This window comes from Grampus griseus, assembly GCF_964374135.1.
Source record: "Grampus griseus genome assembly, chromosome: 10".
Taxonomy (NCBI): Eukaryota; Metazoa; Chordata; class Mammalia; order Artiodactyla; family Delphinidae; genus Grampus; species Grampus griseus.
This window is the reverse complement of record NC_139004.1, coordinates 40,070,925-40,137,857: the sequence shown is the minus strand read 5'-3', so window position 1 is coordinate 40,137,857 and position 66,933 is coordinate 40,070,925. Positions and strand designations below refer to the sequence as shown.

The 66,933-nt window shown below is 55.2% G+C and overlaps 5 protein-coding genes across 10 annotated transcripts; 3 read left to right on the top strand and 2 right to left on the bottom strand.

Annotated features, from left to right (window-relative positions):
* Positions 1-14,601: 14,601 nt before the first annotated feature.
* On the bottom strand, positions 14,602-43,120 carry COL11A2 (collagen type XI alpha 2 chain). The gene is made up of 66 exons (XM_082662751.1): positions 42,998-43,120; positions 40,181-40,330; positions 39,836-40,046; positions 39,197-39,359; positions 37,537-37,728; positions 36,654-36,731; positions 35,971-36,033; positions 35,113-35,292; positions 32,909-32,968; positions 32,767-32,808; positions 32,473-32,535; positions 32,114-32,188; positions 31,559-31,645; positions 31,241-31,297; positions 31,022-31,075; positions 30,884-30,937; positions 30,723-30,776; positions 30,512-30,565; positions 30,273-30,326; positions 30,136-30,180; positions 29,959-30,012; positions 29,492-29,536; positions 29,251-29,304; positions 29,014-29,058; positions 28,858-28,911; positions 28,572-28,616; positions 28,286-28,339; positions 28,112-28,156; positions 27,936-27,989; positions 27,466-27,573; positions 26,394-26,447; positions 26,065-26,118; positions 25,920-25,964; positions 25,782-25,835; positions 25,615-25,659; positions 25,423-25,476; positions 25,270-25,323; positions 24,990-25,043; positions 24,490-24,597; positions 24,254-24,343; positions 24,031-24,084; positions 23,718-23,825; positions 23,479-23,586; positions 23,288-23,341; positions 23,134-23,187; positions 22,845-22,952; positions 22,559-22,612; positions 22,255-22,308; positions 21,974-22,027; positions 21,780-21,833; positions 21,330-21,437; positions 20,891-20,944; positions 20,676-20,729; positions 20,506-20,559; positions 19,905-19,958; positions 19,528-19,635; positions 19,380-19,433; positions 19,187-19,240; positions 18,849-18,956; positions 18,642-18,695; positions 18,299-18,334; positions 18,044-18,097; positions 17,664-17,931; positions 16,989-17,101; positions 16,420-16,626; positions 14,602-15,703 (listed from the first exon to the last, which is right to left on the bottom strand). The coding sequence occupies exons 1-66, from the start codon at positions 43,077-43,079 to the stop codon at positions 15,563-15,565; spliced, it is 5,211 nt and encodes a 1,736-aa protein (XP_082518877.1). The 5' UTR covers positions 43,080-43,120; the 3' UTR covers positions 14,602-15,562.
* A 1,370-nt stretch (positions 43,121-44,490) lies between these two features.
* RXRB (retinoid X receptor beta) lies at positions 44,491-51,154 on the bottom strand. Of its 3 annotated transcripts, none has more exons than XM_082664252.1 (10): positions 50,752-51,154; positions 49,834-50,081; positions 49,183-49,339; positions 48,639-48,818; positions 47,329-47,501; positions 46,809-46,938; positions 46,473-46,605; positions 46,266-46,369; positions 45,842-45,947; positions 44,491-45,730 (listed from the first exon to the last, which is right to left on the bottom strand). In XM_082664252.1, the coding sequence occupies exons 1-10, from the start codon at positions 50,990-50,992 to the stop codon at positions 45,583-45,585; spliced, it is 1,620 nt and encodes a 539-aa protein (XP_082520378.1). In that variant the 5' UTR covers positions 50,993-51,154; the 3' UTR covers positions 44,491-45,582. The 3 variants fall into 3 exon arrangements, with proteins under 3 accessions (XP_082520378.1, XP_082520379.1, XP_082520377.1); XM_082664253.1 differs by having other exon boundaries at positions 46,266-46,357; XM_082664251.1 differs by lacking the exons at positions 44,491-45,730; positions 45,842-45,947 and having other exon boundaries at positions 45,958-46,369.
* Positions 51,155-51,380: 226 nt separating this feature from the next.
* SLC39A7 (solute carrier family 39 member 7) lies at positions 51,381-55,598 on the top strand. Its single transcript, XM_082664677.1, has 8 exons — positions 51,381-51,454; positions 51,766-52,174; positions 52,264-52,432; positions 52,594-52,647; positions 52,783-52,926; positions 53,075-53,215; positions 53,409-53,605; positions 54,723-55,598. Exons 2-8 carry the CDS (start codon positions 51,770-51,772, stop codon positions 54,993-54,995), a joined length of 1,383 nt encoding a protein of 460 aa, XP_082520803.1. The 5' UTR covers positions 51,381-51,454; positions 51,766-51,769; the 3' UTR covers positions 54,996-55,598.
* Positions 55,599-55,828: 230 nt separating this feature from the next.
* Positions 55,829-57,926, top strand: HSD17B8 (hydroxysteroid 17-beta dehydrogenase 8). 3 transcript variants are annotated; one of them, XM_082664710.1, is made up of 9 exons: positions 55,829-55,885; positions 56,069-56,286; positions 56,389-56,505; positions 56,618-56,710; positions 56,813-56,898; positions 56,990-57,062; positions 57,273-57,315; positions 57,483-57,557; positions 57,741-57,926. In XM_082664710.1, exons 1-9 carry the CDS (start codon positions 55,840-55,842, stop codon positions 57,755-57,757), a joined length of 768 nt encoding a protein of 255 aa, XP_082520836.1. In that variant the 5' UTR covers positions 55,829-55,839; the 3' UTR covers positions 57,758-57,926. The 3 variants fall into 3 exon arrangements, with proteins under 3 accessions (XP_082520836.1, XP_082520835.1, XP_082520837.1); XM_082664709.1 differs by having other exon boundaries at positions 56,990-57,074; XM_082664711.1 differs by lacking the exons at positions 56,389-56,505; positions 56,618-56,710 and having other exon boundaries at positions 56,069-56,364; positions 56,990-57,074.
* Positions 57,927-59,712: 1,786 nt separating this feature from the next.
* RING1 (ring finger protein 1) lies at positions 59,713-63,742 on the top strand. 2 transcript variants are annotated; one of them, XM_082664634.1, is made up of 7 exons: positions 59,713-59,839; positions 59,969-60,103; positions 61,022-61,182; positions 61,284-61,499; positions 62,198-62,587; positions 62,770-63,043; positions 63,324-63,742. In XM_082664634.1, the coding sequence occupies exons 2-7, from the start codon at positions 60,026-60,028 to the stop codon at positions 63,423-63,425; spliced, it is 1,221 nt and encodes a 406-aa protein (XP_082520760.1). In that variant the 5' UTR covers positions 59,713-59,839; positions 59,969-60,025; the 3' UTR covers positions 63,426-63,742. The 2 variants fall into 2 exon arrangements, with proteins under 2 accessions (XP_082520760.1, XP_082520759.1); XM_082664633.1 differs by having other exon boundaries at positions 59,713-59,847.
* The last annotated feature ends 3,191 nt before the right edge of the window (positions 63,743-66,933 follow it).

The following is a 66,933-nucleotide window of genomic DNA, read 5'->3' as shown; positions in this document are numbered from 1 at the left end:
ATGACTGAGTCCAAGAACATTGTATATTCTATCATTTCACACTGGGAGGTGATGGGTTTAGGGGTAGTCATCAAAATACCTTTACGTCAACAGGAGTAACACTGAATTGATGTGTCAATGCCTTGAGAGAGAACTGCACAGAGGCTGGAGGTGAGGTGAGGGGATAGAGAGAAAACACTGAACACAAAGTAGTAATTGTGACTCTGCTCTGGACAGAAGGCAGAGGGAGGTCTCTGAGTTCTCCAATCAGACACTCTGCTGAAGGAGGATGGAGACTTAGGAGAAAAGAGGCAAAAGACCACTATGTGGTCCTGGATGCAGCCACTCGACGTCACAGGGAAAGTGGGCAGAGTCTCTTGGGGGCATGGTAGCCTCTCCCAGCCCAGCTCTGCCTGTTCTCTACCTTCCACAGAGCTGTACGTGTACAGAGGAGGAGTGACTGCTACTGGGAGTGATGGACCGCTACTGGAAGTGATACCTTTATAACAGAGTGGTGTACATCCAGTTTGACAGTGCCGTGGGGGCATTTGTGGCTGTGACCAAGATGGAACACATCACTGCATGTTTACAGCAGAGCTTTTTACAATAGCCAAGACTTGGAAGCAACCTAAATGTCCATTGACAGATGAATAGATAAAGAAGATGTGGTATATATAAAATGGAATATTACTCAGCCGTTAAAAAGGATGAAATAATGCCATTTACAGCAACGTGGATGGACCTAGAGATTATCATACTAAGTGAAGTAAGTCAGACAGAGAAAGACAAATACCATTTGATATTGCTTATATGTGGAATCTAAAAATAATGATACAAATGAACTTATTTATAAAATAGAAACAGACTTAGAGAACTAACTTATGGTTACTGGGGGGGAAGGGGGCGGGGAGGGATAGATCAGGAGTTTGGGATTGACATGTACACACTGGTATGTTTAAAATAGATAACCAACAAGGACCTACTATATAGAACAAAGGACTCTGCTCAGTGCTCTGTAATAACCCAAATGGGAAAAGAATGTGAAAAAGAACAGATACATGTATACGTATAACTGAAAAAAAATAATGGAAAAGAATATGCAAAAGGATATATATGTATAACTAAGTCACTTTGCTGTACAGCAGAAATTAACACAACATTGTAAATCAACTGTACTTCAATAAAATGTTTTTAAACGTAAAAAAAGAAAACCCTGCCAAGATTTGGAACATCCAGAGGGAGTTCCTGGGACTGAGACAGAGTGCGGTGGACTTGCTGTGCAGACAGACTACACATGGACAACGGTTTCACCCTGAAGCACAGAGGTGAAAGGATGGGTGGGAGAGAGAAGACCCTGGAAGGGGTGGGCTCGGGCAGCAGAGGAGGGAAGCACTCTCCATCCCATCTCCGAGCTCAGTGGGTCCCAGGCTGGGTGGCCTGAGTCCAGAAGGCTTCACAGTGCATGGGGGCCAGACCAGCATGGGAAAAGGCCAGACCCCCTGCTAATTAAACACACAAAAAATATTGGGTTTGTGGTTCTTGCTACAATTTTCTTTTTTTTTGGGAGTTGGGGGGAGGTGGGTAGAGGAGACCAGGAAACATACATTAAATGTAGAATGAATCAAGCTACTTCTTTTCTTCTCTTTTTCTAATGAGGATTATCAGACCAAGAGATCAAAAGAATGCTATGGGCTGAATATATTCTGATTCTAAGGTCATGTTTGGCAGTATGATACATCCCTTTGAACAAGATAGGAAAATGTCAATTTAGGTAGCTTCACCACTGGTTCAACATTTCTGTTCAAAGAATATTAGTTACCAGACTATACGTTTCTGGTGAAGGTGTTATAGAAAGTATTATAGTGCTGACTTTGGCCCTCTCCTGTTCCTCTCTGCTCTCTCTTCATTGTGTCTGACAAGGCCCTTCTTGGAAAAATTGAATGTTTTACTCTGTTTTTCCTACTCTGTCCCCCATCTTCTGCCTCCAAATAGCTTAATGGATGATATATTCATCTTTAAAATCTAAAAGTCAATTTGGCTTAAAAATGGTGAATCACTGTATTGTACAACTGTAACTTATATAATCTTGTACGTTAACCATACTTCAATTTAGATTTTTTTAAAAATGTCAATTTGGCAAGAAAATCACTCAACGCACTGCATTAGCTATCTCCATGGTCATAACGAGATTCTTTCCCGCACTCCTACTCCAACCTAAAGTGAACGTCTCCCCCTCCAAGAAAGAGCCCTTGCAAGCACACCACCTGCTCGTCTGCCATGTGACTGATTTCTATCCAGGCCACGTGCAAGTCCGCTGGTTCCTGAATGGACAGAAAAAGACAGCTGGGCTTGTGTCCATCCACCTGATCAATGGTGGAGACTGGACCTCCCAGCTCCTGGTGATGCTGGAAATGACCCGTCAGCAGGGAGACGTCTACCCCTGCCACGTGGAGCACCCCAGTCTGGACAGACCTGTCACCGTGAAGTGAGTTACTCCCTTATGACCCTCTGGACTCCAAGCTCTGGGGTCCACTCACTACGCCTCGGGGCCACACCACCCCGTGTTTTTCCTCCTCAACTCCCTGTGGTCTGGGCCGGGAGCAAAGGAGAGCTGGTGACCCTAGTGTGCGTTTATCCCTGCCCTGGGAAATCCTAAAGACTCTCTCCTTGTTAGAAAACCTCAGAAAGTAACCACCTTCGTGACTGGCCCTCAGACATGGGAACCAGCCTCTCCCCCCGGTCTCCCTTCAGCCCCTGAAGCTGGGACCTGACGGGCTGACATTGGCTCCTGTGGAAGTCTCCACTCCAAGATCCAGAACTTTGGGGGTGATTGCCACATTTTTAAAATTAATTTTTATTGGAGTATAGTTGATTTACAATGTTGTGTTCGTTTCTGCTGACAACAAACTGAATCGATTGTGCATATACATATATCCACTCTTATTTAGGTTCTTTTCCCATATAGATCATTACAGGGTATTGAGTAGAGTTCCCTGTGCTGTACAGTAGTCCCTTATTAGTTATCTATTTTATATATAGTAGCGTGTATATGTCAATCCCAATCTCCCAATTTATCCCTCCCTCCCTTTCCCCCTTGGTAACCATAAGTTTGTTTTCTACACCTGTGACTCTATTTCTGTTTTGTAGCCACATTTTTAAACTTAGTTTAAAAATCATTTTGACTATGCTAACACATATATATGGAATTTAAGAAAAAAATGTCATGAAGAACCTAGGGGTAAGACAGGAATAAAGACACAGACCTACTAGAGAATGGACTTGAGGATATGGGGAGGGGGAAGGGTAAGCTGTGACAAAGCGAGAGAGAGGCATGGACATATATACACTACCAAACGTAAGGTAGATAGCTAGTAGGAAGCAGCCACATAGCACAGGGAGATCAGCTCGGTGGTTTGTGACCGCCTGGAGGGGTGGAATAGGGAGGGTGGGAGGGAGGGAGACGCAAGAGGGAAGAGATATGGGAACATATGTATATGTATAACTGATTCACTTTGTTATAAAGCAGAAACTAACACACCATTGTAAAGCAATTATACCCCAATAAAGATGTTAAAAAAAATCATTTTGACTGTTACCTTAGAATACTGAACATTCCATCCTCTGCTTATAAGCAGAACCAATAGATTAATATAGGGTTTAACAAAAAGAAGATGGTCTCCCTGACTTTCTGTTTGGCCAAGAATTCCTTCTAATGTGGTGTTATCAGACTGCAGTCATAAAGCTGTAAGTTAACTCAGGATTCTAACCATCAAATCGGGTTTTGAAGCTTGTCCTAGTGGGGGTAGAGGGTTGTCACAAGGAAACATGGAAGTTCAATGATTTAGTACTTCTTTCCTTTCCCTGTTTTATTGGACAACTATGGGAAACTAAAACTGTGGATGGGAGAGGGAAGGACTGGGAGTCTGGGATGAGCAGATGTAAACTATTATATACAGGATGGATAAACAAAAAGGTCCTACTGTATAGCACAGGGAACTATATTCAATATCTTGGATAAACCATAATGGAAAAGAATATGAAAAAGAATATATATATGTATAGCTGAATCACTTTGCTGTACAGCAGAGATTAACACAACATTGTAAATCAACTATACTTCAATAAAAAATAATAAAATTAGGGTCTTCCCTGGCTGTCCAGTGGTTAAGACTCTGTGCTCCCAATGCAGGGGGCACAGATTTGATCCCTGGTCAGAGAACTAAGATCCCACATGCCACGCGATGTGGCCAAAATAATAATAATAGTAAATACATAAATAAATAAAAAGTAAAAACAAATTTTTAAATAAATACAAAACTTTAAGAAAAATAAATAAAATTGTGGGGTAATTTTTAATTTTTATGAGAAATAGTCTAAGATTTGAGGGAAAAGTCAGATTATCCATTGCCAAGAATCTGAATTTTACATGTTCTGTAAAGCTAGAGAATGTTCAATAGGCTCCCATCTCCACCTAGTGGCCAACAGTGGGATTTAGCCTTGGAACAAGAAATCAAGGGATTTGTGAACAATTTGTTGGAATACGCCGACTTTTTTTTTTAATACATATACATTTTTAATTTTTTTATTTATTTGGTTGCGTTTGGTCTTCATTGCTGCGCGCAGGCTTTCTCTAGTTGCGGTGAGCAGGGGCTACTCTTCTTTGTGGTGGCTTCTCTTGTTGCAGAGCACCAGCTCGAGGCGCACGGCTTCAGTAGTTGTGGCTTGCAGGCTCTAGAGCGCAGGTTCCGTAGTTGTGGCGCACGGGCTTAGTTGCTCCGCAGCATGTGAGGTCTTCCCAGACCAGGGCTCGAACCGCGTCCGCTGCATTGGCAGGCGGATTCTTAACCACTGCACCACCAGGGAAGTCCCTACCCTGACTTTTATATATGTAACCTTTTATCTAACTTTTTTGTAAAGAATGTTGGAGTGGGACTTCCCTGGTGGTGCAGTGGTTAAGAATCCGCCTGCCAATGCAGCGGACGCGGTTCGAGCCCTGGTCTGGGAAGACCTCACATGCTGCGGAGCAACTAAGCCCGTGCGCCACAACTCCTGAAGCCCACCTGCCCTAGAGCCCGTGCTCTGCAACAAGAGAAGCCACCGCAGTGAGCAGCCCGTGCACCGCAACAAAGAGTAGACCCTGCTCGCCGCAACGAAGACCCAACGCAACCAAAAGTTTAAAAAAAAAAGTTGGGATAAATATGGCCAAATGTAGAGGCTTTGGCAGCACCAGCGCTTCTGCAGTTTGGCTGTGCCTCGGACAGCAGCCATGAAAATATACTAATCATTGCTCTGTTGCAATATGTATATTTTTGTTAAATAATTGAACATAAATATACCAACAGAAGGCAACCCTTCAAAATTAACTTTAGAAAGAAGGTTTACAGAAGTAGAGAGTCATAGTATCTATAAAGTGAGTGTGCTCATCAGAGAACATCTAGAGCAGCCCTGCCCAATAGACCTTTCTGCTTTGATGGAAATGTTTATATCTGAGCTGCCCAATAGAGCAGCCACTAGCCACATGTACTCTTGAGCACTGAAAATGCCCTTGGCTGGTGCAACCAATGGGCTGAAATTTTCATTTAATTCTAAACTAGTTAAATTTAAATTATAGCCATATGTGACTAGTGGCTACCATATTGGACAGGCACAGTTTACAATCTTTCTCTTTAAAAAATGTAGGCCCTCTCTTAGTAGCCTTTACTGGAGGCTGTAGGATAAGCTACTAGAAAAATGAAAAAGGATTTGAGGGACTTCCCTGGTGGTTCAGTGGCTAAGACTCCGCACTCCCAATGCAGCAAGCCCTGGTTCAGTCCCTGGTCAGGGAACTAGACCCCACATGCATGCCACAACTAAGAGTCTGCATGCTGCAACTAAAGATTCTCCATGCCGCAGCTAAAGATCCCGCATGTGTCAACGAAGATCCCGCGTGCCGCAACTAAGACCTGGCACAGCCAAAATAAATAATAAATAAATAAATATTTTTTAAAAAATAGAATTTTAGAAGCCAGGGAAGGTAGAGATAAAGAGTCTTCTCTGGTCATGGATCATTAGATTTGGGGATAGCAAAATCTCAAAAACATAAAAGGCCCACTAGCAACTTAATACATTTACAAAAGAGATTAAAGAAGCACAAAAAAAGTCCAATTCTAGCAGATACAGAAGCTACAGCCATAGAAGGAATCTTGGCAAACCCTCAACTCATGCAGTTGAAAAGCGCTGGGAATGAAGCCAAAGGGAATCTCCAAGACAAAGAGCTTACAAATTTTAAGAACATGTTTTCTCAGTACATACAGGAAAGGAAGCACTTCAACACACCTCCTCTGATTCACCCTCTGAGTTTAAAGAGCTTTGCCCTGAAGATCAAGCCAGATCCTCTCCTAGGACAGCACAAATAACTTTAATTTCCTTCCCTCCAGATCTGTTACAGTAGTAGATCTGTCTGGAAACACTACACTCTATTAAAACTTTGGACAAAGGACAACATTGCAGAATTCTAGGAACTTCGGGATACAGGATCAACAGGAACTTTTAATTAGGAAACCTAATCTAATAAGAGGGCTATTTTGACTGTTGGGGCATGTGGAGGAGAAAGTATCTAAAGGAATAAGTTGTGATAACATTAAATGAGGTTAGAGAGAAACAAAAAAGTTCCTATGGTGATTTCACCTGCCCTTGGGTATGTTGAATTTACTACTGCAATTCCGGGAAATAGAAAAGCTCCCACTTTGAACCTCTGGAATTTCACATCCCCACCAAAAAATGTAAATATGAAACAGTGCCAAGTCTCTAACAGAGTATGTAAAAAAACAATGATGATAAAATAGCTGGAGAAACTTGAGATAATCCATCCCACCAACAGAACTCTTTAACATCTCATTTTGGCCAGTCCAAAGGTAGGTGAATCTCAGAAGTTAATTGTGAATTATAGCAATATTAAGAATAATAGGTAGGGACTTCCCTGGTGGCACAGTGGTTAAGAATCCACCTGCCAATGCAGGGGACATGGGTTCGAGCCCTGGTCCGGGAAGATCCCACATGCCGCGGAGCAACTAAGCTGGTGTTCCACAACTACTGAGCCTGCTCTCTAGAGCCCGCAAACCGCAACTACTGAAGCCACGTGCCTAGAGCCCGTGACCCGCAACAAGAGAAGCCACCTCAATGAGAAGCCTGCACACTGCAACGAAGAGTAGTCCCCGCTCGCCACAACTAGAGAAAGCCTGCGCGCAGCAACAAAGACAATGCAGCCAAATAAATAAATAAATAAAAATTAAAAATACCATATAAAATATAATAGCTAATTCTTTTTTTTAATTTTTATTGAAGTATAGCTGATTTACAATGTTGTGTTAATTTCAGGTGTACAGCAAAGTGAATCAGTTATGCATATACATATATCCACTCTTTTTTTTAGATTCTTTTCCCATATAGGCCATTACAGAGTACTGAGTAGAGTTCCCTGTGCTGTTCAGCAGGTTCTTATTGGTTATCTATTTTAGTTAGAGTAGTGTGTATATGTCAATCCCAATCTCCCAATTTATCCCTCCCCCCAAATATCTAATTGTAAATATTACTCAGTGATCTAAAAAAAAGAATGAAATATTGGACAATAAGGTCCTACTTTATAGCACAGGGAAATATAGTCAATGTCCTGGGACAAACCATAATGGAAAATAATATTAAGAAAATAATGTGTAGGGCTTCCTTGGTGACACAGTTGTTAAGAATCCGTTTGCCAGTTCAGGGGAAATGGGTTCAAGCCCTGGTCCGGGAAGATCCCACATGCCGCAGAGCAACTAAGCCCGTGCGTCACAACTACTGAGCCCACGTGCCACAACTACTGAAGCCCGCACGCCTAGAGCCCGTGCTCTGAAACCAGAGAAGCCACCGCAATGAGAAGCCCGCGCGACGCAACGAAGAGTAGCCCCCGCTCGCCGCAACTAGAGAAAGCCTGCGCACAGCAACAAGGACCCACAGAGCCAAAAATAAAAAAATAAAATAAAAAGTAAAGTGACTGTTAAAAATAATAATAATAATAATGTGTATATATATATATGTATAACTGAGTCACTTTGCTGTACAGCAGAAATTAACACAACACTAAATCAACTATACTCCAATTTTTAAAAAGTTTAAAAAGTAAAACAAAAAAATTTTTAATTAAAAAATAAAAAAGAATGCCATTTGCAGCAACATGGATGGACCTAGAGAATATTATACCTAGTGAAGTCAGAGAAAGACAAATATATGATATCACTTATATACGGAATCTAAAATCTAATAAAAATGAATCTATATGCAAAACATACTCAGAGACATAGAAAACAAATTTATGGTTACCAAAGGGAAGAGGGAGGGAGAGAAAAATTAGGAGTAGGGAATTAACAGATACAAGCTACTATACCTAAAATAGATAAGCAACAAGGATTTACTGTATAGCACATGGAATTATACTCAATATCTTATAATAACCTAGAGTGGAATTTAATCTGAAAAAATACATAACTGAATCACTTTACTGTACACCTGAAACAAACACAATGTTGTAAATCAACTATCAATAAAGTTTTTTAAAAGAATAATAGCTAATTCTTTGTTTTTTAATAACTAATTCTTAAATCGTGCTTACTAGATGCCAAGGATTGTTCTAAGTACTTTTTATATATTTCACTCATCTAATTTTTTAAAAATAGGGCTTCCCTGGTGGTGCAGTGGTTAAGAATCCACCTGCCAATGCAGGCGACACGGGTTCGAGCACTGGTCCGGGAAGATCCCACATGCCGCAGAGCAACTAAGCCCGTGCGCCACAACTACTGAAGCCCACCTGCCCTAGAGCCCGTGCTCTGCAACAAGAGAAGCCCCCGCAGTAAGAAGCCCGCGCACTGCAACGAAGAGTAGCCCCGGCTCACCACAACTAGAGACAGTCCACGCACAGCAACGAAGACCCAATGCAGCCAAAACTAAAATAAAATAATTTTTTAAAAAAAGTTAAAAAGAGTAAATAAATAAAAATAAACAAAATGTGGTTAGCACTGTACCTGATATTATTTCCTTAGTAAAAGATCTTTCTAAGTCAATCCTTGATTAGCGTGTATGCATTCATCTGGCTGATATATTCTCCTCAATGTCAATAAACTATGTCCATCACCAGTTTGCTTTCCCTTGGCTGCCCCAACAAGTCTCATTTATTATATGACCTCAGTAGATTTTTTCACCCTGAGGCGCGATCCAATAAAGCAGAAGTTAAAGAGATGACCTAAACCCAATGCGAGTATTAAAATTGTTCGTTACACTTATGACACATTAACCAGGAGTGAACTGAAAACAATTATGCCTGTGAGGAACGTTATGGGGGTGGTAGAAATAGCCTTTATCTTGATAGTGATGGTGATTACACAATGAATATGCTTGTTAAAACTCATAGGACAGTACAGCTAAGGAGGATGAATTTCACTGTAAGTAAAATATATCTCAGTAAACCTGATTTTTTAAAAAGCAACTGCACCCCAAAACTATGTCTTCCCTTATTGATTTTATGATTAAAAGGAACGAACCATAAAATTTTCAGTAAATTGGGGGAGAAAAATTCTGCCTAGGATCAGGGAAAAGCCCTTGCCCTTGAAACACCCTACCCCAAAAAAGAAGACCAGAAATTAATTGGCATGTGTGAATTCTGAAATCTGCATCTCCCACATCTGTATTAAACTTGGATCTCTTCATCATGTTACTAAAAATGGATGCAAATCATACGGATCTTTAAACAGCAAGATACCTTAGGGCTGTGCTGTCTGATATGGTAGCCACTAGCTACATGTGGCTATTTAGATTAAAATTTCATAAAATTAAAACTACAATTCTTGTGGGACTTCCCTGGAGGTCCAGTGGTTAAGACTCTGCTCTTCCAATGCAGGGGACACGGGTTCGGTCCCTGGTTGGGGAACTAAGATCCCGCATGCCGTGTGGCCAAAAAACAAGCAAAAAAATAAAATTCTTTAGGTGCACTAACCACTTTTCAAGTGCTTGATAGCCACTTGCGGCTAGTGGCTGCCGTATTGGATTGCACAGATGCAGAATATTTCCTTCATCACAGAATGTTCTAGTGGACAGCACTGCTCTAGAGGGCAAATAGATATATAGACCACTGGAGTTTAAGGACTGGAATACTGAACACATATCTGTATGGCATGGGTCTCTGAAAATTCAACTGGCTGACATTTCTAATTAAAATCATCTTGAGATGATACACATTCTAACTATTCTACTTATACTCCAACAAGGCCAATTACCTTCTCACTCAGAGGCAAGCACACCAATAGAGATAACTCATGGTGAAGTCAGGGAGGAACGTGTGACAACAAGAACAAGCTCTAGGGGCTTCCCTGGTGGCGCAGTGGTTGAGAGTCTGCCTGCCGATGCAGGGGACACGGGTTCGTGCCCCGGTCCGGGAAGATCCCACATGCCGCGGGGCGGCTGGGCCCGTGAGCCACGGCCGTTGAGCCTGCGCGTCCGGAGCCTGTGTTCCACAACGGGAGAGGCCACAACAGTGAGAGGCCCACATACCGCAAAAAAAATAAATAAATAAAAATAAAAGAACAAGCTCTAGGTGCCTGTAACAGCCTGCAGAAACTTCAAGAAATCCCTAGAGGGAAGTTTGCAAAACAGAATACATAGTCTATTTGTTTTTAAATTTCTGCTTAATACTTTGCTTAGTGCTCGGGGGTAGATAATATTGGAAACCCCTCCCCTCAGGGCAAATATGTTCTTAAACAACTGATTTTTATGAAAATTGTGGGACTGCTTTATTGGTAAAAGCAGCCACTGAAGAATCCCCCCTTTCTGGATCTAAAGAAATGATTTAGAGACATGGCAGGCAGAGAATTGTCCCCTAATATCCATAATTCCACAGTTCCTAATAGAACCTTCTGTTTTATTTGGGCACATGAACTTCCAGAATAAGTCCTAGTTTCCCATCCTTCTTTCCAGTTATGTGTGGCCACACGTAAGTTCTGTCCAATGCTCTGTAAGGAGAACTGCTGTGTGCAACTTCCAGAAGGTGGCCTTATAAAGAGGGTGATGGGTCCTTCTTTCCCTTTCCTCTTTCCTGCTGATTTGAATGCAAATCTGAAAGCTGGAACTCAAGCAGTCATATTGGACCTGAGAAGGAAGAGCCATGTTGAGGCTGGTGGAACAAGAAGATGGAAAAAAAGTCTGAGTCTCTGACACTGTTAAACACCCTACCAGCCCTGGAGCTCAACGTGACAGAGAAATAAAAGTCTATCTTGGTTAAACCATAATTGTTCTCAGGTTATCTGTGTCTCACAGCTCAACCTAATCTGAACCAATATATATAGCATCTCTTGTTCGCAGCCAAGCTATAATAAGAGTAGATTCATGGAAATGTAAAATGGAGCTCTCAATGTACATATCACCCTCAAGCATCAGGTACAGTAAAATGATGGAATGGTTTCCTTCAGTCCCAGTGCAGGACTGTCACGAACAGCTCTCTCACAGCTGCTTATCTTCTTGGTAATCACACCTTACATTGTGCCTTGTCCAACATGGCACTCTCCACGGTGCTTCTCAGTAAAGAGCCCCGAAACTGTGACTGACAGGATGGAGAAGGAATCCCAGACGCTGTTGTGTGGGCCCATGGGCATCTGTTGAGTTTAGTGCCATATCAAAGGATTTCAGAAAGGAGCTGGTACAGATTTACTTGTGGTAATAAATCAATAAGACAATACAGTGGCTGATATACTTTCCAATACCCATGTTGCATCCCGAGCTGCCAGGTAGGAGACTTAGTATCTTCAAAGCTTTTGCAATAGCCATAAAACCACTCTTTAAAGACACAGCAAAGTGGAACTGGGCTTTTCTACCGCTAAGTGGTGTCAGGTATGTCTAATGAATGAATGTCGGTGAATGTCATGTGTGATAGTGACATAAACAGAACCACAACAGCTATAACCAAAACATGTGCATGTACTTTAGGCAAAGAAAATGTGTAAGAATTCACACCGTGGTACCATATTTGACTGACTTGATGACCAAGGGAAGACAGAGATATGTAGGCCATGGCCCTCTGGGATATGTGGTGCTCCCAAGTACAGTTACCTAAGTTGTCCAAATTTTACAAGTTTTTTGTTTTTTGTTTTTTTTGCGGTACGTGGGCCTCTCACTGCTGTGGCCTCTCCCGCTATGGAGCACAGACTCCGGACACGCAGGCTCAGCGGCCATGGCTCACGGGCCCAGCCGCTCCGCGGCATGTGGGATCTTCCCGGACCGGGGCACGAACCCACGGCCCCTGCATCGGCAGGCGGACTCTCAACCACTGCGCCACCAGGGAAGCCCTACAAGTTGTTTTTTGACCATAAGTCACAGATGCCACAAATACAGCTCAAGGCTAAGAAGCAGCTCCAAGATGTGACAGGCTAGAGGACCCAACCCCCCAGGCTTCACGCTATAATCTCATTGTCCTCCCCACTCCTAGTTCTCCCCTCCTAAGTCTCCCAACCTGTTGTTGGCTGTGTATGTGTCTAGGACCTTCACACCCTCCTCCAACCTGGGGGGGCCCAAAGTCACTCCCCCAAGTCTCTATTTCTCTCTCCTTTATCTCCTCCCCATCCCATCTAGAAGCCTCCACTGTCCACAAGCCACTGGAGCCCCTGCCAGCCCCCACATGTCCAGATTCCAGGACGCTTGCACTACCTACGCCCAGTCACACCCCAAAACTTCCACCTCTGGGTGCTTCCCCTCATCTTTCCTTAGAGCCAGGCCCCAGCTTGCTGGATGAGGAGGCAGGAGATGCCCCACTGCAAGGAGAGGGCTGTGGTCCTGGCGTCCTCGGCTGCAGCTTGGCACAGAATTGCTCATAAAACCGTTTGACGGGGTTGCTTGGCATACTAGTTAAATAGGCTTTTGTGGATGGGCCTGGGGACCTAACCGCCGTGTATAAATGTTAGTTGAGTAAATGCATGGCTTTGTTTCCACGGAGAAAATCTGAGCTCAGAGCATCTGACCAAAAGTGACCTTTGGGAACACTCCCCTCTGTGCTCCAAGGGCGACCTCTGTGGTTTGGCTCCAACTGCAAAGATAGCTCCGGAGAAACCTCAGCTCTGGCCCGGCTTGTCTGGGAGTGGGTGCGGGCGAACGGTGTGAGGAGCATCTATTTAGGTCTGATCTTCTGTTCAGCTGAGGCCTGGGATTGGGGGGAGAAGGGTGCCTGAAGCCATTGAGATGGAGGGGAGGGCGTGGCTGATCCCAGAAACCACGTCCATCGCCTGATTCCATATAGACGAGGGCCAGGGGCTTCTGCTCCACTCAGCCTCCTCCTGGGTTGGGGGAGTGGGAATGAGGGTTCAGTTGGTGACGCAGGAGGGGTGGCGGTTTAGGGATGTCTTAGGGCGCGGAATCACTGCGCTTGCGCTTTAGCCGGGCGAGGTCTCCGCGCCGCCACCAGGGAGCCGCAGAGGCAGAGAGATGCGCGGAGCCCGAAGAGCAGGCGCGCGGAAGCGGGTTTTCACCTGCGCTCGGTTTTCCTGCCCTCCCGCCGCCGATGCGAGGCCGGACTTCTAGATGCCCATAGGAGAGCTCCCTGGGATCGATACTGAGTTAGCTCCAACACTTCAGGGTTTCAAAGATCGGGGCTTTGTCCTTGCCGTCGGGGATCCGCCGGGAGGAAGAAGTACGGGGACGAGGGGCGGGGGCGCTGCCTACTGGGACTCCGGGTCTGGGGTGCAAAGCAGCCCCTCCCCGACCCGCACCGGGGGTTTGCGGAAGAGAAGCAGGGACACACATACGTGCACACGCTCGTACACCGTCCCCCTCCCGCACCAGCAGCCCGAGGAAAGGGGCGTCGTAATCAGGAGGCCCTGAAAGAAGTCTTCATCTCCTGCCAGGACGGGCGGGAGGCAGGATGTGCTGTGTGAGGATGGGAAGCCCAGGAGCTGCCAAGAATGCCCGGCTGTGCAGCCAGCCCTGAACAGAGGAGACACCTGACCCAGAGGGCTCGGAGCTGCTGAATAAACCCCGAGAGGGGCCGCCAGCGGGCGGCACGGAGTCGGAGGAGACACTGGGCGAGGATTATGCATCTTGACACGGCACAAAGCCTGCAGTAATGTAGACGCTAATACACACAAGCATGAGGGGCCCCAGCCGCAGCCCTGGCTTTTTATGGCAGGACATTCGAGCCTGTACCAAAGGGACTGGGGCGGTAAACGCTGTCGTGAAAGTGAGCCTCGGTCTCATTTGCAAACAGTTCAGACTAGACATCTGAGGCTCCTTCCAGCCCTGAGGTCCCTAAAGCTGGGAGGCAATGGGGTGTTTGAGGTGAAACCAGGGAGGGCAGGCACACCCTCACACCGAACCAATCCAGCGCCAGCGTCAGGCAGAACACTGGACCCCCACCTGCTGTCACTGGGGGATCTGTTTGAGATTCTGAACTCTTACGCCAGGCTTCATGAACTCTCTCTGCACCCTAACACCCCAGCTGGACAGGCCCTCCAGGAAACGGGGATTAAGCCATTCATTTCTGGTAACAGCTCAGCCAGAAGGGGCGCCTTTGGATGAGAGTGGGGGTGGGGATTGAAATAACAACACAAGCACCACACACATGCACCCCAGCAGGAGACAATCACATTTTTTAACCATCAGTCAGAATGGGCGCAGGTCATAGTGCTAGACAAGGCCCTGGGAGTCCCATCCAGATGCCACACATTAACCCTTTAATTGCAGGATCAGAGAAGGTGAGGGGGCACCCAGGGGAGGGATGGGGGTGGCCAGGATGGCAAGGGTGTACCGGGGGGGGCTCAGGGCCACGGCGATTTCCCAGCTAACGTGGAAGAATTTCAATAGTTCAACAGTGTGCTGACCGCAGGCCATGCACACACCCCTCACTATTCCATTTCTCCCCTGAGGGACTGGCCTGGTCCCCAAGTAGCAGGCATTCCTGCGAGCCCCAGACCAAGTGAAAGACAGCAGGCATGCGGGCCACAGAGCCAAACACCCGGTAGGTAGAGATGAGCAAGCCCCACACTGGGCAGAGAGAGGCAGAGCCCTGAGACAAAGGAGACCGTGTATTACAACGTTCACAGTGGGTGCTGCAGGTGGGGCGTGAGGGAGGCGGGGTTCGGCCCCCAAGCCCCACAGTCTCTGAGGAGAGCCCTGAGGCAAAGATGAGGGTGCCAGGCTCGCCCCTGGAGAGCCCTGTCTCCAAAGTCCGCTGATTTTTGTTGGCATTTCTCTCTTTATCTTTTTTGTCATTTTGTTTTCCACTCTTTAAATAATTAATATAATTACTTTTAAATACAAAATACACAGTGTCCTTTCTCTTCCACGTGTTTGGGGTGATTGGGAGGTAAATTTTAAATAAGGGTCTCAGCTGTCGAACAGGGCACAGGCTCCAAGTGGGTGGGCCGCGAGCCCCAGGTGCACCCCTCCCCTGCACTGCCCCTGACTGGGGGCTCTCGGTGCCCTGGCCCAAGGCCCCCTAGATGGCGAGGAGCACTTCTGCGAGGTGGCACAGAGCCGATGCTGTGGGATTCCAGGTGGGCCTGGTGTCGACGGACAGGGTCAGACAGAGGAGAAGGTCTTAGCCCATGAAGCAGACAGGCCCCAGCAGCACCCCTCCCCGCCTCGGGGGGGCCCCCAGGTCTGAGAAGGAGGCGTCCAGCACTGGCAGCTGCTCCAGTACAGGTGTTCGAACCTCCAGCACCGTCCGGCCTTGCTGGGTCTTGAGGGGGAGACACCGGAGTGAGAGGAGTGAGCACAGGGGAGGCACACAGGGCCCGCAGACACCCCAACCTCAGGCCTGGCTCTCCGCGCCTTCAGGCGCCCTGAGATGCTGTTCCTCTCATCCGTGTCCCATGTTCAGACTTTGCTAAAGTTTCTTCCTAAAGTTTCTTCCAGCGAGTCAGGATTGGGGAAGCTGGGAGGGCTGCGCGTGTGCGTGTGCTTGCACACGCATGCAGTCTTGAGCCAGTCTGAGCAGTTTGGGTTTGAGATTATTTGTCTGTAGTAGTGGTGTGAGCCTGTGTGACTCCACGGGGACGTGTGTATATGTGTTTGTGGGTGTGTGTAATGACAGCCAACACGATTCCACGTGTGTGTACCTGTGTGACCCTCTCCAGGCGACTCTGGGGATGTATATACGGATTGGGGGTGTCCGTGTGCCCCTCCGTGGGGAGGGGGCATTGTTCATACCCCGTGTGTGCAGAGGGCAACCTGTGTAAATGTGCTTACAAGCCTGCATGACTCACTCTGGGTGACACTGCCATGTGCACACAGGTGACACCTACCTTCCATCCTTCCATCCTTCCTGCCCTTCCTGACACCAGGAAGCTGGCCTCCTCATGCTCTCCCCGAGTGCCCCTGCCCGAAGGGTCTTCCCACCGCCTCCTCCAGCCTGAGTCTGGGACCCGCCCCCACCCAGCTCTCCCTGGTTCCCACCTGACAGCCGTCTCTGAATTCCTTGACGTAGGGGCTGGTCTCCGGGCTCAGCTCATCCTCATTGGCCCCTCGGAGCTTCAGGGGGCCATCCTGGATCTCCCCAGAGCAGGGGTACGAGATGTTCTGGTGGGCTGAGACGCTGAGCAACCGCAGGAAGGTGAGCTGGACCACGCCGACTGGGGAGCCTTCAGAGTCCACGTAAGAGAACTGGCAGGAGAGAGGGCTGTAGTCAAGGAGGACACGGGCCTGCAGAGCAGCTACAGAAGCAGGGCGGCTGAGCCAGGGTCATGGGTGGGGAATGGGTGGGAGGAGAGGGCTGGGGGAGAAATAAGGGGCCGGGGTGGGAACGAGGGGATAAATAAAAGGCAGACTTTTGTCTTAGGTTGTCAAGGGAAGGAGATGAAGTGAGCACCAGAAGACTGGTGAGAAGGAACGGAATAAGAGAAGAGTCAGCAGGCTCTGCAGGGTCAAGGGTCAGGGAACTTGTCACACAAACCCAGAAACCACTAGGCCCAGAGGGGGGCTCCACTGTGGTGCAAGGGACAGGGCAGTCAGAGGCCAGATCTCACCCGCGTGACATCATCCCTGGGCGTCACACAGGTTTCCCCTCCGGCCGTAAAGTTGCAGAAAACCCGGAAGGCATCCCGAGCACAGCCCTGGTTGGGGTCGACCCAGTACTCTCCTGTCGAGTGGGGGGGAGGGTCAGGGCCCCCGAGGTCTTGGACCCAAGATGCTCTTTGCCCCACTTCCCTCCCACTGCTCCAACCAGCCGCCCCCACATATGCCCTCAGACACCCAGTCCTCCGTTCCCCCGCCAGAGCCCCAGAACACAGCTCTGGTTTCCTTCATCACCTTATGCCCCTGTCCGGCTCTGCCGCCCCTCCCCCCAGCAGCACCCCCAGGCTCGCAAATGGAGGGGGTAGGAGCACTGACATCCTCACGCTGGTCCAGCGTGTGGCTGTAGGCTGGCACACATGTCTGTGTGTGTAAATGCCAGCATGTGTGTCCACGAGTCTATGTTTATCTATTTCTGTAGACCCTGAGCAGATAATGAGCTGAAGAGCCTGGTAGGACCATGTCAGTTGCTAAATACTGAAATACCTCTGACCCAGTTGGTAAAGAGCTGCTGCCCCAAGCCCCTCCACCCTCACCCCCACCCCACAGCTTCCCCAAGCCTCCCCCGACATCCATCCTGCTTGTTCATGCCCACGCAGTTGTTCACATGTCGTGTCCCTGGCACTGACCGTCGGGCAGCTCTGGGTGGCAGAGCTTCAGGTCCTGGCAAGTGCGAGCGGGGCTGTCCTGGGTCCCCGTCGGCCGCCTCATCTGCTCAATCTCCTCCCGCAGGGAGTCCAGGGAGCCAAAGATCTCCTCCAGCCCCCCAGGACTGCCCGGGGCCCCCCCAGTTGGCACGGCCTCATCTTCCTGCATCAGCTGGCTCCCATCCACTGAGCGCCGAGTCTTCTTGGGCATCTGGATGGGCAGGGGCTGGATCACCTCGCCGGGGGGGCCCTGGTGGAGGGAAGGGCAGAGAGGGCAAGAGACAGGTCAGGGTGAGGGTGATGTGGAGAAACACCCAGACAGAGGGGGACCGTCAGAAGAGCAGGACCTGACGCTGACTCACCGGGTGTCCCGGAGGGCCCTGGATGCCCTTCTCTCCCTTAGGTCCGGCTGGGCCCTGCCAAGGGAGTCAATGAAGTCATGGAGGGGTCAGGAGGTCAAGAATGCGATCAAGGTCACAGAAGGGTCAAATCAGTCCCTGGGCTGGGAATGAGGGGCTCCACCGGCAGGGAGTATGTTTGTCTTGAAGAGACAGTGTCAAGTCCACCTATGGAGGGCTGGGGGAAGGGAAGGTCAGAGCTGGCTGGGGGTCACTCACTGTGGCTCCTTTGGCTCCTTTGGGGCCAGCAGGTCCCTGTGAAACGAGGAACAAGAAAGAGATGGTCAGCACAGGGGAAGGTCAGGACAAGGAGAACTGGAGAGGCAAGGTCACGAGTTCACAGGACCCGGGAGCCATCACAAGAGGGGCAGGCATGGGAGACGTGGGGACATTCGGGAGGCCCTGGAAGGACAGGAGTGGAAACACTGAAGGTGTAGGAACATATGGGGGACACGGGAACCTGTGAGTGTTATGCTGGCGTTGTCACGGAAGCCAGTGGGGGATTACGGAGGGGGGCAGTGGGGTTTAGAGGACTGAGTTGAGGAACAGATGGGGCACTCACAGGGAAGCCGGGGGGCCCTCCAGGACCAATAGGGCCAGATGCTCCTGGGATGCCCTAGGAAAGGGAGGGGCTTGGTTCAACTGGGTCCTCCTCCCCTCCCCCTCCCTCACCCCACAGCTGAGGCTCCACACCCCGCCTTCCCACACCCCCATGAATCTCCACCCTCACCCCACCCTTAGACCTCCCAGGACCATGACCTCTACTCACCGTCTCCCCCTTTGGCCCTGTGGATCCCTGAGGACCAGGAAGCCCTCGATCACCCTTCTCTCCCTGCTCCCCCGGGGGTCCAATCAGTCCAATGAGACCTGGGTGACCCTGGAGAAGGGGCCAGGTGGTCAGGGGGATGCAGAGAGGAGACACATGGACGGGGAGAAGGAGAACCACAGGGGTCAGAGCCCAGAAGACAAGAGAGGGACTTGGGCCGGGTCTGAGGAAAGAGCGGGGGCTGCCACGGCCCTGACTGAGGAAGGGCTCCCCAAGAGCACGAGGCCCCCCGGAGGTTTCAGGGGTGGGGCTGAGACACCTGGCAATGTGCGGTCACTCACCTTCTCTCCCTTGGCCCCAGCATCGCCCCGGAGGCCAGGAAGCCCTGGGGGTCCCTGTGGGGAGACAGGAAGTCACTCTCTCTTGGGGGAGGCGGGACCACACTCTCCCCCCACCACTTCCCACTTCCTCCAAGGCTGGATGCCCACTGCCCCAGGGCCCCCCCACCCACCCACCCTATCCACAGTCACTCACCACAGGGCCTGGAGGCCCAGCCTGGCCTGTGGCCCCGGGACGGCCTTGCTGACCCTGCAGATTCGAGGGGACCACGGGGATGAGGAAGAGTGTCCCCACACCGTGCGCCTCCCCCTCTCCAGCCAAGCCTCTCTGCCCCGTGACTCACCACTGCGCCCAGGAGCCCCCGCAGACCATCAGGGCCAGGTTTTCCTGCTGGGCCTGCAGGACCCACAGGGCCTGTCTTTCCCGGGGCGCCCACAGCACCAGGATCCCCCTGAAACACCCAAAAAAGTGTCCTGAAGGGCAGAGGAGGGGGTGTGGCTGGGGGCAGGGGGCCCAAGGTGGATGGGGGTGAGGCAGGGAGGAGGGGTCAAACCCCAGGGACCCCTGGGGTAGGGACAAGTATGGGGAACCCTGTCCCCACAGGGGGCTCGGCGTGGAGATGGTGGATGTGGGGGAGGCGTTTGGAGGCTGCAGTGTGAGGACCAAAGGGGTGGGAAGATGGAAGGGCTGTTCCAGCATCCAGGGCGGCCTCTCCCTCACCTTGGCTCCCTTCTCTCCTTGTCGCCCCTCAGGACCAGGCGCACCAGCAGGTCCCTGCAGGTGGAGGCGGCAGTGAATAGCCAGGCTCACCCCCCTCCCCCTCGCTGTCCTCCTGGTGCACACACACACACGTGTGCGCACACACACACGTGTACACACACACACGTGTACACACACACGCATACCTGCGCATGCACAGGCACGATCGCAGAGGCCGACTCATGGATGGGAGAGCCGGTACAGCTGTATCAGCTGTTAAAATACTGAGTCGTTCTGTGCCTTTGGTGAAGAGCCTCTTGCCCCACACCACCAGCAAAAAGAGGGTTAATCCTGACCCAGCAGGGACCTCCCCAGGAAAGCCAGCCCCTTCCCTCCGTGTCCATTCTGATTGGTTGGTACACAACACCACCCCTGGCAAGAACAGATGGAATATACAGGAACAAATATACACAGCACGCTTACAAACACACATGGTCACACACATACACACCTCACCCAAGGACAACCGGCACACCAGGCATCTCCCTCCACATCCCACCTGCCATTGCCCCAACTGCCATCCAGCCTGCCCCACAAGGTCCCAGGTGACGACCTCCCTTACCCGCTTTCCAAGTGGTCCAGGAGGTCCATTCTCCCCAGTGGGACCAGGGGATCCCTATGGAGGGAGGAAGAGTGGTGGGTGAGGGACCCCTCAGGCATAGGGCATAGTAGAGGGGAAACAGGGCTGAGGGCCTGGGCTCAGTGGTGGGGTAGGGGTCCCCGGGCACTCACAGGCTGTCCTGGCTCTCCATCTTCTCCGCGGTCACCCTTAGCACCATCCTGGCCCTGCAGGGATGAAACAAGGTCAGAGGGTCAAACTGCCAATCCTCCCATCCCTCCACCTGCCCTACCACAACCCCGGTTCCCCCGCCCACGCCCATCGGCCACACAGAGCCCCTCCAGAGCAGGCCACCTCTTCGCCCCTCCCCTCCCCAGGTAAGACTCACCCGAGGGCCACTTTCTCCAGGAGGGCCAGGGTCACCAGGAAAGCCAACAGGACCCTGATCCAGAAGGAGACCAAGGGTCAGGGTCACAGCCCCCTAAGCCCACGCAGGGCCAACAGACCCCCATGGCCACATGCCACACTCTCCCTCCCTACAGGCAGTGCCCACCTGCACCATTTAGGAAGAAGGTCTCCGGCACCCCCTTTTCCCCACCTCCTGCACTGCCTGCGCTCTAAGGCTTTCAGGTTATTGACTAGGGTTTCTCTCACTTTCTCTCTGGATCCCAGACCCCGTACATCCCTCCCAGGAGACCCCATTCGCAAAGCCTTCCTCCCAGGCATCCCCCACACTCTTGGGCTCCCCAAACTCCAAGATCCTCACACCCATATCCCCAGATCTCCATTCACAGGGGCCTCCTCGCAGCCCCTCCCCACAAACTCACAGGGTTCCCTTTGGGGCCATCATCACCGGTGGGGCCCTTAGGCCCTGGTGGTCCCGCCTCTCCTGGCTGCCCCGACTCTCCTTTCTCCCCACGTTCCCCGCGTGGACCCTAGAGGATGAGCGGAGGTTACAGATGGTCCCAAAGGGGTCCCAGAGATCAAAGATCCAGCCCCTGCTTCTAAAAAACCTTCAGCTTCCCCCTCTTGCATCGCTGACATCGGGGTGCACACAGAAAGGCAAGTCCATCGTGGGAGTCCCTGGCCCCTCTTCCCTTCAAGGAAAGGGGGACAGAGCCCACCCGGATCCAGGGACCAGGCCTCACGGAGAATGACCGGGAGCACAGACTCACGGGCTGTGCAGGAGTTCCAGCTCCAGGGGTCAGAGGAAAGGTGGGGGTGGGATTGAGGGGGTGAAGGGGAGTGCAGAGCAGGGCCTCAGAACTACCACTCACCTTGACCCCTGGCTCGCCCTGGACTCCCGGAGATCCTGGCTCTCCTGGCTCCCCCTGCAAGGAGATTGGGGTCAAAAACCTCCACCCCCCAAAAAAGAATCCTGATATTCCCCCTCACTCTCTTTTGACCCCCCAAAATTGGCAAAAGTCCAACCTTCATCCCTCCAGACCACCTATGTACCCCTTCCCAGTACCTTCTCTCCAGGGGGACCCAGGTTCCCAACACCTCCAGGGGGACCTTGTGGACCCTGGAAGAGGAATAGAAATAGGGATCATTGCTTATGGGAGGGGGGGCATGGGGGGGCAGAGCCTGGAGGAGGGCCTAAGGTCAGAGCAGTGAGACAGTGTGAGACCTTCCCAGGGTCCACCGGCTTCTCTTGGCATCTGAGATGAGACTAGAGTTCACAGTCTGGGGAAAGGGAGGCAGAGGACTGGCCACACTGATCTGGAGGGACAAGGGGCCAAGAGGACTCACATCAGCTCCATTGGGTCCAGCTGGGCCTCGAGGTCCTGGGGGCCCGGGGGGTCCCTGGAGAAAAGATACACATGATGGGAAGGGAAGTGAGAGAAAGCCGCCGTGGATGCACGTGAGTGGTGGAGGGTGAGGGAGGCAGAGGTCCTGGCGGGGAGGGAGGCAGCCAGGCCAGGGAATGGCATGCAGGGAGCTGGGAGTCGGAGGCAGTGGGCTGCTGGGGTGGGGGCTGGATGAGCAGGGGTGTGCCTAGCGGGTGGGGCTGGAATCAGTCGGGATCACACCCTATCAATGCGGTCCCACTCACCATAGGGCCCACGTCTCCTGTTTCTCCCTTCTCCCCCGAGGGGCCTGGCAAACCCTGCGCAGGTGTACACAGCACAGACCCAGGTGACCAAACCACCTGGAGCACAGCCCTCGGCAGAGGGGTCCCCCCCATACAGATCCCACGTACCCCCCACCACCCAGTCCTCTGCCCCCACCTCCCCAGACCTCCTTTGTCAGCAGGGGGCTGGGGGGCTGGGGGGGCTGGGGCGGACATCATCTCCAGCGTGAACCCATCTCTCAGCCCCTGTCTCCACCCCCCAACTCACCTGTAGACCAATGGGTCCTGGGGGCCCATTGAACCCTCTTGTTCCCTCATCACCTTTGGCTCCAAAGTGTCCCTGGGGACCCCGAGCTCCAGGCTCCCCATCTGCCCCCTGAGGTGGGAGGAGGGCAGGACAAGGACACAAAGATGGTCGTGGGTCAGGTGTGTTCTAGCCACAAGCCCCACACAGAGCCAGGCACCAGGGCTGGAGCCCCCCACTCCCACCGCCAACCCCATGGGCAGAGGGAAACTGAGGGCAGAATCAAGGCTGCACACAGGACATCGTCACTCACCGCAGCTCCAGGCTGCCCCACGGGACCAATGGGTCCAGGGGGTCCAGGAGGGCCCTGGGGGAGAAAGAAGAGTCAGAGATGCCAAGACGGGGAGAGACCAGGTGGGAATGAGGTTAAAGGCCAGAGGTGAAAAGTCAAAGGAATGGACACTTACATGTTCCCCCTTGTTCCCTTTAGTGCCCTTCTGTCCGGGGTCTCCCACCTCACCCTGGGGGTAGAAAGCAGGTGGGACATTAGAGGAAGGAGTGGGTGGGGCAGGGAGAATAAGCAGACAGGGATCTCAGGGCCAGACCAGCAATCTCATCGGGAAAGAAGACTGAGTCCAGGGTCTGTGTGCTCCCTCACCTTGTCTCCATCCTCTCCTGCCATGCCCGGGGGGCCAGCAGGGCCAGGAAGCCCCACAGGACCCTGCACCCCATCGCGGCCAGTCGGACCGATGGGGCCCTTCTCACCCTGTGAGAAATGAAGGAAGGAGTCATGACCCAGAGATGGCTGTCCCCCTCAAACACCCCTACAGGAAATCCCCCATAACCCATCAGCTCACAGACCCCTCCCCAGCATCTCCCCAGGGACCCCACACTCACCGGAACACCTTTCTCTCCTGCTGCTCCAGGGGGACCTTGCGGCCCTGGGCGCCCTGGGGGGCCAATGGGTCCCCCAGATCCTGCTGCACCTCGCTCCCCAGGGGAGCCCTGAGACAGGAGATAGAGTGAGACACCCCAAAGGAAGAGACCACAGCCCACCTACACCAGAGGACCACTGACCATGGTTCCCAGGAGAAGAGCCCAACATCAGATGCCTTATGGCTGACCCTTCCCGGTCCTGCAGCCCCCCCCAAACTCCAGATGCCGCACCGCATCCTTCCTCCCCTCTGCCCCCCAGGGACCCCAGACTTACTGCAGGGCCAGGGGGACCAGCCGGACCTTCATTTCCCTTCAAACCAAGTCCGCCCTATGAACCAGAAATCAGAGGCAACAGACATGAGACAGGAAGGGGGGACATGGGGTCCAGGAGACAAGCGGGGAAGGATGGGGGTGGGGAGACGGGAGTAGGGTGTCGCTGAGGGGTGCCGGGAAGCCTGCTGACTTATTACAGGCAGCCAGGTTGGAGTCACACTCACAGCAGTGCCAGGGAGGCCTCTTTCTCCCGGGAAGCCCCTCAGACCAGCGGGACCATCCTTCCCTGGGGCCCCAGGGGGCCCAGGGTCACCCTAAAAGGAAACAGAGGTGATGAGCCACTTCCACACTCCCAAACTGGGCAGAGAGATCTCTGTTCCCTCAAATCCCCATTTGCCTGTTCCCTTAGGCACCCCAACCCTAGACCCCCAAGTTCCCCCCTGCCGGGCCCCTTACTGACCTTTGTCCCTTCTTTTCCAGCTGTTCCAGTGAGTCCCTGCTCTCCAGGGGGTCCCGGGGGGCCTGGGTGACCTCGCTCCCCCATGGGCCCGGTTTCTCCTGCAGCTCCCTGGGAAAGAGACAGAGAGACTCCAATCTCAGAGCCTTCACCTCACTCTGTCCACCTTAAATTTTCCCTTAGAACCCCTTCATGTCTGCCCCAAAGCTCCTGGGAAATTCCCGGAGCTCTCCTAGGCCTCCGCTCTGGTTTTCATTCCCCGGTGTGGAGTAACCATACCACCTGGTGTCCCTGAGGGGACCTTCCTCTTCTCCAAGATGCGAGAAGATGAGAACTGGTCCAGGAAACAGACTGAAATTTGGGACCCCTGCTCCAAATCCCAGTCCCAGGGGCCCAGCTCAGTCAAAGGAGGGGCAGGGGCCCGTGACCGGGAAAAGGGAGAAGAGAGGCAGATAGACTAGCTCCAGGGTCTGGGGTCCTTTCCCTCCAGGGAGCAGGCATACCTGGGGTCCCACCACTCCTGGGGGGCCAGGGGGGCCGGTCTTCCCTTGGAAACCCTGAGAGAGGAAGAGAGGAGAGGGCAGTCAGAACACACAGTCAGGCGTGGACATTGTGGCACGGACCCCAGGCTCCCGGAGGGAGGGCAGGGTCACCACCAAGTCCTTGGCTGTGGTCTGAGCAGCACCGAGATGCGCTCCACTCAGCCAGGAGAACCTTCCCAGAGGGCCTTCGGGACAAGACAGCTCGGGAGTGAGGGTCTGAGGAGGCCGGGGCACCACTTACCACTTCTCCTCTCTGGCCTGGGTGTCCCGGCAGCCCATCCTTCCCAGGGGGGCCCTGGAAGAGGTTCAGATGTCAGGTGAGCTCTAGGCTGGGAAGGGGGATGGGGAAGGATTCACAGTACCAAGGCGGGTCAGAGGTCAGAGGTCAGCTTACTGGAGGTCCTTTGGGGCCAGGAAATCCGTTGGGGCCCTGAGGTCCAGGGAGACCCTAGAGACAAAGCTAGGTTGAGTCAGGAGAATGGGGAGGGGTGCTGGGCAAGGGGCCTCTCCCTGCGGTGAGAGGGAGCCGGCCCCACTCCGGCTCCCTGGGGAGCACTGGGGAACAGGGGGCTCAGGCCACACTCACCCTCTCTCCGGGGGGCCCGTGGGGGCCATCACCACCCGATGTTCCCTGTGGGGGAAACAGTCAGAGAGTGAGAGGAGATGCTTTCTAGTCAACTCTGAGGCCAGAGGAGTTGAGAGCAGCCGGGCTACAGGGCAGAGGGCGGGATGAGCCCTGCCAAGACCACCAACCTTAGCTCCAGACTTCCCGGTGGCACCTCGGGGTCCCCTCTGACCCCGTGGACCCTAGAGAGAGGACAGGGGCGTTGTCAGAAAAGCCCCGAAGCACCTCTTTGGATCTTGAGCCGCACGTCTCTCCCCTGCACTCACCGTGGGGCCACGTTCTCCCCGAGGCCCTGATTTGCCCGACACGCCCTGGTGGGAACGAAGCAGAAACAACACATCACCCAGGGCGTGAGGCCCCTGCTCCCAGAGCTGCCCCTCCCTCTGCCCCCCCAACCCTTCCCCAGCTTACACGGGCCCCCTTCTCTCCACTGGCTCCAGGAAAACCAGGAAATCCCAGAGACCCCTGGTGAGGATGGAGAAGGGGAAAAATTGACACGTCACAAAAGGGGAGGACCAAGGAAGGGCCAAGGGGGGTCAGGAGAGGTGGTGGAGGCAGCAGGGTGGGAGACCCGGGCTCTGCCAATAACTAGTGCTTCTGGCCTCTGTTCCCTCATCTGTAGAATGGGGGTGGGCTAAATTCTCTCTAGGGTCCCCCGCTGCTCTGTCAGTCTGTGCTTCCTGTAATTAGGGGTCAGGGAAGGGGAAAGGAGGAGGGGCACATGCGGGGCAACGAATCACCTTGGGACCCTGGCGTCCGGGGTAGCCAGGCAGACCAGGAACACCAAGCTTGCCCTGTGGATGGACAGGGAGCGATCAGGAGCGAGAGGAACCACGGATGCCGCTCCATCCCTGGAGATCCCAGCCCTCCCCCCTCCCAGAAAAGCCCCAGCCCCTGGCCCCTCATTTCCCACCTCCCAGGATGCCTGGCTTTTGTAACCTCTCCTTGCTGAGAGTGGATTTTCCCCGAACTCTAGTGCTGGAATCTCCCCTCCCCTGTGTCGTAAAATCTGCAGCTCCAGTCCTGCAGGCGCTGTGATCCGGCCCCTGCCTACCTGTCAACCTCAGCTCCATCTTCCCAGCACACAGTCCTGCTCCACCAAGACCGGCCCCCTTGCAGGCAGCACCCCCCCAGCCTCACTCCCTGGCTCCACTCTGCACTACCCCGGGCCCCCCCACAACCATCCACGCCTGCCCCCTGAGGCTTCAGGACCTATCTTGCCAAGGCAGCTGTGGAGCGGAAGTGGGGAGCAGGGGCTCTGCAGCCTGACTTTTGGGGCTCAAACCCTGGCTCTGGCCCTCACTGGCTGTGTGATGAACAAGTTTCTAAACCTCCTGATGCTTCAGGACTGTAGTAGCGCCCACCCCCCAGGACTGACAGGACAAGATGTCACGGTGCTGGCGCACGGTGAGGGCTTGGTGAGAGTTAGCTCTGAAGATGTCAGAGCTCACCTCCTCTCTGACTCTCTTCCTTCTCGGAATGCCTACTGCTTGGAGTCTGGACACATTTTCACTCTGCCCGGCACCTTCAGGTATCCTATGACGGCCTCTCTGCCCTGTCCCCATCAATCTGTTGTAAAGTCTTCACGACAGAGACTTTTCCTTAACTTCTTATGTATTCCCCCCGCTTCAACGCATCAGTGTCTAGGAGGCGCCATGTACACACAGAGGAGCATAATGCATGGTCATCTTTGATTGACTTGCAGACTTCAGCTGTCGGCACCCCACCCCAACCCTGATCCCAGCGCCCCGGGCCTCACCCCCTCCATGCCCTACAGCATGTAGACCAGACCCCTCACACCCTCCCCATCACCTTCTCGCCCATGAGCCCAGGGGGGCCAGGGTCTCCAGTGGGTCCAGTGCGTCCCTTCGGCCCCTCGGGACCATCCTCTCCCCTGGAACCAGGGACTCCAATCTCGCCCTGGGTGAGGGGGTTGGAGAGGTTAGTGATAGGGACTAGGGGAGGGGCTGAGCCCCGAAAGGAGAGGCAGGCCCCAGTGAGGCTGAGTGGGGTCGGTGGGGGTCCTCGAAGCTACTGCAGAACAGGGAGCCCCACAGGGGCAGGGAGTGTGCTGTGATTGGTGAGCCGGTGGGTCACGGAGCACGGGGTTGGGTTCCTGCTCAGATCAGGCTCTAGAGGGTGATCAGATCCTCTAAAGGGAGCCTGGAGATGAGGAGTCTGGGGTATTGGGGGGTGGGGGTGAAGGCTGGTAACTGGGGGCTCCAAAGGGGAGGATCATCAGCACTTAGAGTTGGGGGGCCACTGTGGGGATTTCTACTCACCCTGTCACCTTTCACACCCATGTCACCTTTGAACCCAGGAAAGCCATCCTCGCCCTGAGAAAGATTGGGGTGAAAGGACACCACAGATGATGGAGGGAGGGGGTGAGGCAGAGATGGACAGAAAGGCTGGTGTGGGGCAGGCGGAGGGGCTGGGAAGTTAGGGGCACATTGCTCACCTTTTCACCCTTGTGACCCTTCAGACCCCGAATTCCATCCACACCCTGGAATTAGAGTGGGGGATAGAGACTGAGAGATCAGGGGAGGAGGCTGGGCTGGCAGGACCAAGCTCCTGGGGCCCCAGCTGGCTCCCCTGACCCCAGCCTTTATCTCCCAGCCCGGTGGTTCGTTACCTTGACGCCTCGAGGTCCTGGGTATCCCAGAGGACCCTGAGGTCCAGATGGACCCTGGAAGAAGACAGAGAGGCATCAATAAAGGGGTCTCAGGGTGTCACCACGGGGGCGCCCTAGGGGTGGGGGAAATGGAGGTTACAACATTGGGGTCTGGAGAGGGTTGAGGGGTACGGGACAAAGGATTGTCAGAGCCGCGTGACGAGGTGAGGAAATCCCAGGGACTTGGAGCCCCAGGGTCTGGGTAGAGACTCCTCCAGGGGATGAGAGGAGGCGTGGAAGATCTCACCTGGTTTCCTTTGGTTCCAGGGGGACCTTCTTTGCCCGGGTGACCCTGGGGGTAGGGGAAGGAGAGCGTGACCACTGGCCCCTGTCACCTCCTGCACCCCTCCCTACACTTCTTCCACCCAAATGCCCCCCTGGGACCTAATGAAGCTGACCAACCATTGGCAGCACCACCAGTGACCTCCCAGTGCAAGGGACACACAGTACGGACACTCACTGAAGGTGCTTGAAAGTCATTTCCTGGGGTGGAAGGTCAAGGGGGATTTGTATTAAGAGGGGTGGCCACTCACCGGGGGTCCATCTGAGCCAGGCATGCCAGGAAGCCCTGGTTTCCCTCGAGGACCCTGCAGGGGGATGAGGAGGCTCAGTCCCAGCCAGATATTTGGGGCCCACCCTACACCCCGCCTTGGCCCATCCACCATTCCCCTGATCACTTAGTCACTTACCTTCTCTCCATGAGGGCCGATGGCACCCTGGGGCCCAGGGAGACCCTAGACACAGGAGGGAGAAGTCACAGGGGGCCCCCCAGGGGTGGGCCGCTCTCTCTGCAGCAGCCCCCATTCAGAGCGTGAGCAGCGAAGGCTTGAGACCCTTCATTTCCTGTCCCCACCCGGGATCTGGCCCACTGTGGAAGCCCAGGGGAAATCGCTGAAGTTGGGGAGGGGATGGACAGGACCACTCACCTGGGTCCCAGGAGTGCCCTGTTGTCCAGGAGGTCCTGGCTCTCCCTGGGGTCCCTAGAAACAGGCAACCAGGCAGGGGTCAGAAGGAGATGGTGACAGAACAAATAGGGCAGAGAGCCGAGTCCCGGCAGGGACAGCCGAGACGGCAGGCAGGGGGTCGAAATGGTGGCAAAGGGAACAGGACTTTGGCAGAGACCCCAGGGGCTAAGGGTCAGGTGGGGTCTCCATGCCCAGCACTCACCAAGCTTCCTTTGGGACCATGGGGGCCATCCATGCCTCGGACTCCCTGAAACACGAGAGGGGCATGAGCAGGCTGGAAGGCGGCCCTGGGCCCTGGAGGGACCTGTGGTTTCTGAGGCCAGGCCATCCCAGAGGGTGGGACGGGTCAGGCGCACAGCAGTTCATCCCAAACCTAAGCAAACACAGCCGGTCCGGATCCACAGGGCGTGGGTCTCTGGGGCTCTGGGACTGTGGGTTTGTGGGGGTTTGTTTTGTTTTCTTGAGGATTTTTTTTTTTTTTTTTTGGCTATGATGAGAGCCTTTGGTGCACTACAAGACATGGTCCCGCAAGGGCACCAGGGGGTGAAGACTGAAGCAGGGCTAGGTGGGGGCCAGGGAGGAGGAGCTGGAGGGGAGGGAGGAGGGAGGCAGTCAGGGAAGGTGGAGAGAGGGAGAGGGCAGGATCAGAAGCCAGGGACAGTCACTTACCGGGGGCCCAGGAACCCCAGGTGGACCTTTGGGGCCAAGGAGACCTCGAGTTCCCTGCATTCAGGTGAGGGGAAGATAGGACCAGCATGGGTGAGAGAAAACGTGTCCCTTTCATGCCCGTGTCCCTCCTCCGGCATCCCCAGAGCCACCCCCATCCCCAAACCCCTTGACACTCACCGACTCTCCAGGCAGCCCCCGAGGCCCAATCTCCCCATCGTCTCCCTGGAGGAGGAGGACGTGGTGAAGCAGGCTCAGCGTCCAGACCTCTCCCATACCCAGCCCCCACCCCTGCCCCCGCCGTCCACAACACTTACCCGATCTCCATCCTCGCCGGGGGGCCCAGGAAGGCCCTGGGCACCAGTATCACCCTGGAAAATGGTTGAACAGGTAAGAGGGGGTGCAGAGCCCCCAACACAGGCAGACACTGACTGTCTTCAGTTAACCAACCAATTTCCTTCACTGAGCTCCTGCTGGGACCCTCAGCCTCCTACCTCCCCTCCCCTCCACAGAAGATCTACCCCCTCATCACAACACACCATGCCCCTATACTCACCCTGTGTCCTTTCTCCCCAGGTAGCCCTGGGAGGCCATCAAATCCTCGGTCACCCTGGGGAGAAGAGGGGCAGCGTAGGTGAGGTCCCAGTCCCGTTCCCACCCCACCCCTCTCTACTGTGCCCTGAGTGGGGAGGGGTTATCCCTAAAAACAAACGAGCTCAGGTGGGGCTGGGAGTTGTGGGTGCCAGAGAGGGGCCCAAGCCTATTACCTTCACTCCAGGTTCCCCAGGCATCCCTCGGGCTCCATCAGCACCCGCTCGGCCCTGGGGGTGAAGGGGAGGTGTCAGAGCAAGAGGGGGCACAGTCCTCCACACCCTGTGCTCTGCCTCCCATCCCCCACCCACACCCATCCTACCCTCAGGTCACTCACCCTTCGCCCAGCCTTGCCAGGGGGGCCCATGAGGCCCTGAGGTCCTCTGGGGCCCTGGGAGGGAGAGGCAGGGGCAGGGTTAGTGGGTATAGACGGCGGGGGCACTGGTTTGGGGATCAGGTGGGTGGGGGCTGTCACCTGAGGTCCTAGGTCTCCAGATTCTCCTTTCAGTCCAGGACTCCCAGGTTGTCCCTGTGAGAGAGAAGAGAGGGTGGCTGTGCTGAAGGACACACCCATCGGTGGCCTCAGAGCCCTCCCCCAAAGAAGCAAAAGACTTGCAACTTGGTCCTTTTCCAGAACTATCCATACCCCCCACACAAATAAAGAATCCCCTATCCCAGCACCCCACTCACTCACCAAGGGTCCAGGGCGGCCCGTGTATCCCATGGGACCAGGGGGTCCTCGGAGCGCCAGCTGGGGGAGCAGGGGAGACGGAAGAGCTAAGCAAGAGGCAGCTGGAGAATTCCGGACCCCAGGTCACTTCCCAAAGTCACCCTTGTACCCCTGATCTTCATTCTACTGCCCTGTATCTTCCCCAACCTCCCTCTCAACCCCAAACCAACCCAGATCTCCGCCTGCCCTACATTCACTCCAACCTACCCTTCCAACTCTTCCTAGAGTCTTCCCCTTCCCACCACACCCCTCCCCCCACCAAGATCCCCCAGCCTTCCTCACCCGTGCCTGCTGCAGAATTGCCTGGGCCTGGGCCTCCTGTGCCGCCACTACGGGGCCCTTGTCACCCCCACCACTGCCAAACCGGAACTGTGGGCCAAGGAGAGAAGGTCTAGGGTCTTCCAGGAAATCCACATGACCCTCCCAGCCAGAGGCATCATCCAGCATGTCTGCCCCATCCCCCAGGTTCCAGGACCCCACTTCCCCCCATGCCCCCCTCCAGTGTCTCCCATGGGTTCCAGGTAGTCACTTAGAGGTTTTCAGAAACTCAACTCCTGTCCTCTTCCTCCACTCTTGAGCCTCTTCCTCCCCAAAGACCCTCCTTTGGTTCTAGACCCCCTGAAATTTAGGATTTTCTGCGCAATTCTAGATGCTCCATGTTTGGCTCCAGGTCATCTAATGAGGCCCTAAACCCTCCACCCCTAAGATCAATCTCTTTGGGTGGATGGTCTTTAGAGACTCCTCCTTGGCATTCCTGCTCCTCTGGTTCTTGGTGACACAACACAATTCTCCCTCCCTCCCCCCTCAGCTCGTTCCAAAGACCAGAAGACAACTCACTGGGAGCATGAGGGATGTGCCGGGAGGGCCAGGGGCCCCATCTGATCCAGGAAGCCCTGCTCGGCCAGGGGGGCCCTAGAGTGGGGGAAGAATGAGAAGGATACGGCCACAGGGGGTTGTTAGGGTCCTGGCATCATTTTGAAACCCTCCTCAACAGAATAAATATAGACTTCCCTACATCTTTCCCAAGCTCTCCCCACACCCCATGGAGAAAAATGACGGTGAGACACCACACTACTCCCCTCCCCAACCAGAGTCTACCTTCTTTTCTAATGAGAAATTACTGGGCATTGTACCCCTACCGGGTACCAGTGGCTCCTCTGCAGCCGTCCCCCCACCCCCACAGGATGTCCTCATACCCTCTCGCCTGGGTCTCCAACTGGACCTGGATTGCCTTGGATGCCAGGGGGACCAGGAAATCCCTGAAGAACACAAGAAGAGGGGGTAAGGTGTGGGCGTTCAGATAGAAGAGGGGTATGTGGCTAAGGGGTGGTCTCTACAGAAGAGATCTGAGGATCTGGGAGGCTTTGATTGGAAGGATGCTCTGAGTTCTAAGAAGGAGGCCTGGGCCTATGGGGGGAAGGCACAGGTGAGCACATAGGAAGCATCTCTGTGAAAAGAATGGAGGCTAGTGGGTCACAGCTAGAACTCACCGCAGGGCCTTCTGGACCAGGGGGCCCCTCCACTAGCATACCCTGTGGAGTCAAAGGTTAAAAGTCAGAGGGTATAGGGCTAGCACCCCCACCTGCTTCCCTTCATCCCACTGCCCTCAGCTCGGTGACCACGGTGACTTACAGGTTCCAGCACCGCAGGCTCCCCCTTCTCTCCTTTCAGCCCCCGGGGACCACGGGCAGCCTGAGAGAGACACATATGTAACCCCCAGGGGGGCCCGTAAGCATTCAAGACACCAGGACTGCCCCCATCCCGGTGGCAGTCTCAGGTCCTCTGGAGACCTCCTGACCCTATCCCCAAGTCCCCCCCTCCTCCTCTAAGACTCCCTCTTCACAGACCTCCCAGGTCTACCTAGGTAGACCTCAGGGCTCCCCTCCCCACAATTCCCAGCTCCACCTCAACAAACACAGTCTCCTCCTCTCCCTGAGAACCTCTCTCAGGAAGGTCCCCAGACACTTCCTGGGATTCCAAACCCCCAACCTTCCCAAACCCTCTTCTGGAGGACTGCACCTTATTCCCCAAACTCCCTGAGAACCTTAAGAAACCATCGACTTCCTCACCTTTACCCCATCTCACCAAATAAGAATATCTCTAAGATTGTGGATAGATTTTTACTTGGGTTTAGGGGAAGATCATGCACCCATATGAGGATCTGATGTAATCTATGGAGCCCTTCTCCAGAAAAGAAAAAGTGTACGCCCTTATGCACAGAATGTTACTTAGAGTTTCAAAGGGTTCACAAGTTTAAAACTCCCTGGAGATTAGACATTCATACTGTAAGTAGATCTGGAGAGCAGTCCCCACCGATATCTCAAACTTAGACCACATAACTGGACTTTGGAAAAATACAGCTCCTGGGCTCAGTTGCTCAAGCCCCGAGCCAAGCCCCTCAAGTCTTCCCAGTTCCTCTCCCAGCAAGGATGCTACACCCGTCCTCTGACCCTCATTTATACTTCAAGCCCACCCGTCGCCTCTCTTCCACACGTCCACTCAGATGCCCGCTCCCAACTCTGGGGCCAGAACCAAGATAAGGACAAGGAGAATGGAGGATATTCACCACCACCCCCCAACTCTCCCAACAAAGATCTTCAAAATGCCCCCTTCTACCTCCATCCTGATCAAACAACAGTGATCAATTTCCAAACTCTCCCATATCCCAGATCAACCCTAAATTTCCAGAAAGCAGCATAAGGGAAAGGCAGCAGAGGGTCAAGGGTGGAATTATTAGAGCAGGGAGGGTGGGATGAGGCAGCGGGGTAGAGGCAAAAGATGAAGTGAGTAGACAGGAAATACCCCACTGACAGGGAGTGGTTGAAAACATGGGACGCAATTAAGGGAGACAGAAAAAAGGGACAAACACTTGGAAGCAAAATGATGCCAGGGCCAAGAAAAATTAAACATGGCCAAGACGGCTAGCAAATGAACCAGATAAACAGGAAGTGGTGGGACAGACAGGAAGCAGCCAAGGAAAGAGGATCCAGGAAGTGGACCTTCAATAACAACATGGCTACCACAACCAAGAGAGAAAAGAAATTCACAAAACAGACAGAAAGTAACTCCGGGAAATGGATTATGACAATGAAAGGCAATTCTTCCAACAAACACAAACATCAAGGCTAGTACACACAGGAGGTGGCTGTGATAAATATCTAGGCCCACATGGAAACTTTATGATTTGGATGACCTGAGACACATAGGAAGCGGCTTATTATCAAAGTATAAGAGAGCATGAAAAACTAGAGCCAAAACACAAAGAATAAGTCCCTTCCCGTTCAATCTGACACAGTCACCAGAACGGATGCCATGACTGGAGAAGACAGGAGGGGAGCCATTGTAGAGAAGGAGAGAAGACAGGAGGGGACAGACAGGAAGTGGCCTGTAGGTTAGAAAATGTGATAGAGGAAGTTAGATCATTTGGCAGCAACATGGACAAGAAATTGTTTCGACCAAGAAGAAATGATCAAGACAGACGGAAAATGGACACAAGGTAGGGGCTTACTGACCAAAAGTTTTATAAAATCCAGCTTGATGGAGACAGGAAGTGACCAAGAAAGACAGAAAGTGGCCATAGGATTGAAAAAAAAAAAAGAAACCCAACAGCAACAACCAATTGCCCTGAACAGAAGGATCCATAGATTAAGACTTTTGGCAAGGGAAGGCAGGAAGTAACGTTTTCAAGCAACAGATACATCTTATGTGAACAGAAAATGGAAAACCACTAATGGGAAGTAGCTCACAGACAAGAGATAACAATCAAAAACAACAGGAAGCGATTCTTGTAGCTCCCACTGGAAGTCAAGGATGGAAGAGGAGCTCCTTTCACTTACGGCTCCCAAGTGGGCTGTCTCCGCAGAGAGTGCAGGGCCAAGCTCCGTCTCCTCACGAAAATCGTCCCCATAGCCATAGGTGTAATCGTAGGGCCCTGCTGTGGGGTCTGTGCCACCCTCCCCATATTCCTCTGTCAGGAACCTGTCAGCTGTGGAGGGGACCTGGAGATCTGTCTGCTCCTTCCCGGGGATGGGGAGGGAGAGGGGTAGACGGGGGCATTAGGGCTGAGAGGAGGTTCTCCCTGGACCCCAGGGTGTGACAACTTCCAGCCCAAAGGTTTCTGAAGGGTAACAGGGACTGGAGTTTTCCTCCCAAGAGCAAGGGGAGCCGTTGTAGAGAAGGGGGATGGCCATCAGAGCCCCCCAATGTGGAGGGAGGTCCAGAAAATGGGCCCGGTTGGAAGAAATGATGGGTAACAAGAAGGGTGGCCAGAGGGCTGGACACAGAGTGGACAGTCCATGGACATAATAATCGATGAAAGAATCCAAGGAATGACCAAAGAAATGGATGGAAAGAGGGGCAGAAGAGGAAAAGTGACAGCATTGGACAGAAAATGGCTCCTGGGAACAGAAATATGACAGAAAGTAAAACCATTTGACACCAACAGGGAGAGGAAGTTCCTCCAGAATCAAAGAATAATGGCAGGAGACATGGACACTGGAGAAAAATGAAGGTTCTGAAAGAGGAAAGCAGACCGATAGGTCCGGAGTGACCGGGAGACAGAAGGACACGAATGGAGATGACAAAGAGCCCTCCGGCCAGAGGAGGGGCTGGTTCATCAAGATGACATGGGGCAAGGAGAGTGGGTAACAGACGCCCACCGACCCAGCTAGGGCGAGGGTGGGGGATGGAGTTACCTCCTCAGTGGGTGGCAAGGGGCGTGACTCCAGGTTTCCTTCCTCTTCACCTGGGGTGGGGTCCTAACCCCAGGGGGAAGGTGTGGGGAGAGGAGCACAGGGCGGAAGGAAAGGAGAGAGGTTAGCGGAAAGGGAGGCCAAGCAGCAGTTCATCCCCCGGGGGGCAGTGTCTGTCTGTGCTGGGGGGTGGGGGCAATCTCAGATCTTGCAGCCCCTTAGGAGGGGGGGACGCTTTGGGGAGAGTGAATCTCCGAAGTCACAGAGGTTTGGGGGCAGAGATCTGGATGCCCCGGCTCTACCTGCCGGTAACCGCTGCCTCTGGTCCTGGGGGGGGCCCGGGCAGTGAGGGGAGCTGCCATCCGAGCTGGGCGCCGGGAGAGGGGAGGCTGGCCCCGAGCTGGGCCAGAACCTCCACTTCGAGAGGGGAACGCCTGCCCAGCCGCTGATCTCTTGGCAGGTGGGGTAGGCTTTCGGGGAGGGGTCCGACGCCCCCTGGGGGGAGGGGGAGCCCTGTGGTTGGGGCTTGGAGGCCACTGCAGCAGAGAGACACGGGAGGGGGCAGTGAGGAAACGCCCACAGTCTAAATACAAGGTGGCTCTCCCCGCATGTGGGGAGGGGAGGAAGGTGTCATAGATGTTTGCAAGGGGTGGTGGAGGGGAACCGGAGAAGTCCCTCAAGTTTACCTGATAATCAGGGGTGGTCACCGTAGTCATCACGTCGTAATAGGGGAGCTCGTAGTCATAGTAGAGAGACTCAATGGACTGGGGTTAGGGAAGGGGCGGTGGGAATAGGTGGGAAGGGGGGGCAGGCAGGTGAGGAGGTGGTGTGGGAGTTGGGGATGAAAGGAGGGGTGGGAGTCAGGAGAGAGAAGGGGTGGTGGGAAAGGGGGGTGGGTCCCACATGTGGGACAGAAGCAGACGTGATTAAGAGACTGACCCTCCAATCTTCAGGCCACTGACCCCTGTCACTGTCAAGACTCCACCCAATTCGTACCCTCCCTTCCCTTCCACCCCCCCAGTCCCTTATCCAGCACCTCCTCGTGCAGGGGGCCAGAGAGAGGGCCCCCGTATCCACACTTGCACAGACCTACTCTACCTCCTACTCCTTCCCCTCTTCCCCTCCTGGTCTTACCATTTCAACTTTCTCCCTGTTTCTGTCTCTCCCCTCCTCTGCTCTCCCATCCTCCGTCCCCAGCTCTCACCCCCACCCTCCATGGTCTCGCAATCTCTTAATTCAAGGAAGGGGGATGGAAAGCCCAAGGGCACAGTCCCAGGAAGACTAGCAGAGGAGGAGACACAAGGAGGGGACACGGCTCCCAGCCACGAATTCTTCATGACGACTTTTTATTTTTAAATGAAAATAAAAAGGTTGATGAATGAGGACTGGGGGTGGGGGGGTGTGATGAGAATAGAGGGTACAGCTGGGGAGGGGCACAAGGGAGGGGAGAACAGGAGCCCAAAATAGGATGGGGAGCTCTGGGACATTGGGGCAATTCCCCTGGGGAGATGTGAGGGTGTCTTCCCTCCCTGGGACGTGCTGCAGTTTGGGGTTCACCAGCTCCCTCACCTGTCGCTGGGGTTCCTGGTTTTGTGACCTATGAAGTCTTGGTGGTTGCTGCTTCGGAGATCTCTGGGCTCTGTGAGACTGTTGTCTCTGAGGTCTCTCCCTCCAACCCCCCTCACACTCCAGCTCCTTCTGTTCACAGGATTCATAGGCAGCTTGCACCCCCGGAACGATGGCAAGCTCCTGAACATCACCCTACAAAGACAAGAGGAAGGGACACCAATGGAGGGAGGCAGAGTGGGCTTCCAAGAGACACAGGGTAGAGTCTGGGACACGGGGTCGGAGGCCAATCCAAGATAAGACTATATAATGGAGAAGGTCATTACCAGCCCTCCCATATGCACAGTGCTTTTCAGTTTTCAAAGGACCTTCTCGTTCATAATCCCATTGAACCTTCACAACAACTGGACAGTTGGACAAGGATTGAAGTCAGTAGGACAAGGATCTTTATGCCTATTTTCCAAGCACATTCCATTCATAAAATTTCAAAGAGACAATGACTGGCCCAAGGTCACTCGAAGTGGTAGAATCAGGACTAGAATTCAAGCCTTCCAAGTGTAAGTTCAACTCTTGGCCTACACCCTGCCCATGTGGCCATGCATGAGCCTGTTCACAAGGGCTTCTGGAGACAGTGGTCCAACCTTAGTTGCTTTGACCTTCCAATGACAGCGACGATGAGAAGTCTCAGGATCTCTGGAAATGGGGGGAAGACAGTTCTGATTTCCAGTGGCATTTATTTGGGCCCACATGTGGTGATAAGCACACCCTGCATTGTATTCTAGTTTGGGGATACTGTCTCATCTCCACAGTGGAACTGGTAGTTCCTTGGGATGATAGAGATCTGATATTATTCTTCTGTGTTCTCCCTTAGTGTTGGGCCAGCAGGTGTTCAGAAAATGTTGACTGGCTGGGTGGGTGAATGGACAGATGGATGGCTGGATGGACAGATGGGTGGGTGGGTGGGTGGGTGAATGAGGGCTCGAGCACTTGACTGAATGGGAGCGTTGATGGATGGTGAATGTCTGTGTGGGTGGACTGGTGGGTCAATAAATGGGAGGTGCAGGGTAGATACCAACAGTGTGTCGGTAGATGGATGGAAGTGAAGAAATGGTAGGGTGGAGAGTGCGGTGGGTAAATGAGTTGCTAGCTGCATGCATGTATCCTATGCATGGGTAGACGGGGTGGGTGAGTGGATGGATGAGTGAATAGGTGGATGGATGGGTTAAAGAGGATGGATGGACAGAAGGATAGCTGAATAGATGGGTGGTTTACAGGAGGGAGTGACTGAGCAGGGGAAGAATGGGCAGGTGGGAGAATACAAGACTGAATGCTTGAGTGGGTGGGTGAGTGTGTGAATGGATACGTGGGTGAATAGATGTGAATAGATCTGCCGATGGATCAGTTGAAGGGATGGATGGATGGGTGGACTAATGAAAACTGAGTGACAGAATAAGTGACTGTGGACAATCCTGCCACATAAGTGGGCACCTAATTCTCCTACAGAAAAAAAAAAATTAGCCCTGAAGATAGAAAATGGAAATATAAATTTATGAAAGGAAAAGTGAAGGGTAGGACATAGGAAGACAGAGTACTGAGGTCAGAAGGGGAGTGGATACAAGGCATAGGACCAGAAGTCACTCCTCTCTCTGGCTGCTCTGGTTACCTCAAAGACTTCTTCATCCAGGATCTGAGCACCAAAGATGATCACGCCTCGGGTGTCCAATACTGGATGAGCACTTCGGGGGAGGGGCCGGGTGACTCGCTTCTTGCAATCAATTATGAGGGTGACCGACTGGCCCTTCACAGCCACAGCCACACGGTGCCATCTGGTCATAGGGACAGGGAGGCGGGAGGTTCAAGCAACTGACTGAAGGGGGGAAAGTCAAGAGGGCTGAGCAGCCCTTGATGGAAGGGTTGACAAGTCAATGATAACAATAGTAGTAATCACAGTTAACTACCATGTACCGAGGGCTTACAATACACCAGGCACCATCCCATCACTTTCTCATTTGATTCTCACAGTTCTATTGTCCCTATTTTTCAGACATAGAAACCAAGGCTCAAAAAAGTCAAGGAACTTGCCCAAGGTACAAGCTAGTCCTACTTGCAAGGATTTAAACTCTAAAGCCCAAACTCTGGGCTAGAAGTGACTAGGCAGAAGTTTGGGCAGTGGGTAAGTGAGTGGTGGCCCACAGGGTCGGCAGGGTTTCCTAGATTAGGGCATGGGGGCTCTGCGGGCAGGGGCCAGAGGGGAGCTCCTGAAAGGGTAGGCCAGACAGGCCAGAGGAGCAAACTGACTTACTTGCCATCTGCTAGGCTGAGGCCTCGGAAGACGGGCTGAGCAGGAGGTTGAGGCCGTCCAGTCTGGTCCTCGTACAGGAAGCGGACAGGTTGGCCGAGCTCCAGACCCAGTTGTCGGACACCCTGGGCACTATAGACAGTCAGGAGGGGAGCCTGGAGGCCAGGGCGGGTCCGGACAGCAGTCAGTAGAGAGAAGTCTTTGGGAAAGCCTCCTGGTACCGGAGAGACATACACAGGTGGAGTGAGAGGCAAAGCGAGACATTAACCCCTTCCCTTCTCGTGTCTGATCCCAGACCCTGCCCTGTGACCTCGGCCAACTTTCCCTCCTCCAGCGTGTCACCCATACCTGGGAAGAGCTGGCGGGTGGGTGCACTGAGCTGGGCGGGTCGGGACACTCGGTAAGCCACATCAGCTGGACAAATGCCTCTCGCCCTCCGGACACCGTCAGGGAGGGAGGGGAACCTCAGGGCCCACAGCACGTCCACAGGGGCTGCACCTGGGAGAGTCCACGAGGGTCAGGGGAAGGGACACACTCTCAGGAGGGCCCACACAGGGGACATTTGGGGTCTAGAGCTCAGCTTCCTGGGGCTCAAACTCCTTGGAAGATAAAAGTCACCTCTCCCTTACTTGCTCCTGAACGGGGCCTGAATGGATGGAAAACGAAAGTCACCTGGAAAAGGGCAGCGCTGAGCCGGTATTCAGCTCCCTGCCCACCACTGTCCCCGCCTCCCAGCCTCTGTCTCTGTCACTCCCTCCCTATCTCCGTCCTTCAGCCTATGAATCTCTCTCTATTCTCTCTTAACCTCTCCGTCCCAACTCTGCCTTCCCTTTACTCTAGCTCTGTCACGCTTACTCTCTCTGTCTCTGTATCTATGGGTCTTTCTCTCTCCCCGGCTCTTCTGTCTTCCTCCGTTTCCCTCACACTCTACCCAACTTTTCCTTTCTCCCTCTCTTCCTCCCTTTCCGTGTCTCTTGGTCTCTGGGTCTCTGGCCTCAGTCCCATGTCTCCAGCATAAACAACATCTGGGCAAACGATCATCCTGGGCACGGGAGGTGCAGGGGGGCCACGAGGGAGGGAACAGAGAGGCAGCTCTGTGGGGAGGGGACTGCAAGCTGCTGGGGTTCCCGTGTTTGGGGAGGTGGGGACACCTCTGACCATGCAGAGGAAGGAGATACAAGAAAGGGCCAACCCAGGAGCTGGTGCCCCTGGCTTGGGAGATGGGCTGGGGTGCAGGGGCGGGTGGGGAGCCTGAAGCTGCCACGCAGAGCCGGAGCAGGTCCAGGGCCTGGAGCCACACATCTGTGGATCCCATCAGGGTCCTTTGCCCAAAACCCGGGCAAGCTCCCCACACCTGGAACTTCGACCGTGCCCGCCCCGCCCCGCCCCCCCCCCCCCCCCGCCACGGTCCAAAGATTCAAGGCCCGGGCCACCAGCCCTATCCCCCTAGAACTTGGCTTCTGAGGGTTCAAACTCCTGAGAAGACAGAGGTCGCCTCTTCCTCACTTGCTCCCCAATACACATACTTCTCACTCCATCATCTCCATTGGAAAAATCCCAAAGAAAGTTCCAGCAAAACCCTCATATAAGTGTGGGGCAGGGCAGGGGCCAGAGTGATCAGGAGAGCAGAGCTGGGTGGGGCGGGTGAGGTGGGGTGGGCAGGCAGAGAAAAGGCCCTTTGAGTCCAGGAGCCGGGAAACCACGGCCTTGCCCCCTCCCACCCCCCTGCCCTAGCCTGGCCCCCACGTGTGGCAGCTCCGCAAACACCAACACACAAGGGCCGCTTTGAGAGACGAAGGGTAAGTGAGACAGAGACACAGAGACCCCAGGCCAAGGAGACCTCAGAGGGCCCCACCCTCCACCAAACCCCAGAAGAGCACAGTTCCATCCTATAGACAACCTACCCACAGGTCTGCCCACCCATCTTCCCACTTCAAGCTACATACGTGCCCCACTGTCTCTGGCCTCAATCTGCCCCAGTCTCCCCACTGGTGGCCCCATCACCCCCACCACTCTACCTCTGGCCCCCCAAACACCCCTTTCTTTACTCTGATGAATTCCACACTAACCTATTTCCCGCTAGAGTCCCACCTCTACCCACTCAACCCCCAAATAAGAGACAGTCATCTCAGCCATCCCCCTGCCTCCATGTTAAAGGTCCCCTTTTCTCCCTAAAAAAGACTCCTAGAGTCTACAGACATCCCACACTTCAATTTTCTGTCCCTGAGCCGCATGCTCCTCGTATCTTGAAAGTTCTTCCTTCCGTAATCTAATCTAATCCTTTATGCTGCTTTTCTGACCATCTTGTCTCCAAAGCAGAGAAGAAATGAATAGTCAAGTTATATGCAAATCAGCCTCCAGTGTTTCCACGGGGGGAGGGGGCTTGCTCCAGCCTGCCTAGTACCCAGGTACTCCCAGCCTCCTCCCCTCCAACATCAAACCCCCTCTCCTAGGAACCAGGACTTCTGGATCCTGGGAAAAAGAAGGAAAAGATTGGGATTGTGGATGCCAGGGTCCCAGGGGAGCCCGGCTGGCCAGAGGGGGAGGGGCGGGGCAGGAATGCAAAGAGTTGGCTCCTGCCTCAGACACCTGATCCTGGCCTGTCCAGCGGCCGTCCTGTTGGCAGCCAGCCCCAATGCTCCCCAGAGCCAGCCGCGTGGCAGCATCGAGGGCACGGGGAGGGGGAAGGGGATCCTGTCGGGGAAGCTGATGGGACAAATAGTACAGGTATCCCTTCTTTCTCTACTTTCGAGGCTCTGCTCTGACCAAGGATGCTCCCCCCCTCACCCCAGAGATACAGACAGAGAGACAGAAGACAGACATGCGCCTCTCACTCATCAACACTGGCATCTAGCCCTGACTCCAGCACCAGCTGGACCACAGTGGCCCTGCTGGAGGACCCCACCATCCAGCCCCACTCACCGCCCTCAGGTGATGCTCCGCCATTCAACCTTACCCGCCCTCCACCAGTCACTTCAAGGAGGGAAAGAGATCCCCACCCCGGCTCCAAGGATCCTAGGTGTCCTGCCCTCCAGTCTGGACCCCTGACCCCCCCAAATCCCATTCTTGGACCCAGAAGCTCCCCCCTGCTCCCCAGGCATCAGCTGTCCCCTGTCCCGAGGTGTGCGGAGATTCCGATGACCCAGGCGCTGGGACTCCCCTTACCTGCCCAGGCGTGGGCCGCGCTCAGGCCCAGCAACAGCGGTACCAGCAGGAGGAGGCGATGGCAGCGGCTGCACCGCTCCATAGCTGGCGCCCGGAACGCCAGGTCCCAGGGACAGCCGGAGGCGCCGGACACCCCGACGCTGGCAGGAGACAGCGAGCAGGCTCGCACGCCGGGGTCCCGGGGAAGTCGGAGGCTGCCGGGTGGCGACAGCTCTCAGTGACCCAGCTCCATGCAGCGAGGCGCCGTCGGGGCTCCGGCGCTGCTCCCTCCTCGGTGGCCGCCGCTCCTGTGTGTCCCCGGCCACCCCGGCAGCCCAGAGCCCCCACCCCGCTCCCGCCCCCGGCCCAGCCCCTGCCTCCAGCCGCCCGCCCACAGCCACCGAGGGAAACCCCACCCCCGATCTCCACCTGGTGTGGGGGTGCGAGTGGGAACCCTCCCTCGCTGACCCTCGGACTGCTCTCCTCTGCTTCTCGCAGAGACTCAGTGGCCTGTACCTTAGGATTCTCTTTTCGGGAACCCCAATATCTCTTCCCCAGTCTCTTTCTTTGGGGGGGCCCAGACGTCCAGTCACAACACCCCTTCTCGTTACTCCCCCTTGGGGGCCCAGAGCCCCCTTTCAGCAGAGTCTGGGGCGGGATTTACAGCACAGTGGGAGGGGAGAGGCGGACCTGGGGGTCGCTACCTCCCCTCACCTCGTCGGGTCTCCATAATTATTTCCCCTCGGCCCGGCCCGCCCGCTGTAATTACAGAGCCTGGCCCGGGGCACGGTATTTATAGACACGGCTATAGATAGCGACTGGGGACCTGCAACCGACGGCCGCGGGGAGCGGGGGTGGGGGGCGAGGCGGGAGGGCCGTTAGGGGGGAGGCCAGAGCCTGGACAGACCCACACACAGGCTAATCAGGTCCCAAGGGATGGAAGTAGGGGGACGACGTAACGGCGCCCGGGAGCCCAGGTGGAAAGGCACCCAGTGGAGAGGCGGGGGCGCGGGGGGCCGCCGACACTGGTTGGCAGAGTACGGGAAACGGGGTCACTCGGGGACGAGGCCGCCTCCAGGCGGGCAACACAGGAGTAAGCCGCGGCGCTCGGCGCCCAGTGCGCCCCCACGAGCGGGCACGGCGCCGGGTCTGCCCGGAGCCCGCGGCGCGGCCGGAGGGAAGCCCGGAGCGAGCCGAGGCGCCGCCGCCCGCTGGCGCTGGGGAGGGCGCCCGCGAACAAGGCGCCTTTGAGAGTCAGCCGCCCCCATCCCTCCGGCCGGCCCCGCCCCCAGGCTGGCACACCCTCTCCCCCCACCTCCGCGACAAAGCACGCCTTGTGTCCCCCACCCTGCGCCCGCCTCCGAGGCCCCAGGGAACTTAGGCGGCGGCGGCGGCGTCCAGGGAGCCGGTCCGGAGCTCCCGACCGGATACCCTCCCACACGCGGCCCGGTGCGGCGCTGCCCCCACCCCTCATACAGTCACCTCAGTCCAGAAAACAGCGATTTTAATTTGAAAGCGATTTTATGTGAGTGAAAGAGAGGGTAAAGGAACCCCGGAGAGAAGAGCCGCAGGGCAAAAATCATGCAGCCCCATCACCCCATCTCTGCAGGCGGGCCATCTCCCCTCAGTTCTGAGGCCAGGAGCCTGTGTCCCCAGCCTACAAGGTGTGTGCCCCGGGCTGGGGGGAGAGCTGGGAGGGGAAGGGTCTGAGGACTACTCACCAAGCCACTTCCCCCCACCCCGCCCTCACAGCCCAGGCCCCTTCCCCAAGCCAGACGGAAAGAGTGGGGGAGGGGGCTGGGAAGGCCAGTGCTGAAGAGCCAGCCCCGCAGACCACCTCAGGGCCCTGCCTTTCCCGAACACCACCTCCACCACTGGCATTTCTTAGTCAACCTGGGAAAGTACAGTACTTCTTTGAGTCTAACTGCAAGTCTCTATCCTCAGAGAAAATTAAAAATAGCACATGGGTTCCTACATCTCCACCCGCCCCTTAGCCACCACCACCTTTTTCTTTTTCAGTCTGACGGCAGAAGGTGAAGCGTGAGAGGGGGCTCTGGACATGGGACAGCAACAGGGCCCCTCCTTATTCCAGAGAAGCCCCCATCTGCCAGGCTTGGTTGGAGGAAGGCCTGTCAGAGCCTTACTCCCATGTCCATCCGTTTGGGGGGCCTGCCCCCCAATATCCATCTCTGTGGGAGTTCCCATTTCCATTCTTCAGATGGGGGGCTAAGTGAAGCAAGACGAGAAGGAAGCCAGGTCCTGGGAGCAAGGCCAGTGCTCTGTGCTGGGGGAAGGAGAGGCCGTTCCAGGCCAGGGGTAAGAAAGCACCCCCAGATCATGGCAGAGCCAGACAAATTCAGAGACTCAAGGCCACTGAAGGGAGAGGTCCAGCCCTCAAAGTGGTCTGGGGTCCCCTCTGACTTGGGATGCCAAGCAAACCCTTGCAGGGTTTAGGGACCCCCCGTTGGAGGTCTCCGTTCTGCCCTATGCTCCTCACCCCACCAAGATTCTAGGAACATGGTCCCTCCCCACCCTGCCCCAAGGCTCAGAGTCCCTTGCCCATGTGCCCTCCTCAAGCGTGAGGAACACCACGTCTGGGTGTGGGCTCAGGCCAGCTGGTGGGGAGCCTCAAGCATCTCCATGAGGAAGGTGTCGATGGGAGTGTCGCCAATGAGCTTGAAGAAAAACAGATGCTCTAGACACTTAAGGCCTATGGACCTGAGAGCAGGAAGACGCAAGAGCAGCTTGGCAAACCTGAGGAGGGAATGGGAGACATGGAGTGAGAGCTAGAGCCACATGGCACTACCCCCACCCCAGCAGGAGCCTCGGTTCCCACAGCCCCTCAGCCCCACAGCGCCTTCTCACCGGCCCTGCTGCTCAGGGTACTTCTGTTTGCAATAGGTCTCCAGGGACGCGTACACTTTCTCCCGCAGGACCTCTACCTCGCTGGGGTTGGAGAGGCCCTTGGCATCTGGGATGGCAGGGAAGAGAGGAGGAAGAGGAAGGAGGGCAAATCAAATCAGGACAAATGTGGAGGTGTGGCCCACACGATGTCCCTTTTGGGCCCCACCTACACGCCCTTCACCAGATGCCTGGCAAGGGAAGCAGGGCACAATGGGTTTGAGGGATGGGGTTGCAAAGGGAATGTTATCAGCAGATGTGGGTTCTTCTTTGTCAGCTGTGAGATTTCTAGGTTGAGGGGGATAGCTGGGTAACTTAGGAGTCTCCGAAGAAGAGGAGGCTCCAAGGCTGCCTTGGTCTTGAGAGACGGGGGTAATCCTCCTCTTACCTGGATTGAACAGAATGATTGCCCTCAGGCAGCCAAGTTCTGTCTTGTCCATCCTCATGTCACGCATTTTGGACACTAGCTCTGTCAGCACCCTGGAGAGGGACCTGCAGGTCACTCAAAGGTCACAGCTCAGCCAGCCTTGGACACGGACCAGCCTATAGCCCCACCCCCTCGACCGACAGGCCAGCCCAGCCGAGGGCCACTGACCGATCAAAGATGGCTCCCACGCCTGCGGAATGGGCTGAGTTGCGGTGCACGTGAAGACCTGTGGCGAGGAGGATGCCGTCTCGGACATCGATGGATCGGTGAGAGAAGGAGGCAATGAGGAGCTCATTCCAGCCTGGGGGTGGGGGGCGGCAAGGGTGACGAGCCAGGGATCAGGCCATGGGATTGAAAGCACATCAGGGGAAGAGAAGAAGGGGTGGCGAGGTCAATGAGACTGGCTCTCTGAGTATGCAAGGTAAGGCCGCTGGGGTCCCTGAAGGTCAGGAGGTCCAAGAGGGGTCAAATGACAAGAGATTCAAGGAGTCCAAGGTCACTGACCTGCCCGTAGCAGTATGACCTGGTCATCCAGAGGCAAGGAGGAAAAGTGTGGGATCCTCTTTGCCCACTCAACAAGTGTGAAGAGCTGTTTGTCAGCTGCCTGGCAGATGTTAGTCACAGGATCGTTTGGCTGCAGGGGAGGAGGGGTGAGAGTTATAGAAGGTTTGGAAGTACACTGGGAGCCCCCCCAACCCCATAAGAGGCTTTTGACACCCCCTCCTTATGTGTAGTCTCTCTTCAAGCCCCATCTGAACCAATTCCTCCTCTTCTAGCATTCAGGAAAAGTTATTAATTTGGGACTTGCCTGTGGTTCTGTGAGTGGATTGTTTTGGGAGTGGGGACGGAGGATGCTATCACGCCTACCTCAGATGTCTAAGAGACCTTGTTTGGCGGCACTTCCGGTCCCGGCAGTGTTAGATGGGTTGTGAGGGGAAGGGAGGGGAGGGGGAGGTAGAACAGACCTAGACTCCCGCCTCCCCACCCCCATCAGGAAGAAGAGTAGATTGACCCCAGCACTCACGCTGCTGCCGCTACCCGCCGTTCCCCCAGGACCCTCAACGCCCTGGTCACTCTTCTGCTCCACAGCAAGCTCTGCCTCCAGGATCCTGTCCACGGGCATCTCCTCGGGGGCTCCCCCAGCCCCCTCCCCATCCCCATCCTTGTCCTTCCCCCGCTGACGCTCCTCCTGAACCGCTGAAGGAGAAGGAGGAAGGAGAAAAAAGTAGAAAGTCAGCAGCCAGCCATGAGGAGATTCCAAAATGTCCTTAGGGTCTTATCAGGGTCTCATGGCCCTTAGGAGATATTTATAGAAATTGGGGAAGTCACTGGAAACCATGGCAGATTTGTGGCAGTCCAGAAGCAGGACTTATAAAAGAACAGATAAATAAACCCAGAAGAAGTAAAAGGGTGGGTAAAGGAATTACGGAGAAAGCTAGCATTTAAACTGAGAGCCTACTATATACTAGGAAACGTGCCAAGCACACTTTCACGTTCACTCAAGTATCATAACGACCCTGTGAGCTCTTGACCCCATTTTTAAAAATAACGATTTGGGGGCAGTTCATTAAACAGCTTGCCCAAGTTCACACAATACATAGCAAGTCGTATGTCCAAATCTAAGCGTGCCTGATAGCAAATCTGGTGCTCTTCTGACTCAACAAAAAAGCAGGAAAAGGAGCACTGGCCTGGGTCTTCAGAGGTGTGGCTTCTGATCCAAGACCTGCCACTCTTTTGTTGCATGACCTTGGGAAAGCCAGGCTTCAGGCTCATCTTCTCTAAAATGAGGGATGTGACCAACATATACTCCCTAAAGTATCTCTCTCAGAATTCCAGAATCAAGCTTAAGAAGAAAAGATAGAGATTAAAAAAAAAAAAAAGAAGAAGAAGAAGCCCTGATGTCTTCAGTAAAGGCTGCAGCTTAAGAGGGTAGAGTCCCAGAGTTTGGAAGAGAGAACACAGATAATAGGGAGATGGAGACCAGAGTGGAAGCACTTGGTCAAAATGAGGAAGAATTACTCAGGTTAGAGAAGGGGAGCTAGAGAAACCCATCATGGGGAAGGAAAACTTATCCTACCCTAGCACCAGACCAGGGAGGGGTCAGAGGGGCAGAGGCCACAGAAGCAGAACCATTAAGAAGGAAACTCAAGGCACCAGGTCAAGGTACCAGAGAGGAGGGCTGATGAGCAGGGGAGAGGGAATCAAATATCGCCCTCTGGAGGAGAGAGAGGAGTCCAGCCTTCCTAAGAGGTATAGTCCCTGCAGTCTTCCCTCCCCCTCCTCCCTCTCCTCCCACAGGGTAGACTGGGAGGCCTGGGTAGGGCAGGCTCTTACCCTCCCTCTTCATGCCGGTGGCCAGGCACTTCTGATAGCGGCAGTACTGACAGCGGTTCCGCTGGCGCTTGTCCACCGTGCAGTCCTTGTTGTCCCGGCACGAGTAGGTCAGGTCCTTACGGATGGTGCGCTTGAAGAAGCCTTTGCAGCCCTCACAGCTGTAAACCCCGTAGTGTTTGCCTGCGAGGGGACAGGAAGAGCAGTAAGACTGCACGTAGACCCTGTGCCACTAGGACTCTTGCCCACCTCCCCCCAGCAAATTTAGTTGAAGTCTGCTCTGTGTTTGCCAAAGAGAGAGATGGGGAACCAGGACATGAGGCATGATCCAGTCCCACTCTTCTCACAGTTCGAAAACCCTATGCCAGCCCCCTCTTCCCTCTGACCACCCCCCCACACCAAATCTGAGCTGCAGGGTCCTTAACTCTCATCAGACCTCCCCCAGCTCACTTGCTCTAACCAAACCTCAAGAGCCCCTGGGAATCCCACAGGTGATGGTAAATGGTACACGCTCTCTTCCTCTCTGCTGGTCCTCTGAGCCCCATACCTGAGCTTCGGTCCCCGCAGATTGCACATAGCCGTTTGCCAGCCCCAGGGCCACCTGGAGGGGGTGGACAGTGCAGGCCCCGGACCCCTAAGACTGGTGGCTTCACATCTTCAGGGGGGCCAGACCCACCCCCAGGGAGCGACACTGTTGAGTTAATCTGGGTTGGGGGAAATAGGGAAGTCACAGGGAGACTCATTGGGAAGGATAATCTCTCAGAGGGGAGGGACATCATTCCCTACCACCTAGGCAGGGCCCTGCATTGCACGTTACAAAGGACATTATTTACACTGCAGTGCCCGGGAAGGGCCACCCCTGGAGTACAACCCCGAAGAGATGAGACATAAAGGTCCCCCTGAAATTGTGCAACACAGTGGCCCTGAAGGGCTTGTATTTCAGAAGGGTAGATGGAACCAAAAGGGCAAAAAATCACTGATATATGAAAGGGACATCAAGAATAGCTGGGTTCTTTTACAGGGTTGGGGAGGAGGCGTGCACTGAAAGCTCAGTCACCTCAAGAAATGCCAGGGGTCACACAAGGACCACAGGCCTGGAAGGTCAGTGGGCCATGGGGAAGTTCACACAAGGATCTAGGTCACCAGGAAAACAAGGAAATGAAAATGGAGAGGCAGTAAGTGGGTTACAACCTCTCACCTGGGGACTGCTGACAGGCCCGGAGAATCCTGGGGGAGCTGGAGGGGGCAGACCAGGGGACCCCATGGAAGAGCTGATGACCGGGAAGGGGGAGCCCAGTGGCGGGGGTGGCATCGGGGGTGGGGGTGGAGCCCCAGAGCCTCCAAGGGATGCAGCTGCTGAAGGGGGTAAGTGTGGCCCCGGAGGAGAAGGGGGAGCGGCCCCCTGGGGAAGGGGATTTGGAGAGGAACTGTCTGGGCTTCGGGAGTCTGGTGAGGGGTACACACAGGCACAGACACACACAGACAGAAGAGACAAAAAGAGAAAATGAGTCTTCGATCATCCAACCGGAGCCTTTAATTCTCTCTCTGATCCCCCCACCGCGCCCCCACCTCACCCCACCCCTTCCCAAGTCCAGAGGCACCCTGCTGTCAAACAACGGCTTAACTCCTAATCGTGGTGAGAGAAGGGGGCTGACAGAGGAGGATCGTTCGGGTGAGGCAAATTCCAAACAATGCATTTGGTCACCCCAAGCCAGACGCATCTCGTGTGGGTGGGGCAGCACGTGGGGTGGACCAGTCAGCCCCTCCACTCCCAGCTCGTAGCCAGAACGTGCAGGGAAAAGAGATAGGCAGAAGAGACCCCTCCTAGGACACAGAATTTGCCTTCAAACGTCCAGAGTCCTCAATCTCGAGGACTAGTGCCCCACGCCTTGGACCTCCGTAGTGCAGGGCCTCGAGCGGCCACCGCTAGGAGAGCGGAAGCTCCCCCTCCCCGCCCCGCCCCGGGGGGAGGGCACTAAGGCCCTCGGGAGGGAGGGGACGCGTGTTTACAAACAAGGGGGCGGGAGCGCCTGGGAAAGAACACCAGGGGAGGGGGGGGAAGGGATTGCTGATAACGCGGTCACTGGCTTGCCGGTCCGTCCGCTAGGTCACTCACCCCGCCCGCTGTCGCCCATCCCGTCCCGTCCAGCCTCCCCCGGCTCCGGCTCCGGGGTTTGTTGTTCTCCGGCTGCCACCGCCGCCGCCGCCGCCGCTGCTGCTGCGGGATCCAGCCAGGGCCGTCGCCGCCGCCACCGGGACGCGACCCCACAATGCATTTCTTTTCGCACCCCCACCGGCCCACACTGCCCTGCGGCATGCCGCTGGGGGAGGAAGGGCGGGCGAGCAGCCCAAGACATGATTCCTGGCTGAGTGTAGGAATACCGAAGAGGTACCAGGGATTCCCAAGGATTGATCGTTGGACTAGCTGAGCACGAGGAAGCCCCAGAGAAAAAGTCTCTGGCCTTAACCGGGTCGAATTAAGCGCTTCGCTCTGCTCTGTAGCAAAATGACAGCGCCGATGTGGCAGCCATCTTGGTATAGACGGGAAGTCTCCGCGCTAGTTCCCGCCTCCTCGTCTGGTTGGAAACGGAGGAGGCGGTCTCCTCCCGCCTGTTAACCCGCCTAGCCCAGCGTCCCCTCAAATAACCTCCACACCCGCGCATGCGCGCCAGGGCTAGACGGCTTCACCACTACCGGAGTGCCGCCATATTGGTAAAGGTACTGGGACCAAGGTAGAACGGAACTCCCTGTTCTCGCGGGAGCTAGAGGCGGGACTGCCACGTCCGAGCAAACCGGGAAAGGAGAGGATCCCGGAGCCGGTGAGAATTCCCTGTTTTTCCCTACCGTCCTTTTCAGGCCTTTTTCTTCATTTAGTGGGTCATAGAGACGAGGGCGCAGAGAGTCCATATAGTGGAGGATCAAAGCCTAGAGCGGTGTCCTGGGGGCCCTGCATCAGGGATGGGGTTCCGGATAAAGAAAACGAGTCTTGGGAACAATGTGGGTGGGGACAGGATGGAATGGGGAAGCAGCCCATAGAAGTGGACGGAGGGCGCGAACGGAGTAGAGCGGACCCCGCATAGGTATAGAGTTGAGGGTCAAGTGGAGTCACTATCTCTGTCCCTCTGGTCAGCGTGATGGCCAGAGGCCTGGGGGCCCCCCACTGGGTGGCCGTGGGACTGCTGACCTGGGCGGCCTTGGGGCTGCTAGTGGCCGGACACGGGGGTCATGGCGACCTGTACGAAGACCTGCACGAGGACTTCCAGGGCCACAGCCACAGGCACTCACATGAGGATTTCCACCATGGACACAGCCATGCCCCTGGCCACACTCATGAGAGCATCTGGCATGGGCATACCCACGGTCACGACCATGGACATTCGCATGAGGATTTGCACCATGGCCATAGTCATGGCCACTCTCGTGAGAGCGTCTACCACCGAGGACATGGACATGATCATGAGCACAGCCATGCAATCTATGAGGAGTCTGGGGCTCCAGGCATCAAACAGAACCTGGACACTGTCACTCTCTGGGCCTATGTGAGTCCCCCGGGGATGGGGCAGAGGGGGACTGGTTCGGGATTGTTGGGAAACCCCACACCACTTGACCCCTGACTCTCCCTCGCCAGGCACTGGGGGCCACAGTGCTGATCTCTGCAGCTCCATTTTTCGTCCTCTTCCTTATCCCCGTGGAGTCAAACTCCCCTCGGCACCGCTCTCTGCTCCAGATCTTGCTGAGTTTTGCTTCGGGTGGGCTCTTGGGAGATGCCTTCCTGCACCTCATCCCTCATGCTCTGGGTAAGTGATCTCTAGCTTCTACCTTAAATCTTAATGTATTTCATGCTTTGGACAAGAGGGTTCTTTCCCCTTTGTGATCCCTGACCTTCCAATATTCTCCCAAATATACACCCCTTGGTTGGGGTATTTCCTCATCTGGCTTTGTCTCTCCCTTCCTCCAGAACCTCATTCTCACCACCCTCTGGAGCAGCCTGGACATGGACATTCCCACAGTGGTGAGGAAGGGGCAGGTGAAGACGTGGGGTTGGGGTGCAGGGGAAGGTCTGTGCCTCCCTATTCTTCTCTTGTGCTTGGGGAGGAAGAGTCTGAAATCAAAATCTCCCTTAATGTCTCAATGTATCCATTCCTAGGGCAGGGCCCCATTCTGTCTGTGGGACTGTGGGTCCTCAGTGGAATTGTCGCCTTTCTCGTGGTGGAGAAATTTGTGAGACATGTGAAAGGAGGACATGGACACGGACATGGACACGCTCACGGTCACACACATGGAAGACAGGGTGAGCCCAGGAACAACCTTCCTGAAAGCCACCTTGCCATCTCTGAATCTCCTCATTTTATGGTTCTTAGGTGGAAGAAGGCTACCCTTATGAGGACATATTGGCAAATCTCTGTTCTCCAGTCTTACCAACTCCTTTCTTCCCTCAGGGCGTCCTTCAAAGGAGAAACAGAGCTCAGAGGAAGAAGAAAAGGAAGCAGGGGGGTCGAGGAAAAGCAGAGGAGGGAGCACAAGGCCCAAAGACAGGCCAGTGAAACCTCAGAACTCTGAAGAGGAAAAAGCAGGTTCAGGTGAGGGCCAGCGTTGCATACGCTTGGGCAAGGGGCATCATCATGAATCACATGGAACAGCACTATGGGTGATCACAGGTGTCTGGAAAATACTGAGGCTGGATGTGAAGTGGTCTCTAGGAGGCTGATCAGGGCTGAGACTAGGGGTGATGAATACCTCTAATCGTTTAATCTTCCTTTTCTCCTGTAAAAGACCTACGTGTATCGGGGTACCTGAATCTGGCTGCTGACCTGGCACACAACTTCACGGATGGTCTGGCCATTGGTGCTTCGTTTCGAGGGGGTCGGGGACTGGGGATCCTGACCACAATGACTGTTCTGCTACATGAAGTGCCCCATGAAGTCGGGGACTTTGCCATCTTGGTCCAGTCTGGCTGCAGCAAAAAGCAGGTTGGTGAAGGTGTGCACCAAACATGGTTGCCTCAAGCCTTTTATCCCCCGCTAACCCACCCCAAACCCAGACTGCCACCCGTTAGTTCCGAACAAGTTGTACTACAGGTATACCTCGTTTTATTGCACTCCTTTGTTACACTTAGCAGATATTGCGTTTTTTACAAATTTATAGCAACCCTGCTTCAGCAAGTCTATGGATACAATTTTTCCAACAACACTAGTTTACTTCATGTCTGTGTCACAGTTTGAATAATTCTTGAAACATTTCAAACTTCGTTATTATCATACTTGTTACGTTGATCTGTGATCAGTGATCTCTGATGTTACTATAGCAAAAAGATTGCAACTTGTTGAAGGCTTACGTGATGGTTAGCATTTTTTATCAGTAGAGTATTTTTTGTGTGTGTGGTACGCGGGCCTCTCACCGCCGCGGCCCCTCCCGTTGTGGAGCACAGGCTCCAGACGCGCAGGCCCAGCGGCCATGGCCCACGGGCCCAGCCGCTCCGAGGCATGTGGGATCTTCCCGGACTGGGGCACGAACCTGCGTCCCCTGCATCGGCAGGCGGACTCTCAACCACCGCGCCACCAGGGAAGCCCTCGGTAGAGTATTTTTTAACTAAGCTACGTACATTGTAGGCATAATGCTACTGCACACTTACAGGATAGTGTAAATATATGCATTGGGGAACCAAAAAAATTCATGTGACTTGCTTTATTGTGATGCCCTGGGACTGAACTCACAATACCTCCGAGGTATGCCTGTATTGTTAACAACAGATCCTCTAGAAACGAGGGGGAAGAAGTTCTGTTTCTTTGTCTTGTAGCTCAGTAGTTCTTGAACTGTGGTCCATAGCCATCTGAATGTTTTATGGGGGTCTTTCACACCATGCCCCTGACCCTGACCTATTGAGTCAGAAGGTCTGTGGAAAGGACCTCTTTGATCTAAGATTTTTCAGAAAGTGTCTATTCTAGATCCCCTTCTTTTTGCCTTACTATTTAGTTTCTAAAGACATGCATCTTATCCATGTACACTTATACCCCTCCAGCCATATGTAAACCACTGATAACCTTTAGATGTTGGTGAGTGCCTCTCTCTCTCTTTTCTGCCCACCAGGCGATGCGTCTACAACTACTGACGGCAATAGGGGCACTGGCAGGCACAGCCTGTGCCCTCCTAACTGAAGGAGGGGCAGTGGGCAGTGAAGTTGCAGGTGGCACAGGTCCTGGCTGGGTTCTGCCATTCACTGCAGGTGGCTTTATCTATGTAGCAACGGTGTCAGTGTTGCCTGAGCTGTTGAGGGAGGCATCACCATTGCAATCACTTCTGGAGGTGCTGGGGCTGCTGGGGGGAGTTTTCATGATGGTGCTGATTGCCCACCTTGAGTGAGAGGTGGGGTAAACCAGCCCCACCCCAGCCCCAAACCTCTAGCCTCTAAACCCTCCAGGTCAGGGGTCTGTGGAAGTTGGGGGCCCTGGCCTGGGACATCTGCCAAAGGAGGGAGTTGTGTCCTAGGGAGGTGGCAACTTTGTCTTGAAAGCTATCAAGATTTGGCAGTCTTACAGGGGCTGCAGAGGTGAGAATGACAGCCCGGGGGACCATAGTGTTGGGCATGTGCTGACCATGTTGTTGGGTTTGGGGACTAAGTGGGGCCATGAAGAAGGCTGGAAGAGAGAGGAGTCACGGCAGCCTACCCCATATCCCCCACCCCACCTATTCACAGAGGACCAAGCTGCCACACACTGGCTTCTCCAGGGTCCACCTCCCTCTCTCCCACCATTTGGTGGAAACTCCAGGGAAGACCAGAGCCCTGAAGTGGGTAGCAGAAGTCGGGGATAAACATCAATCGTGTGTCCTGATTTGGGAGTTATTGCGGGGGGAGGGGGGCTAGTTGCTACTCTCATGGCCTGATTTTTCTTTTGTTTGTATTCTTTTATATCACTGTTTGAATGGGGAAGGAGGGGTGGTGACCGGAAATAAAATCCTTGGATCTTCCGCTCCACGCGCAGTCTTTGTCCTTTTTGGGGGGAATGGGGGCCCCTCTTCTCCCGGCTCCACTGGCCCCCAAGCCTTGGTGTCTGGCCACGCCCCCGCGGTTGGAGGTCTGCCTGCGCGGGTGGCCGCCAGTGGCCTAACGCTGGCGGGTCTTCGATTGGTCCGGCTTTGCTCTCGCCGCGCCCCCTCTGCGCTCGGATTGGCTCAGTGCTGGGGGCCCGCCCACTCGCCACCCGCCATGGCGTCTCAGCTCCGGCTTCGCTTCGCGCTGGCTCTGGTCACAGGTTGGGGGGCGGGTGTCCTCTCCCCGGGGGGGTTGGTGTGCTAGAGTGACGTCGGGGCGCGCCCTCGGACTCTACAACCGCTGTGGCCTGTGGTCCGAATTTTACTAACTTTGCGCCCTGTTGACCTCTGACCCCTGCCCACTTCTCCCTCCCCCCCTTCCCGCGTGTTCTCTCCCATCTCAGGTGCTGGTAGTGGCATCGGCCGAGCAGTGGGTGTGCGCCTGGCCGCTGAGGGGGCCACTGTGGCCGCTTGCGACCTGGACGGGGCAGCGGCACGGGAGACGGTGCGGCTGCTGGGAGGGCCGGGAAGCCACGAGGGGGCACCCCGCGGGGCCCACGCAGCCTTCCAGGCTGACGTGTCCGAGGCCGGGGCCGTCAGGCGCCTGCTGGATCAAGTGCAGGTGAAAAAGCGAGACGACGTCTCCCCCTTTAAAGCCCTAACGTTGCCTCCAGTGCCCTCGGCTCTACAAGGTTTTTTGGTGTGTAACCTACCCCTTACATAGGCCTGCTTTTCTCGCCCGCCATCTGTCGTTGTGTCCTGTGCGGGCATCACCAGGGATGAGTTTCTGCTCCACATGTCTGAGGATGACTGGGACAAAGTCATAGCTGTCAACCTCAAGGTGGTGATCTCTGAACCCATGACTTCTGGGCCCTCTAGCCTGGGGAGGGAGTTGGAGGAGTGTCACCCGTGCTGATCCTTTCTGCCTTGTTACTTTCTCTCCCCACCCCCAGGGCATCTTTCTAGTCACTCAGGCTGCAGCCCAAGCCCTGGTGTCCAGTGGCTGTCCTGGCTCCATCATCAACATCAGTAGCATCGTAGGGAAGGTCAGGTTGAGTTGGGACGAGGTCAGCCAGCCAAGTGGGCACAGAGAGGAGAGCCCCTCCTTAGGACTCCCAACTTAACCCCAATCTCTGGCTCACCCAAAGGTGGGGAACGTGGGACAGACAAACTACGCAGCATCCAAGGCTGGAGTGGTTGGGCTGACCCAGACTGCAGCCCGGGAGCTTGGACGGTTGGTCAGACACCTGGGGCCATGTGGAAGGTCTGAGGGAGGGTCAGTGTTCAGTCCTCTCTGGAGTCAGCAGCCACTCTCCTTTCCACAGACATGGGATCCGCTGTAACTCTGTCCTCCCAGGGTTCATTAAAACACCCATGACACAGAAAGTGCCACAGAAGGTACTGGACAAGGTAGGAGACTGTGGGTGGAGGGCAGAATCATTCAGAGAGCCAAACTCTCTGGGCTTCAGAGAGAGGATGCTGGGCCCAGTGAGGGGCATATTCAGCAAGCGTATAAGGAATGAAGACCAAAAAAAGTCACAGACTCGGTCTACAAAAAAAAAAAAAAACATGAAAAAAACTTTCACTCACACGAGTGTTTCCTTACAGGTGACTGGAATGATCCCACTGGGACATATGGGGGACCCTGAGGGTGAGCACTGAGTGCAGAGGGGGCCTGAATGAAGAGATCCCGAGGTCTGTGGTATCTGAGAGGGTCTCACCAGGATTGGTGGTTGGGGGAGGGATGATTCGGGTAGGTGGCTACTTTGGGTCTGTGAGAGTGAGTAGGATTCTGCCCTCTCCCCACCATTCCCATAGATGTGGCAGATGTGGTCGCGTTCTTGGCATCTGAAGACAGTGGATACATCACAGGGGCGTCAGTGGAAGTCACTGGTATGAGGCCATCAGGGGGAGGAAGAGGGCAGAGAAGTGGAACCCAGAAAGCAAATGAGGGGAGTCTGGAGCCACTGAGGGAAGGGCAGAAGTTCCCATAGGCCAAGGACAGAAGTGGATGCCTCCCCCCCAGCCCATTTGTCTCCACCTATACATCTGTCCAAATGTTTCTGCCCCTCCCAGGAGGTCTTTTCATGTAACTGCCTCAAGGACCCCGGACTCTGCTCACTATCCCACCACTCTGCCGGGCCTCCTGCTGATGAGGACTCAGAGTTCCCAGGCTACAAAAGGGGTGGCAGTGTATGGCTCAGGAATGCTGAATATGGGAGGCAGGGGTGCTTGTGACCCTAATAAATTCCAAATCCTCTTCCCTGCCACCTCCGGTTCTTCTTGTGTCCAAGTCCTCAGACCCTTCGCCACCTCCCCCTCCTTTCCCTTTCGCGAAGGATTGTTCCCTTTCACTGCCTGGTCTCCCAGGGCAACCCCCGCCGCCGGGTATGAGAGGAGAGAGTGTGTGTCACTGTGTGTGCGTGACACTCTGGGTCTTTTGGAGGGAGGGGCTCTCTGCCCCACCCCCTTCCACTGATCCTGCAGCCCCAGTCCCCTCCCCCAATTCCCTGGGTCCTTATGGTCCCCAAGGGTGATTTGTTCATGGCTCCATCGTAGTATCCAGTCTATCCTTGGGAGGGGGTCTTGGAACAGGTGGCCCTCCCCCACCCCTCTCCTTTCTCTGAGTCCCCCCCTCCCCTTTCTCTCCACCTTACAATAGCTGCAGCCGGCCGGGGGTCGGATGGGGGGGATTAGGGGAGGGGGCCAGGATTAGGGGAATGGGCCAGCCGATGAAAGGGGCTGGAGGAGAGCAGAAGGGAGGGAGGGGGCTGGGAGGAGGAGGAGGAAGGGGAGGGGGTCCGCGCTAATCGACTCTGGAGCCCACATAAGGACTGGCCACGGACTGAAGGCGAGGACAGGGAAGTAGGGGGGAACTGGGGGAGGGGGCGAGGGGACCCACTGCTGCCTTGTCCCAGAAAGAGGCCACCCCCTGGCAGTTGCAGCCCAAGTCCGGGAGCCCCAGTTCAAGCTGGAGGAGACAGACGCCCATCACGGTCTCTTTTCCCCCGTATCCCTCTCATCCCCTGCCCTCAATGGGGATCGCTCTGCCCCTTCCTCTTCTCTTCCCTCCCGGTCCCCTTCCTTTACTGGGAAGTCCTGGAGGAGACTTCTGCCCGCTTCCCACTCCAGACATTCGGCCCCTTGTGCCCCCCACCTACACGCGCACAACCCCTCCCCGATAGGGGCCCCATCGTGTGTGTGTGTGTGTGTGTGTGTGTGTGTGTGTGTGTGTGTGTGTGTGTGTGTGTGTGTGTGTGTGTGTGTGTGTGTGTGTGTGTGTGTGTGTGTGTGTGTGTGTGTGTGTGTGTGTGTGTGTGTCCCTGCTTCCGCGTGGTGTCTCCGTTCCCCCATACCTCCCGTGTGCCTCCCTCCCCCGCCCCGGGCCGCGGCTCTTGATTGTCCAAACGCAATTCTCGAGTCTCTAGCTCTGGCCGAGAGTTGAGTCTGGACGTCCCGAGCCGTCGCCCCCAAACCTCGAAGGGAGAGCGGGTCGGAGGGTCTAGGGAGAGCCAAAGCGGAGGGTGGAGCAGGTCACCAGGGTGGTAAGGGAATCCCGGGCACGTCGGAACTTAGTTGCGTTCACAGGACTGAAGGACTGTAGCGGCAGAGGCTCCTCTGCAACTTTTTTCCCCGGAATCCCGGGCTGGGGTTATGGAGAAGTTGTGTGTGGGGAGGAGGGGCGCCCTTCCCCAGAGCCGCCAGGGGACGCGGAATGGGGGAGGTGGCCCCTTTTCCAATTCCCTCTGTCCCCTCCCGGGGTCCGAGAGATCCCAGGCCCCGCCCTCCAGAGCGGAGGCCCCGAGTGGGGGCCTTGGAAGGGGACAGTGGCTGAGGTCGGCCGCGCGACGGTGCTGGCCAGGGGACGGAGACTGCGATCCCCACGTAGCGCGGGACTCCGGGGACGCCGGCTGCTCGCGGGGGCCGTGGGGAACCCGGGCGTCCACGTCGCGTCCCACCCGCGCCGCGACTGGCGGGTGACGTCTCTGCCGGCGGGGGGTGGAGTGGAGTGGAGGGGCAGGCGGAAGTGACGTAGGGCCCCAGCGCCCGGGCCATGGCGGCGGCGGCGGCGGCAGCGGGAGCTGCTGTCTGAGCAGCGGCTGCGGACCGAGCGAACTCGGCCGGGGAGCCCGGGCCCCGGAAGAGGCGCTGTGGCGGCGGGAGCGCGGACAGCTGTAAGCTGGTGAGGGGCCGCGCCGGCGCGGAGTGGGGGGCGGAGGAGGGAGCCTAGGGAGGGCGGGGTCTCCGCGAGGGGCGGCCCCCCTAACACCCTTCCTCCCCTTCCCCCTTCCCCCACTCCCCAGCCTACCTCTCCTCCTCCCCGGCGGTGGAGCCCTCGTGGGGGTCTGTGCCCGGTCACCATGACGACGCCGGCGAATGCCCAGAATGCCAGCAAAACGTGGGAACTGAGTCTGTATGAGCTCCACCGGACCCCTCAGGTGACAGGGATTCTCCCTTAACAACTTACTCCTTTTCCCCAGACCCCCATCTCACAGCCTCTTCCATTTTTTGCCCCATTCTGCCCGATTTCACACTCCCCGGCCCTTTGAATTACCTTAATCTTTCAAAGCGTTTTCACATTTATCTCATTTAATCCTAAAAACAGACGTGCCAGAGAGGTAGAGCAAGTATTACTATCTTCATTTGAAAGATAGTAAACAGGCTGAAATTACCTTCCCCGTTCCTCAGGTCCGCATCATAGGTCAGTGCATTTAAGACTCACCTTGGGAGTTTATTAAAAATGGAATTCCCGCTGGCCCTACCTGTAACATTGTGATACAGTAAAGGGATGGAACCCCAGAATCTGCTTTTTTTTTTTTTTTTTTTTTTGCGGTACGCGGGCCTCCCACTGTTGTGGCCTCTCCCACTGCGGAGCACAGGCTCCGGACGCGCAGGTCCAGCGGCCATGGCTCACGGGCCCAGCCCAGCCGCTCCGCGGCATGTGGGATCCTCCCGGACCGGGGCACGAACCCGTGTCCCCTGCATCCGCAGGCTGACTCTCAACCACTGCGCCACCAGGGAAGCCCCAGAATCTGCATTTTTAACGTGCATCCTAGGGGATTCTGATATAGGTAGTACCAGGACTGCACTGTAAGAAATTCTGTTGACCAAGTAAGTCTTCCACAGATGGAAAATCTGTGCCACGCCCATCCCCAGGCCTATCACCAAACCTCAGATCCTCCTATTCCAAAGCTCCTACTCTTAGAATTCCCAATTTCCTCATGTGGCCAACGTGAGGTACCCAGATTCTGACATCTCACTGTATTTCTCAAGACTCCAATTTCATGGACCACTTGTTTCTAAAACCCCTTTCCCCCCAACCCACCCACCACCTTTCCACTCATCGACGCCTCCAGGAAGCCATCATGGATGGCACAGAAATTGCAGTTTCCCCTCGGTCACTGCATTCAGAGCTCATGTGCCCCATCTGCCTGGACATGCTGAAGAATACGATGACAACCAAGGAGTGCCTCCACCGATTCTGCTCTGATTGCATTGTCACGGCCCTGCGCAGCGGGTAACAGGAGGGACAGGTTTGAGATGGGGGGAGGGGGACAAGAGTTGGACCCTCCATGCCCTGGTGACTGACTCCTCAGGGCCTCCTTTCTCCCACACCAGGAACAAGGAGTGCCCTACCTGCCGAAAGAAGCTGGTATCCAAGCGGTCTCTGCGGCCAGACCCCAACTTCGATGCTCTGATCTCTAAGATCTACCCCAGCCGGGAGGAATATGAGGCCCACCAAGACAGGGTGCTCATCCGCCTCAGCCGCCTGCACAACCAGCAGGCGCTGAGCTCCAGCATTGAGGAGGGGCTGCGAATGCAGGCCATGCACAGGTTCGGGGGCCACGAAGAAGGTGGCAGCGGTGCTGATGGGACAGATCCGTGGGTCAGACTCCTGGGGCTGTCTTTGCTTCTAAGCCTCAGCATCCTGAGTGCTGATCACAGTCTTAACTGTCACGCCTGGAGGTCATGGATGTAAACTGTAGCTTGTACTACTGTTCTTAAGGAAATAGCTCATCTTCTAACTTTCTGGAAGTTAGAACAGTAGAGTGCTTTTTGAGTATGAGCTCTGAGTTCACACTGCTGGGAATTAAATCACCTCCTAGTCCAGCATCACTCAGTCTTTAATGTGCATCTAAATTACCTGAGAGTCTTGTTAAAAATGCAGATTCTGATTCAGTAGGTCACAAGTTGGGCCTGAGATTCTGCATCTCTACAAGGCTGTGCTACTGGTTCTTGGACCACGCTTTGAGAGGCAAAGAGACTATGGTCTCAAACTAGTTATTTAACCTCTCTAAGCCTCAGTTTCCTCAACCATAAAATAGAGATGATATAATTACCTGTGTCCATAGGATTTGTATAATTTGAGGCAATCGGTGCAAAATACTTAACAATGTGTTTAGCATGTAGTCAGTATGTAATAAATATTAGGTATCATCATTAAGATTTCCCTGATCTCTTAATTCTCTGAAGTTTAAAATCTAAACCCCTTATCCTTGGTGCTTTCTAACCTCAACCACTTGTTTCCACAGGGCCCAGCGTGTGAGGCGGCCGATGCCTGGGTCAGATCAGACCACAACGATGAGTGGGGGGGAAGGAGAGCCTGGGGAGGGAGAGGGGGATGGAGAGGATGTGAGCTCAGACTCCGCCCCTGACTCTGCCCCAGGCCCTGCTCCCAAGCGACCCCGTGGAGGGGGCGCAGGGGGGAGCAGCGTAGGGACAGGGGGAGGTGGCGCTGGTGGGGTGGGTGGGGGTGCCGGTTCTGAAGACTCTGGTGACCGGGGAGGGACCCTGGGAGGGGGAACCCTGGGCCCCCCAAGCCCTCCCGGGGCTCCCAGTCCCCCAGAGCCAGGTGGAGAAATTGAGCTCGTGTTCCGGCCCCACCCCCTGCTCGTGGAGAAGGGAGAATACTGCCAGACTAGGTGAGAGCTTCGTCCTTCCCCAGACCACTGAGAAACCAAAGGTCTCATGATCTTCCATCAGAATTGGGCTTCGCCCAAACCCAGAAAGAATCCCTAACCCAGAGGCCCTTTGGGAAATCCCCAACTTCCCTTCTCCATTTGAGGCTTCCTGTGCCCTCAACCTGCCCTCTCTCCCACTCCAGGTATGTGAAGACAACTGGGAATGCCACAGTGGACCATCTCTCCAAGTACTTGGCCCTGCGCATTGCCCTCGAACGGAGGCAGCAGCAAGAGGCGGGGGAGCCAGGAGGGCCTGGAGGGGGCGCCTCTGACGCCGGAGGACCTGATGGGGGAGGTGGGGAGGGTGGGGGCGCCGGAGGAGGTGACGGCCCTGAAGAGCCTGCCTTGCCCAGTCTGGAGGGTGTCAGCGAAAAGCAGTATACCATCTACATCGCCCCCGGGGGCGGAGCTTTCACGGTGAGAGCCTCTGAGGGCAGCGGTGTGAGAGGAGAGGAGGGAGAGTGGCCTGGGGACGCAGAACCGAGATCCTGACCTCCTAACTGACCAGCCCTCTTCTCCCTCTGCATCTCCCATCTCTCCCTTCTCTGTCCATCCTTCTTCCCCATCATCCGTGTCCGTGATTTGCCCCATTTATTATTCCTTCTTCCTTTTTTTTTCTCCTCTCATTCATTTCCTTTACTATCTCTCCCAACTTACTTTCCTCTTCCCTCTCCTCCCCCATCCACCCCCTCTGTAGACACTGAATGGCTCGCTAACCCTGGAGCTGGTGAATGAGAAGTTCTGGAAAGTGTCCCGACCACTGGAGCTCTGCTATGCCCCCACCAAGGATCCAAAGTGACCCCTCAAGGGGACAGCCAGGGGATGGGGACCATGGGGTGTCCCTGAGTCCTGGCCCACCACCCAGCTTCTTTGTCCCCCAGAGCCCCCCAGCCCGGCCAGCCAGCAAGAGGACACAAATGAGGACAAGTGGCTTTTATACAAAGTATCTATATCAGATTCTTCTATATTGTACAGAGTGGGGCCTGCGCCCCCATCTACTGCCTTTTCTATTGCCCCCAACCTCCCATCCATGCAAGATGTTGGGAAGGGTGAAGAGCCCTTCCCATCATGCCCTTCTACCAACAACAACAAATTTGCTTTTATTCCTCTTTGAAACCTGTGGTTTTGTGTCTCTTTATCAGGGGGTTAGTAGAAGGAGAGGAAAACAAAGATCGGGGAGGGAACCCTAGAAATCATGTAGAATCAGCCTTGGAAATGGGGAGGAAATGTCAAAGGGTATTCATGGTGTGTAGATCCCATTTTCCTGAACCTTCAGATCAGCAAATGTGAACGAAAATTGGAAGGACCTGTGAAGCTGTAAGAGACAGGGTGGAGAGCCGAGAGGTGTGAAGTCAGATCCCAAGCTTTCCCCCTATGACCTGAATGCCCAGGCTGAGATTCCGGGTTTCAATACCACAGGGAAAGAAGGAAAGTGGCTCAAGAGGGTGACGCGGCAGGCCCGAGATGTTTGGAAGGGGTACAATTCCTCGTCCCTGCGAGAAGCTGGTTTCTAAAGCTGGAGAGAAAAGGCGCGGATGGGGGGAGGGCTGCGAGAACCTCCCTGCACATATCCCGCCCCCGGGTAGCCTCCCGAAGAAGACGGGCAGGGCCAGGGACTACAGTTCCCAGGAGCGAGCGAGCCGGTCGGTGCCCGCCGAGCCGCGGGGCTGAGCGGAGGGAGGGCTGCCCGGGAGTTGTAGTTCTGTGCCGGTCCCGGCGGCAGCGGAGAGCCCGGGTGGGGGCATGCAGTAAAGCGCTCGCTGCTCCGCATCCCCCACGCCTCGAGTTCCGCGGGCGGGGTCCGGGGCCCACGTAGCGCGCCACGCCCCGGCGAGGTGGAGAGGATCGCCTCCCCAGGAGGGACTGACGCTGCCTCCCGCCACCCGCTTTGGCCTCTCTGCCCCTCACTTCCTGTTTCCGTTGCCCTTCGCGCCCCCACCCCACTCCGCCCCAAATTCCCGTGGCTCGCTCAGTCTAGTCTCGGCCCTCCCGGCTAAGGAGTCAGCCACGGCGTCAGACTCGCCGGCCCGAGGGCACCTCACTCCACGCTTGGCGTTTCTCGTTTGCTGCCCGTCGTCCCTTTCACCCTCAGTACGACGGACGCAGGGGGTACCCTCCAGCCCAGGTGACCGGGCGCCCACCCCCGAGACCTCTCGCCCTGTAGAAATAGACAACACCCACTTCACCCTCGTATAAGCCCCTTTCTACCCCCGCCTCCCTGGATCCCCGATCCTGGCTCCCCTTTTCTCCCACCCCAGGCATCCAGGGGGGCGACGCTCCCGGGATGTGAGGGCGGGAGGAAGGTGGGTGTCGCTCCCGGAGTTTCAAGGGAGAGAAAACGATGGCGAGGAGTCGCGGGAGGTACCGAGGTGGAAGCCGAAGAGTCTGGAATGAACCCGGCTTCTCTTCTGGTTCCAGCGGCTGCCCGGAGCGACACTTCGTCACTCTCCTCGTTCTCGCCAGCCCTACCCGACCCGGTGGCCCTTCTGCCTCTTCCCCCGCCCTCTGGCTTCACTCTGGAGCCGCCTGCGAGCCTTGGTCCCCCGTCTCTCCTCTCCTAGGGCCCCAGTCCACACCACGGCCCATCCTCTCCGCCGTTCCGCTTCTCACGCTCCTCCTCGGACCCCTCTCTGCTGCCAGTGCTCTGTCACCCTCCTCTGCCCCCGAGACGCTGAACTTCGCAGGCTGCCTGTTTCTTTAGATGGCACCATGTGAGTGACATACAGAACTGTTGCTCCAGGTCCATCTCCTCTGCCCACAACAAAGAAAAAATGACTGCCTGACCTGACCTGACCAGGCGTTCCCCTTCCCCAGTGCTGGCAGAAGGGGGCGGGGGTTGCTCCAATTCTGTTCCACCCCCACTCCCTGAGATAGCTCCCCAAGTCTTTCAGCCTCTGTCAGTGAAGCCTGCACCTATGGGTGAGGCAAAGTGAGAGACACAAAGTATACAAAAGGGAACCTGATTATTTTGTTGAGAGACAAGATACAGAGGATAAAAGGAGAGCAACTACCCAGAGGAGCAAGGTGGAGAAAGAAAGACATTCGATTCAGACTGATCAGGGTCCAAATCTCCACCTCGCCACTTAGAAACCACACGACCTCGCATAGGAAAGGGACTTGCGGGGTGGGGCCCGCAGTTGTGTATTAACAAGCCCTCCATGTGAATCTGATGTGCTCGGGGCCCAGAACCCCTGCAGTAGATGCTCTGGTCCTTACAGTGAATGACAAGTGTCCCCTTGGAGGGATGCCAGGCCTCAGGGCAGGGGCATCACTGGAAGCCGCAGGGTGGTCAGGAAGAGCTGCTCAGAGGAGGTGCCACCAGGCTGGATGGACGGGAGGGAAGAAGGAAGTAGGTGGGGGGCCTGTGGGGGAGGGGAGCCTCTCTCTCTGTTAGTCTCCCCCTCATTTTATCTCTTTCAGGCTTCTTGGTCCCCAAACCGTAGCAGATTATGTGTCTAAGTGCAGAAGCTGAGCCCCAGAGCCCAGGACCAAAGGAGACCCCTGCCCAGGTGAGGCCTAACCCTGAGGGCTTGGTTGTCACCCAGCTGCCCTCAAAACCCTGGCAAACTGCTAACGGGAAAGTTGTGCCCTGGGTTCCTCAGGGCGGGGCTCAGCCTGCCTGCGCCACCTTGGTCTCTCTGCCTCCCCCTCCTCCTGGCTGCTCTCACCTTCATCCCCCTCCCCTACAGGCTGGGAGCCAAGGCAGAGGAGAAGGAGAAGGCAGGACAGACCTCCAGCTCCCCATCTACCCCTTGACCCCTCTGCTGTCACAGCTGACCCTGTCCCACGTCCCTTCCAGCAGCCCCTGCCCCCACCCCAAAGCCCTTTTCTGGCCTGGACTGTGGAGCCTCCTTTTGTCATGCTCCCACCCCTCCCAGCACCGCCTGGTCCATTTGAGTGAGAGGCCCTTTCCCTGCCCCCAGTGTGGGAAGTGCTGCAGCCACGGGGCCACCTGCCCCTGCCTCTGCACTCCCACACAGGTGACAGGCCCTATGGCTCTGGCCTCCATGGCTGTGGCTTCACTCAGAGCCCCCTTCTGCTTTGACAACCGTCCACACCCAGTGGGAAGGACAGGGATGAACAGAGCGGGCCGGCAACCCCGCAGCACTCCAGGAGGGCAGCCCTGGGGACAGACTCCCTCCACAGTCGGAGTGACTTGCCTCTTCTGTGGGAGGCATAATGGGGCACGGCTCCCTGACCCATCCCATCCCCGCCAGAGCCACCACATTAGGTGATCAGCGTGTCTCACCGGAACCTACTCAGGGCTGGAATGGCCAGGTCCACCTCACTTCTAGTCCACAATCTAA

Coding starts and splice junctions, on each gene's coding strand:
- COL11A2 (XM_082662751.1), bottom strand. CDS start 43,079: ATGGAGCGGTGCAGCCGCTGCCATCGCCTCCTCCTGCTGGTACCGCTG. Junction 32,969..35,112: donor AGACAGCCCACTTGGGAGCC/GTAAGTGAAAGG, acceptor TGTCTCTCTCAG/GCTGCCCGTGGTCCCCGGGG. Junction 30,566..30,722: donor CTGGGGAACCTGGAGTGAAG/GTAATAGGCTTG, acceptor TCTTCTCCCCAG/GGTGACCGAGGATTTGATGG.
- RXRB (XM_082664251.1), bottom strand. CDS start 50,992: ATGTCTTGGGCTGCTCGCCCGCCCTTCCTCCCCCAGCGGCATGCCGCA. Junction 46,939..47,328: donor CGGCGGGTAGCGGCAGCAGC/GTGAGTGCTGGG, acceptor CCTCCCCTGCAG/CCAAACGATCCTGTGACTAA. Junction 46,606..46,808: donor GGTCATACTGCTACGGGCAG/GTCAGTGACCTT, acceptor CCCCACCCCCAG/GCTGGAATGAGCTCCTCATT.
- SLC39A7 (XM_082664677.1), top strand. CDS start 51,770: ATGGCCAGAGGCCTGGGGGCCCCCCACTGGGTGGCCGTGGGACTGCTG. Junction 52,433..52,593: donor CCTCATCCCTCATGCTCTGG/GTAAGTGATCTC, acceptor CCCTTCCTCCAG/AACCTCATTCTCACCACCCT. Junction 52,648..52,782: donor ACATGGACATTCCCACAGTG/GTGAGGAAGGGG, acceptor ATCCATTCCTAG/GGCAGGGCCCCATTCTGTCT.
- HSD17B8 (XM_082664709.1), top strand. CDS start 55,840: ATGGCGTCTCAGCTCCGGCTTCGCTTCGCGCTGGCTCTGGTCACAG. Junction 56,287..56,388: donor GCCTGCTGGATCAAGTGCAG/GTGAAAAAGCGA, acceptor CCCCTTACATAG/GCCTGCTTTTCTCGCCCGCC. Junction 56,899..56,989: donor GCAGCCCGGGAGCTTGGACG/GTTGGTCAGACA, acceptor TCCTTTCCACAG/ACATGGGATCCGCTGTAACT.
- RING1 (XM_082664634.1), top strand. CDS start 60,026: ATGACGACGCCGGCGAATGCCCAGAATGCCAGCAAAACGTGGGAACTG. Junction 60,104..61,021: donor AGCTCCACCGGACCCCTCAG/GTGACAGGGATT, acceptor CGACGCCTCCAG/GAAGCCATCATGGATGGCAC. Junction 61,500..62,197: donor CGAATGCAGGCCATGCACAG/GTTCGGGGGCCA, acceptor TTGTTTCCACAG/GGCCCAGCGTGTGAGGCGGC.